General features: G+C 43.4%; 3 protein-coding genes across 3 annotated transcripts in view; 2 read left to right on the forward strand and 1 right to left on the reverse strand.

Annotated features, from left to right (window-relative positions):
• Positions 1 to 1,484: 1,484 nt before the first annotated feature.
• MSGN1 (mesogenin 1) lies at positions 1,485 to 2,003 on the forward strand. Its single transcript, XM_034763904.1, has one exon. The coding sequence runs from the start codon at positions 1,485 to 1,487 to the stop codon at positions 2,001 to 2,003; it is 519 nt and encodes a 172-aa protein (XP_034619795.1).
• A 16,459-nt stretch (positions 2,004 to 18,462) lies between these two features.
• Positions 18,463 to 41,752, reverse strand: LOC117875530 (zona pellucida sperm-binding protein 2-like). Its single transcript, XM_034766910.1, has 20 exons — positions 41,698 to 41,752; positions 32,165 to 32,407; positions 31,108 to 31,235; positions 30,257 to 30,400; positions 29,518 to 29,601; positions 28,610 to 28,777; positions 28,447 to 28,543; positions 28,085 to 28,308; positions 27,316 to 27,469; positions 27,035 to 27,243; positions 26,822 to 26,939; positions 26,490 to 26,695; positions 23,205 to 23,319; positions 22,890 to 23,059; positions 21,885 to 21,958; positions 21,667 to 21,794; positions 20,776 to 20,965; positions 19,131 to 19,272; positions 18,786 to 18,882; positions 18,463 to 18,553 (listed from the first exon to the last, which is right to left on the reverse strand). The coding sequence occupies exons 1-20, from the start codon at positions 41,750 to 41,752 to the stop codon at positions 18,483 to 18,485; spliced, it is 2,817 nt and encodes a 938-aa protein (XP_034622801.1). The 3' UTR covers positions 18,463 to 18,482.
• A 29,075-nt stretch (positions 41,753 to 70,827) lies between these two features.
• Positions 70,828 to 71,785, forward strand: part of KCNS3 (potassium voltage-gated channel modifier subfamily S member 3) — a 38,831-nt gene continuing 37,873 nt past the window's right edge. The window contains exon 1 of the mRNA XM_034766554.1: positions 70,828 to 70,913. The gene's annotated coding sequence lies outside the window, so the exon portion shown is untranslated. The remainder of the gene's footprint in view (positions 70,914 to 71,785) is intronic.

Consider the following 71,785-nt stretch of genomic DNA (forward strand, 5'->3'; position numbering starts at 1 on the left):
AGAAGTTATAACCAAATGTCAAGGGAAATCTGTAAAGCTATAAGTGTAAACAGAAAACTAAGCAAACCATTTTTCTGACTTACGTCTACAACACAGATTATGAGTGAATATCGCTCCAGCAGAGAGTGTGGGCCAAATTCATCACAGTTATAATATATTGACTTCAAATAACTACACAGAAAATAATGCTACGTGGTTTTAGATGATAATTTTTTCTAGCCAAGTGATCACTTCACAGCATAAGAACATAAGAATGGCCATACTGGGTCAGACCAAAGGTCCATCCAGCCCAGTATCCTGTCTACCGACAGTGGCCAATAACAGGTGTCCCAGAGGGAGTGAACCTAACAGGTAATGATCAAGTGATCTCTCTCCTGTCATCCATCTCCACCCTCTGACAAACAGATGCTAGGGACACCATTCCTTATCCATCCTGGCTAATAGCCATTAATGGACTTAAACTCCATGAATTTATCTAGTTCTCTTTTAAACCCTGTTATAGTTCTAGATTTCACAACTTCATCAGGCAAGGAGTTCCACAAGTTGACTGTGTGCTGTGTGAAGAAGAACTTCCTTTTATTTGTTTTCAACCTGCTGCCCATTAATTTCATTTGGTGGCCCCTAGTTCTTATATTATGGGAACAAGTAAATAACTTTTCCTTATTCACTTTCTCCACACCACTCATGATTTTATATATCTCTATCATATTCCCCCTTAGCCTCCTCTTTTCCAAGCTGAAAAGTCCTACCCTCTTTAATCTCTCCTCATATGGGACCCGTTCCAAACCCCTAATCATTTTAGTTGCCCTTCTTTTAACCTTTTCTAATGCCAGTATATTTTTTTTGAGAAGGGGCGACCACATCTGTACACAGTATTCAAGATGTGGGTGTACCATGGATTTATATAAGGGCAATAAGATATTCTCCGTCTTATTCTCTATCCCCTTTTTAATGATTCCTAACAGCCTGTTTGATCTTTTGACTGCCGCTGCACACTGCATGGACGTCTTCAGAGAACTATCCATGATGACTACAAGATCTCTTTCTTGATTAGTTGTAGCTAAATTAGCCCCTAATCTTTGTTTAGATATCATGTTAATAAAATCAAATAAAGCTGTTGCTGTGTTTTGTTTTTTCCTTTGCCTCTTTTAATAATTATTCCCCACTGCAATGTTAAATGTAGATGTGGAGTCTTAATTGGTTAGTTACAAGAAGATAATCTTTTTTCCTTCTCACTGTTGCCTGTTAGTTTAAAGGTATTTTAGCTGAAGGTAGATAATTATCGGTGAGAAGAAAATAACACTTCAGGAGTTCATTTTCCATCTTAGCACTTGGGACCTCCTATGAACTCCCCTCACAAAACCCTCTTTCCCACTTTGTCACATCTCCCCCCCACCCCCTGTCATAAAAGGGTCTCCCTGCATAAAGACTTCAGCCATTGCTTGTTAGCTAAGGGAATTGCTTCTCACAACTGCTCTTCCTGGATGGATAAATTGCATGAGACTTTGCCGAATATGGAAGATGATTTGGGCACTGATCATTCTGCCTTTCTGTCTTCCTGGGACTGGAAGAGTAATGCAGGAGCCTATGAGCTGAACCAGATCTCATCCCCTCACAGCTTATCTCCATCTCCTTCCTTTGAATCGTATTCTTCTTCCCCTTGCCCAGCTGTGATTGAGATGCCCTACAACAGCAGCAGCAGCGGCAGCCTGATCGGATACAGCTTGATGGATTTTCCTTCCGCATACTTACCGAATGCTGGACAGGTCAAGGCTCAGAAAGGTACCAAGGCCAGGATGTCAGCCCAGCGCAGAAGGAAAGCCAGTGAGAGAGAGAAGCTCAGGATGAGGACCCTGGCTGATGCTTTACACACCTTGCGCAATTACCTACCTCCTGTCTACAGCCAAAGAGGCCAGCCTCTCACCAAAATACAGACACTGAAATACACCATCAAGTACATCAGTGAACTCACAGACCTGCTGAACAATGTCAAACGGGCATAGACACCCTTCCCTACCGCCTGACAAACCTGCCACTGGATCCCTCCTAAGGAATCTTTAAAAATATCGAATGGAACTTTGAGCTAGTTCTTCCTTTAAAAAATCCAGAGTGTCTTGAGCAAATGAAGACAGAACAAAAGGAATAGGGATGGATGGGTAGCTGCTGTACATATCTCAGAATGCTCTAAGTCGAAGGGGATGTTTATACTTGTACATTACTTGAGTTATGGGTTGTTGGGTTGGGTTTTTTTTAATGAGCTTCAAAAATATATTAAAATCAGTCTGATTCAATAGTGAGCAAGGCAAATAGATTCTGCTAGGATTTACTCACCACAGTTCTGACCAATCTTCTGTTTAATAAGGACTGATTATTTGGCCAAATAATCAATCTACTCACTAAAAAAAAAAGATCAATGGGTTTAAAGTGAATTCTTAAAAGATGTAAAAAATAATACAAAAATACTAAGCATAATGGTCTGTAGGCACTTTAATATTAGGATTTGGAAAAGCATGTATATTTAGTTCAGATATTGCTGATAAATCAGGCTATTTATCCACATTTCTAGAATTATGTATCTAAAATGAAGAAACAAGTAATATTAAGAATGTCTTTGTCTTTGAAAACAAATAAAAATATCACTGCTTCATACTCAATATCTTGTATTGTATCTCTGACAGAAAAGCATATTCCAATAATGACTGATTCTTAGATCCATATAGAATCTAATAGAAAATAACCTTTTATAGAATTGTCAAACTTAGCCTACAAGTTTTCACAGCAGGGATATTAAATTCTATAGAATTTTAAAATGCTATGAAGATATTCTCTCTTAAATTCTATTTGTTTTAATAATTTCTATAGAAACATATTTACTGTACATAGAACCTGATTGGCTAAATTTGTATTAAATTCTGTGGGCCTTTTATCAGAGGGCTAGATTAGATCACACCCTCCTCTTTCTCTCCCTCCCTCTTCCCACAACTCAACTGACCAGAATCTAAACGTTTAATCTCAGTGAATCACCTCAAGTTACAGAATTGTGCAAGGTTCACACTTTAGGTGCTTTTGAAACCTAGGGTAACTGTAAGGTCTCCATGTCAAAAGATCAGCAGTTTCCCGCAGTCAAGAACAGTTAGTTTTCCTTCCTCTATAACCAGGAAACAGTTTAAATCTTAAGTTACTTTGACTTTCAGTGATAGATGCAACACAGGCTACATCATATTCTACAGTGAAAAGAAAAGTTTGCGTTATCTATTTTCCTCCAAATTCATTTAGAAAGACCTTGCTCTGCACTCGGAGGCCAGCAATATGCAGAGAGGACTGAAAGAGGAGAAGAACTGGTGCACTGCTGCAATGCAGGTCTGAGCTCTGTGGAGCAGAACAAAGTGGGTTAACCCTTTCTCTGTCCTGGAATATAAGACATAACCAGGGCTGCACCATTATTCTATACAGAATATAGGGATTTACAGCATATTGTGTGCATGGGGAGGGTGAATAGATGAGTGTCACTATGTTGGATGCATGTGTTGTGTTGTTGGGGGTACATGATATGTTAAATGTGAGCACTAAAGGATTATTACTTTACTGTATGCTTCCCAGCTCTTTCTTTTCTCTTTACCTATTCTGAGACATTTGGTTGTTTGGGGGCAGTGGGGTGGAGGGATAAATCTGTCCCGGGAATGTGTTTTGCCAAGGCTTGGCTTGATCTGATACAATGTTATTTTAGCATGGTACCTGCATATCCATATGTTCAGGATGTCAGCCATATAGTAGCTGAAATATATATCTGAGTTCAATACTGTGCAGGAAATAGAGTATGTCTCTGATTTCCATAACAAGCCACATTTAAAAGTACTCCATAGGCTCCAAATCTGTTTTAACTCAGCCTAGATTTCCAATCCAACTTGTGTGTTCAGTGAAACAACCTGAGTGATCTCAGTTGCATCCTGAGAGAGGAGTAATCACAGCACAAATAAAGAAGACCTATTAGATTATCAAGGCAGAACATAGGCACATATCACACAGAAACTATATACTTCACTAACCATATAAAATTCCTGCATATAAATTTGCACAACTGCTGTACAGTGTCCAGGATGTAGCAGGTACAGAGATTGCCGGTTCCTGACAAACCCTAAAAGTGAGACTAGATACAGTCTGTACTATGATTTTTGATTCATGCCTAGTTCTTTAATCCCCCACAAACTAAAATAATCAGTAAAACCATTGTTACCGGAGATAAGGAGGGCCCTGTGATTAGAGCTGCAGAATAGCAAGCAAGAGCACTGGCTCTTATTGCTAGCTCTGCCAGACTCAGTGTGTGACCTTGGTCAGGTCATTTAGCCTCTGGGCCTCAGTTTCCCTATATGTTAAATGCAGATACTACTACTTAGCTGTTTCACAGGGGACTTTTAAGCGATGTTGTTACATAGCACCATATCAGTGGGGGCTGTGTGGAGAAGCACTGCCCCAGGAGGAATGCCTGCAGGAGAAGCACTGCCCCAGGAGGAATGTCTGAGACTCAGTGCCTCCCACAGCTCCAGAGAATGCTGCAGCCTAATGTCCCTACACCCCACAGGGCCACCTCTGCTGGTATGAAATGGGAGCAGAACCCTGGGCCCACTTGCTGCCTATCCTTCAAGCCCAATATGGGGTGACTAGTGCCAGTGGCAGCATTGAGAGTTGCACAAGGACCAGTTTTTGACCAGACCCTACATAGGAGCCAAGGTGTCTGGCTGGGAATGCTCCTTCTCAGTGAGAAAGAGCAGGTCTAAGGCACTGCACTGGAACTCAGGCTATCTGGCTCCAATTCCTGGCTCTGCCATAGACTTCTTGTGGGACCCAGTCACTTCGGCTATGTCTACACTTGGAGGTGGGGGGGCGCGCTTCCCAGCTTGCATAGACATACTTGTGCTAACTTTCATTGCGCTAGCACAGGGGTGGGCAAACTACGGCCTGTGGGCCACATCCGGCCCGTGGAACCATCCTACCTGGCCCCCGAGCTCCTGGCCCGTGAGGCTCGCCCCCCAGCTCCTCTCCCCCTCGTCCGCAGCCTCAGCTCGCTCGCTCCGCCGCCGGCGCAATGCTCTGGGAAGCAGGGCTGTGAGCTCCTGGGGCAGCGCAGCTGCAGAGCTGGGCCTGACCTGGTCTCTGAGCTGCGTGGTGGTGGCGGCGGCATGGCCTGGCTCCAGGCAGGCGGCACGGCTGTAGCACTGCCAGCCACTAGTGCTCCAGGCAGCGCGGTAAGGGGGCAGGGAGCAGGGGGGTTGGCTAGAGAGCAGGGGAGTTCGGGGTGGTGGTCAGGGGCAGGGGTCCTGGGGGGCAGTCAGGAAGGAGGGGGAGTTGGATAGGGCGACAGGGGGCAGTCGGGGCAAGGGTTCTGGGGGCAGTCAGGGAACAGGGAGAAGGGGTGGTTGGATGGGGCAGGGGTCCCGGGGCGGCCGTCAGGAATGAGAGGAGGGGTTGGATGGGGCAGCGGGAGTCCGGGGGCAGTCAGGGGACAGGGAGCAGGTGTGTGTGGATGGGGCAGGGGTCCCAGAGGGGCCGTCAGGGAACAGGGGGGTTTGGATGGGGCAGGAGTCCCAGGGGGCAGATAGGCGGTGGGGGCCGGGCCACAACCCCCTCCCCTAACCGGCCCTCCATACAATTTACGAAACCTGATGTGGCCCTCAAGCCAAAAAGTTTGCCCGCTCCGAGCTAGCACATCAAAAATAGAAGTGTCACTGCGGTAGCTTGGGCAGCAGTACAGTTTAGCTGCCCCAAGTGCAAAACCGTCTGGACCCCGTGGATACATACTTGGATGCCCATGCTGCCACTCACTACTTCCCGACTACTATTTTTAGCGAGGTAGTTTGCTGAGAGCTAGCCCCAGTATGCTTCTACCAGGTGGGAATCACAGCTCTAAGTGTGGACATAGCCAAAGGGTGGGATCTTAGACTTAGGCACAGTAATGCTGAGCATCTTGGTGCCTAACGGGGCTGCCAGTGAACAGGAGGTGCAGGGGGGAGGAGCTAGGCTACCAGTGGGTGCTAAGCATCCGCAAAAACATTTCCATGGATGCTCCAGCCCTGGAGCACCCATGGAGTCAGCACCTATGGGGAGATGCTTAGCACACACCCCTCTCTCAGAGATCGGTACCTACAGCCAGGTTGCAGGGAGATGCCTATGTCACTTTAGCAAACCACAAACAGAAACCTGACACCTGAAGTTAGATGGCTAAGCCCTTTTGAGGAGGAGAGGAGAGGAGAGGAGGGAAGAAGGAGGAGGAGCTGGCCATTGTATGATTTTAAGCCCAGTGGTTAGAGCATTCACCTGGGCTAGAGGAGAGCAAGGTTCAAGTCCCCCTCTCTCTGTCAGAGGGGGAGGAAAGGATTTGAACAGGGGTTTCCCCACATTTTAGGAGAGCACTCTAACCACTGAGCTCTGGGATATTTTTATTTCAGGGTCCCTCAGTCTCGCTTCTTGAAGCACTTGCACACTGGATAAGTAATGAAAGAGTGATGAGAGCAGAAAGATTGAACCCACGGCGTCCCCACTGCCAGGTGGGTGCTCTAACCATTGGACTACAGAATCATACTCTCTCTCCTGCTAACTCTTCCTCCATACGTAAATACTTAAACAATAATTGGGCCAAAAAAAGAGACCATAGGCAGACTTGAACGTGGGTTTTCCATATCCCAGGTGACTGCTCTAAGCACCACACTGAAAGTTATAAGGTGATTACTGCCCCAATGGGACCTGCTGTGGTATGCACTTTCTGAGCACACCTGCTCACTGAGGCCCCACAACTGGTTCATGAGTCGCTTTGGGGCTTAGGCAGGTCATTGGCATCTGGATGCCTAAAGTGAGGCAGCAGTGTGCATGCCCTGAGGCAGGATCATAGGAGCCTAGGGATCTTTTACTCTTAAACCAAACTCAGGTGCTGAGTAAATTTAGGTGCCTGCAGGGTTTGGTGGGAGTTTTATGGATCACAGTGGAGCCAAACATGGGACTTAAGCACCTAAACCCAAGACTTAGGTGCCCTGATCCCTGTCAGTGTCTCTAAAGTGTCTCCATCTACACTGGAATAAAAGATCTGTGACATGGCTATGGCTGGCCCAGGTCAGCTGCCTTGGGCTTGCGGGGCTCAGGCTGTGGGACTAAAATTTGCTGTGTAGAAGTTCAGCTTGGGCTAGAGCTCAAGCTCTGGGACTCTATAAGAAGGGAGAGTCCCAGAGCTGGGTTCCAGGTAGGACAGGAAGTGTGAAAAATAAGGACAGGGGGTGGAGGCTAATAGGAGCCTATAAAAGAAAAAGACCCCAAAATCGGGACTGTACCTATAAAATTGGGACATCTGGTCACCCTAGTTCCAGCCAAACCCAAATATTTACACAGCAATTTTACAGCCCAAGCCCCACGAGCCCAAGTCAGCTGACACAAGACAGCCATGGGTGTTTGTTTGATGTGTAAACATACCCTAAGGGTTCACCTACATTGCAATGACAGCCCAGTGTTTGAACTCAGGCTTAAGCCTAAACCCCCATCCATCTACAGAGAAATCATGTTAACCAGGGGCTGGGATGTGGGGGTCTCAGGATCTCATGGGGGTGGAGGGTCCAAGCCTGAGTCAAGGTGGGAGAGACCCAGGGTTCAAGCCTTATTGCTAACCAGTAGAGATGCAGCCCCACTGGACTTATGCTCTGGAAGTCCACCAAAAGTATCCCACAATCCCATGGGCCAACTTTTTGTCCCCTGGACAGTTAAGTTTGGTGGACAGTCAAGTTTTCCCACACTGCACCATGAATAAAGGCTAGAGTGGCCACATTTTGGATGGGCACAAGGAAGTCTGGGATATGGGTGGTTGGACTCAGGCTCACATAATGCAGTGAAGACACTACAGCCCCAAGTTGGGACCATGGTTCAACAGTTCCTAACCTCGGGTTACAAATGAGAGCAGACCCTCAAACCCTAGGTTAACAAACCCAGGGGCTGCTAACTTGAGTTTTACTAACCATGGGCTTACATTGCAGTGTAGACATACCCTACACTGCACAGCAAGCCTGGGTCTGGGGACCTGGGCTTCTGGACTCAGTAATTCCAAGCCTGTGGTTGTGTCCACACTGCATTGAAAACCTGGGTCTCAAAGCCGTGCTAATGCAGCTATACTGTGCTACGCAGACCTTCTGATGGGTCTGTGGCCTGACTGGCGTGCATGCTGCAAAATGACAGGGCTTGGACCCGGGGCACATGGGCTCTGACCCACCCTCTTAGCAAGGCTCTAAGACCTGGGTGCTGAGGCTTGTGGACCTGAGTCAGACTGATTTGTGTGTGGACAGAAGGGCTTGGGCTCAAACATGAGTCAGAGCCTGGGCTTAGTGTGCAGGGCAAAGCCAGAAATGATCAAACCCTTAATGTTTATACAGCACTTAGAGTGTAGCAAAACCATATGTCTGGTCTGACTGCTGCCTCAGTTCCCCCTCTTGGGCTCTCCTATAAATTCAATACAGGTGTGTCAGATAACTCTTCTTGGGGTCTAGGTTTATTAACAAAGTTCACAAAGAAACATAAGAACTCCCACCCAGCCTTCTAAGCTGGTTCACAACGCTTGGTGCAGGGTTCCTAGTCCTGTCCCAGTTGATGTGTTCCTCTGGCAGACTTGTTCTCCACCCCAGCCTTCCTAGCTGGCTCATGTTCCTTGCAGGGCTATGCCACGAGACCCTCTGCCTGGGAACTAAGAGTCTATCAGCGTACAACAGCTCTGTTGCTCCTGGGACTCTATTACTTATCACACAGAAACTCCCAGAACAGAACAGAAGAGAACATTAGATCATCTTTTGGAGACTTTAATGTTTTAAACCACTAATGGAGATAGAAATATTTTAAAATCACCAGGCAAAGGGGAAGAAGTAGCCATAACAGTGGTTCCCCTTTTTCAGTGTTCTGATCATCTTCCTTAACCCCCCGGACATGATGAACCAAGTATCAGTTTTTGCATACTTGGCCTAGGTGTTATTATTTTATAAGGCATGTTCTCTCTCTTTCAAAACTTGTACTGAGTTGAAGAGGAAAAAACCATGACCTATGCACACACTGTAGCTGCAGAGAGATGAGAAAGTTCAATGAAAAAACAAACAGCAAATAAAATAATTTGCATGTCAACGATTAAGACAGTTTGCTGTTGGACTCTCCTTTGCAGAAGAAAAGGAAGGGAAGGAGCTGGGATGGGAGAGGGGAAAGTCAGTGTGCTACCTGACGAAAGATATCAAAAATATAATTGATCGAGGTTTGTACTGATACTAATTCCCAAGGGCTAAATCCTGGTCTCACTGAGGCCAATGGAAATTTTGCCACAAACTTCAAGGAGACCAATGTTTGGCACCAAAAGATTAAAAACCACTGGACTGGTGGTCAAGAGATACTGCCCTAAATTGCTCTTAGCTTGTAGCTATTTCATATGACTGCTGTTTTCTGAGTTCTGAAGGAGCTACTGAAAAGGGCCAGGGTAGATTTTTGGATTGACCAAGTACTTTTTCCTGTGTCTCACGAACCAGAATCATGGGTGGGATTTTCCTACTTTCAGCTAATTATTTTTTATTCTTTGTAAATAGTTTATTAATGTTATAATTAGACTGCACTGGGCAGGTTGGGCAGCACACTGTTCTTATACATGAGGAGGCTGGTCAGTCCATTTCAGTCATCAGTGGAAAGTGATTTCTCAATTTATTACTACATCGCAGGAGGAAGGACCCATTGCTTATCCCCTGACAGCAGGGAAAATATGCTACTACTTGAACTGTGATCTTTTATTTATACGTATGAGAGATTGACCTTCAGAGGTTAGAGCAAAGTAGCTAGAGGAAGGACTCTTACTTTCTATTGCCAGCTCTCCCCTTAACAACGTGTTTTGGCAATTCACTTAATTTCTTTACTTCAGTTTACCTATATATAAAAAACAGTTATAATACTGTTACTCTCACAGCTATGTTGAGAGATTGATGGAGTTAGCATGTGTAATGTACTTTGCAATTCTAAGCTGAAAGGCTATGTGTGAGCATCTAACAAATTGCTATGGTTATACAATTGGGCTACATGTAACTGCTTTTAAAGAGGATAATCCCAAACCTAGAAAAAGCCATAGGACTGCAGCATATTTCCTGGCTGCGGCTGAAATAACAAAACTTACTGGAGTTTATTTCAAGTGGTAATAACTGTGATACATTTCCGCTAATGTCTCTATTTTCTTATCAAAATAGTCACTAGATTTCTCTTTTCACTTGGTCTTTTATCATTCACCTGTTGAAATGTGCAGTAGACATTAAGCATAAACAATGAAGACTGATCTCCTTTCAAACTTGTGTTAACAGGGGTATAAAAATAACATCCCAACAATCAGTGGGAAAAGTATGTGGTCATAAAATGGCCACTTAAAAGGCAGGTAGGTGTTGATTCAACACTTGTGAGGTTTCTTGTTGTTTTTAAAATTTAAAACAAGGCAGGCAGTTCCTGAATTTTAATTTAAACAGGCTCCTCTGTGGTGGAGAGATTGTTTAATACAATTTTCCTTATAAAAAGATTGTGTTTTTTAAAATAAACTTTTGTTCTGTATGTACAAAGTTTTCCTAAGGGTGACTCTTAACCCAGTTGATTTAATGGGAGTTTTATTACAAGACCACTAATGAACAGGGTTGGAGATATGATGAAGTCGGTTTCATTTTAATTCACATGAAGACATTAAACTTGTGCAATTTTACCCTCAAACCTACATTTTTAACCTCTCTGCACTTAGTTGACTTTTAAAATGTATTTCCTTTAAAAATTGTCCAATGTTTAATTTATTAAAGGACAAAACCACAGCTACTGAATGCGCACACACTATTTGACTTTGACCATTGTCTGTTGCCTCTCCCCTTTTCAAATCATGGCGCTAGCTCAACAATGGAAGTTGCCTTCACGAAAGGGAACACTAGACATCTCTATTGATGAAGAGGACTTTTCTATTTCAAATCAGTAAAGGGAATAATGAAGTTAAACTTCTCTACTGCTTTCAGTGACCTTCAAAGACAGCAAGAGGATGTTGAAGGATAGGTGAGGAAGTGGGTGTATAGGTTCTCTATGATCTAAAGAGATTTGCTTACATCATGAACTATTTGAGATAGGTTTCAGAGTAGCAGCTGTGTTAGTCTGTATCCGCAAAAAGAACAGGAGTACTTGTGGCACCTTAGAGACTAACAGATTTATTAGAGCATAAGCTTTCGTGGACTACAGCCCACTTCTGCATCCGAAGAAGTGGGCTGTAGCCCACGAAAGCTTATGCTCTAATAAATTTGTTGGTCTCTAAGGTGCCACAAGTACTCCTGTTCTCTTTGAGATAGGGATTTGTTACAGATATTGAGTAGGGATCCGGAGCACAACTGCAGTACAAATAGTAATGATTCAGATGAGAGAGACTCATTTTATTTGAACAAGAGCACTAGAACTCCGTGAAGGGTGAGCAATTACTGCAAATCGAGTAGGAGCTGCATCTGTTTGTACCTGCTGGGGATTATTTACCACATGGACAAATTTTGAAGAGTGAAAAGGGAAAAAAAAAATCAGCAGCACAAGCCTTATTGAATGATTCAGAGGGCAGTACTCCAAAATCCCTTGGCTAGTTGAAAATCTCCCATGATCTCTGACTTCACAGATGTTCATACTGGCAGCAGGAGGGTAGCAGCTCAGAGACGTGAAAGGTGATTGACACAGTTTAGGTCATTGCCATGAGAAGGGGGCAGATATGCTATTTTACTAAAGCTGATCAATAGGTTACAGCTCTTCCAAGTGGTTGTGACTCTAAGACAAGTAGGAGCACCTTAAAATCAAGAACATTGGAGCCTATGTTTAGCTACATAGTTATGAATTTTATTGAAAATGTTTATAAACATACAATACAAAAGAGAAAACAGAACAAATCCCTTAAAAAGAGCCCATCCTTCCACACACACTTGTACTAAGAACTATACTGCTTTGACTATGGCCCTGATGTTTCTGTTAACTAGTGAGTTAGCAGGCAACTGTAGAAATTACAGTATAGCTTTAAGATGGAGTAATGAGAAGTTAAGGGAGTGATGCTTGTTTACAGAGCACTGGGTTGCTGAGTATAAATGTTCCTTCCCAGTGAAAATAAAGATCTCATGCTTCAGCAGCAGACATACCTCTGCTTTAGTTACCCAAAAAAAAAAAAAAAAAATTCACTAAGTTTCTACTTTAATGTTTAGATCAATAGAATATGTATAGCACGCAATGTTCACCTGCAAGTCACATTGATGGTTGCTCAGGAATGATTTTCCTAATGAAAGGGTATTAAACTCACTTTGTTTTTCCATTGATTCCAGATCTTAATGGAGAAACAGACTAGAAGTACATTAATTTTGAAAGAAGCTAGTGCAATAACAGAACAAATCAAGCAAACTAGTGATAGGTTAGAGAGCCCTGGCAGCTTTACTTTACCCTATTGTTATCACAGACAATGGGAACCTTTAACAGCTGGTAGTTGAGCTCATGCAGATCACAAAATTGTTGTAGCTGACAACAATCATGAAAAGGAATAATATGACATTGAAGCATCAACAGTAGTTATGCTCCTAGAACTGGGACCCATGAATAACTAGATGAAGAGCTTTCCAATCAGTTAATCTTGCTGCTTTAAAAATACAGAACAGAAATGTATGTGCGCGCGTGTTTTTTCCCCCCCCCTTTGATTGTTACCAATTTCATTATCCCCATCTGTCATTCTTCCGCTCTACTCTGCTCAGGCCTCAGCTGGAGTATTGTGTCCAGTTCTGGGTGCCGCATCTTAAAAAAGATGTGGAGAAATTGGAAAGGGTCCAAAGAAGAGCAACAAGAATGATTAAAGGTCTTGAGAACATGACCTATGAAGGAAGGCTGAAAGAACTGGGTTTGTTTAGTTTGGAAAAGAGAAGACTGAGAGGGGACATGATAGCAGTTTTCAGGTATCTAAAAGGGTGTCATAAGGAGGAGGGAGAGAACTTGTTCACCTTAGCCTCTAAGGATAGAACCAGAAACAATGGGTTTAAACTGCAGCAAGGGAGGTCTAGGTTGGACATTAGGAAAAAGTTCCTAACTGTTAGGGTGGTTAAACACTGGAACAAAATTGCCTAGGGAGGTTGTGGAATCTCCGTCTCTGGAGATATTTAAGAGTAGGTTAGATAAATGTCTATCAGGGCTGGTCTAGGCAGGACCAAATACTGTCATGCAGGCAGGGGACTGGACTTGATGACCTCTCGAGGTCCCTTCCAGTCCTAGAATCTATGAACTAAGCTGATTTTCCTTTGGCCCAGAAATTCATTTTTAAAAATCAATCTGAATACTAGAGAAATTCTAAAACAGGCTTATGCTATGCTATTTAAGCAGACAAGGAGGATAACCCAGGCAACATCAATCCAAGGAAAAAAAATAAATGGATGAGCTGATCTGATTCACCTCAAAAGTCTATAGGGCCAGTAAACTGTTTCATAGAAAGTGTCTTGTTCAACATGCAGTTTCAAAGAAGGAAATGTGTACATTTGACTCAAGTCTATACTGTAACCTTTAGCAATCAGTTTGTCTTAGTATTATGCCATTGTTAAAAGTTTGCACTACAATCAACTAACCACACATTAAGTAAACCAAGAACTGGCTAAATAGTCAATAGGGGTGTTTCTCTCATAGAGTTGTACAGGGCTCTATACTAGGGCTTGTGCCACTCAACATTTTCATCAATGATATGGAAGTAAATAGTGCCAACAGAGTTTACAAAGATTGGCAAAGTTATAGTGACAGTACAGTCATACTGTGATCCGGATCATTTGGGTCCTTTCACAACAAGACATTTTAGCAGTCCATGCAAGGTTGTACATTTGCAATAAGAAATTAGTCCCCTATTCTCCACACAGCCTATTTTGGAAAGCAGTGATTCTGAGATGGCTTTTTCCACCATGGATTAAAGGGATCCATTGATTTATAGGACAGGAGTGTAGCAGTAGGGTGGCAATTTTACCTTTATACATGGCATGAGCTAGGCCAATACCACCATGTTAGAGGTTTAGTGTCCACATTTTAAATGTGATACTGAAAAACTGGAAGTGCCATAGAAGTAGTTTTAAGGCTTAGTGTAGATAAGATTGACAGACTAATTCTAAGAGTGCTATTCCCTTGTTTGTGTACACACACTTGTGCTAGTGTCATTGAGCTCAATGAGAACCAAGTATAATGTAGTGTAGCTAGGTTAGCACTGGTAGTGGCAGTAGAGGAACAGCTGAGCTATGTTGAGTACATACCTGCCTGAAACCTGTAGATAAGTAGTCTATGGCTCAGCAGTGGTGAAAGCAGCTATCACAGCTACATTTATATACTCATGCTAGCTTGGGGGAGGGAAGGAAGACAAGAGGAATCATGCATTTAGTACCTACTGTGTAGTGGGGGGTTTTGGATCTAGTTTTTAAGGCTAAAAAAAGTGCCTAATTACTGTGTCCAAATACCTTCACAGAGAGAATACAATACACCAGCTACTGAAGGGCTTCTTCATTTAGTAGAGGAAGGCATAAAAAGCAGCAATGGCTAGAAGCCAGAGCTAGACAAATTAGTTCTAAACTTTGCTTCTCTTCCCCCCCCCAAAAAAAAATTATTAGCCATCAGAACAGACTAAGGGAATAGTAGTAGGCTCTCCAGCTATTGAGGCATTTAAGTATTTTTGTTTGAAGACCTTATTGGAAGTTATATTTTTGCCAAAAAAAGTTTATTGGGCTCAACAGCAGGGTATCTGGGTGAAATGGACTTGTCTATCACAGGTGACTGGATTAGATGATTTAGTAGTCCCTCCAGGGCCTAGAACTATGAATATTTATTGAAGCTATCTAGACAACCCTTCTTTACAAAGCTTAACTCCTATAAATAAGGATCAGATCAAGTCACTACCTTCAGCACACAGATAGGAACAGGCCTCTGCAAACTTGTTATTCAAGTTTAGAGAGTTTAAGGACAGTTTCATGAAAGATTAACAATTGGGTGCACAATTAAGATCTTTGGGGGCAGGGCAGAAAGGGAGAAGTACAACAGATGCTTCATGTGGTTGCCTAGAGTCATGCAGCCTATTCAGGACTGCATAAGCAGGCAGAACAGTAACTGCCAGGTATTCCAGAGAGAGTCATGAGCACATTGATGTGCACATCTTTGGCATATTTACTGGTTTCAATTAAGCATTCATATTGCTACTAGCTCAAAGCAAGTTCTGAGCATAGTTGTGCTCCAAATAAATGGTTTTTTTGCAAGTCAAAAGCTAAATATTTAGAAGCAGGATTATGCCCCATTTTACACTGTAGCTCTAGATAACTAGTCACCAACTGTCTCCACTAACAGACTTATATAATTAGCTTTGTCATCCTAATAGGTTAGGCAGTATAAAAATGAGTTACACTATTTAGAGCTGTTCCTTGCAGCAAAAAGGATGTTGATGCTCCATCTTTCTGATTCTTCCTTTCCTAAAAAGAAGAGTAATTTGGCTCTTGGTTTTGAATTGAGGATTGTTATCCTCTTATCAGAGGGAGAGGCTCTAGAAAAAGCATCAAGTTTAAAATGGAGAATTCTCTAGTTTAGTGGAACTGTACAAATCTGCAAGTTTCTCTTTACCTTCCCCAATGCCTGCATAAAAATAAGTTGACTGTTGCTCTGACTTTGGAGTTTTAGAGTTTAGCTTATATAGTATCATTCAGAACAAACTTAGCCTGGTGGGTATTTGGCATTTAAAGTTTTAGAGTAAAAACCTACCTCCCATATACATATGGTTGAAAGACTCCTCCCAGTTAAATTCATATTCTTGGGAGGGAAAGGGGTGGAGAGAAGAGAAATAAGACACCCCACATCTAGGACTGCAGTCATTCTGGCAAAGGTGAAGCTCTGAGAAGACTGACACTAGATGAAGACTCCTCGGGGAGGTGTGGATGTGGAAGAGGAGGAGGTCCTGTTCCAGGAGTCAGTTGGCCTGGCCTCCACAACCTTTAGTTTACCATAAGGACAACTGAGAGTGCAGGTTTCCTTTGTGAGACAATGTGTCAGTAAGGTTGGTGTTCAGGCTTTAGCCCAAGGATTTTAGATCATCATTGCTGTTTCTGCCAGCCAAGAATATGCTGACAGCCTTTGAAAGGAGGCCAGAAGCTCTATCTCTACTAAGGGCATTAAGAGATCTGCTCTTAGAGGAGACGGTCAATACCAGCATTACCTCATACCATTTTGTATTAGGTACAGTATAGCTCCCCAGGCTTGGCATTTAGTACACCATTTTATTCATAATGACTCAGTTGATTTTAGTTTTTCCTTTGACCAGTAAGAAATCACTGAAGGACCTCTCCACCTATTAGGTCTCCAGGATCACCAAAGGGGTCAAGTTGATGTGGTAGCACCTCTTTGAAATGCTTCTGGCACTAGAAGTAGAGCTGGCTGCAAGTGTCAGCAAGTTGGCAGAAGACATGAATTTCAGGTCACTATAGCAATGTTTTATTTGGCAGATTTTTAGCCAGAGAGTGTCACAGCAGTACCAGAGTGTTTAATGCACATGAACTATTGTTTAAACGAAGATCTGGGTTTGGCCTCTGCACCAATTCATTAACTCAGCATTGTGAATTTATCCAGCAGCAACTAGCTAGGAGGTAGCTGCTAGAAGAGCCATTTCCACACTAGGATACAATCTTAGTTACTATGCTACAATTAGAGTAGCTTCTTTACAGGATAGAAGGATGTTAAAGATGATCTAGGTCAGACTGCAATCAGTGGAATGCAACAGAAGTTTGTCCCATACACTGCACAAAACCTCACAACCTAGAGCAGCCTAGTAGTTCAGAATAAAAAGAGGTGCTATAAGACGTTGCACAAGGATTGTTTCAAGAACCAAGTCTATAGAAGTAAAATAAAGTACCCCATGGGGAGGACGAAGAGGAGTTAACAGGGTAGGGAGTTCAATGGAGGAACCTGTCCTCACTGTGGAGGACAGGTTTAGATTGACAGGATTAAGCTAGCTTGGCCAACGACTTGTTGGCAGAAGATAGCAAAGTACCTACTAGATTCCAACAAGCCAAGTTGTACAAAATTGTATAGCTAAGGTTACAGTTCTAGAAAGCTGCACCTAGAAGGCTGCATTCAGAGCCAGCATTCTACAATTTAGAATGCAATTTCAGCTCAAGATGATTTATAGCAAGTGCTGCATTTTCCTACATTAGCCCTCCATACTTAAAATTGCTTAATGGAAGTTGTTAGCAGGAGGCTACAAGGTTAATTTTAAGTGCCTGCTAGAGCAAGCACAACTTGCAAGTCAAGCAACAGATTGTTAATCTCTATGGTAGGGGAGGAACCAAGTTTCTTGAACTTGCATCCCACTAGCTCTTAACAGCACTCTTGAAAGGCAGCAATGTGTTCTTGTACAAGTAAATGCAGAGCCTTTAGGTTAATGTATGCAGTCTGCACAAGGGAAGAGAGGAAGGAAGGTGAAGGATTGCCACAAATTGTCTCCTGAAACATGGTTTCTTCCATTTTTTTGTAGCGCTATGGCAGTTTGGATCCTGTGACAATTTTGCACAACATGACTGATCCTAAAAAGTTGATCAGTAAGAGCTTTGGAAAAATTCAGAGACTAAATTTTAGTCCACTGTCCCATCTAAAATGGTGTTTATTCTACATGCCTAGCCCAATTTTAAGAGTTCTTAGTCACTTTGGATTGCTCTATTGATTAAGACTAGCTTCAGAACAGCACTGTTTTGAAGGAGGAGAGGTGCTTAAAGGCACTGCTAACTGGGACATTGAGGGAGCAGGCTTGTTGGGGAAATTCTTAAATGCACTTTATGCTACAGCTGTGTCAAACAAGGGGGGGGAAGGGAAGCGAGAAAGGAGAAAAATCTGAGTCTGTTTCTAGTAGAACAAGTATTTTGGTTTGGTAATTTGTGATGTGACCCACCACAAACTGTGCATAGTTACATCTCCAATTTAACTGTCAGATACTAAAATGATTTTCAACACCAGACAGTGGATTAGATTTTAACATTGAGATTTTTTTACCTTCCTATGGAGTTACCCACAGGTGAACAAGCTTCTGCTAGTTAGACCTAGACATGTCTTGTTTTATGAGCCACCACTTAATATTGAAGTATTAAGTAGTTGACACTGGGAGGGGAAAAAAAAGTTTTAATTATCAATCTCTAATTACTGAAAAGGGCAGCATTATGGCTCAGCATTTGCAGCTAAATTTTTAGCTCCAGTTAAGGGACAAGACTAGACCAGACAGCTTTATAGTTCTCATTTAATAATTTTTGCATACAGATTAGGTTCAACTTGTCAGTCTTCATTTAGCTGTGAAATTAAAAAAAAAAAAAAAAAAAAAGACAGTAGTTTTGCAATGTAATTAACAGGTTGCTGTAGCAGCACTTGAGTATGTTAGAGGTTGGGGTCCTTATGCATTACCTTGTGGTATGATTGCATCCAATTCATTTACTTTTCATAATGACTGCCCCAGAAGAGACGTGCCCATGCATATGATATGCCTCAACACTGCGACCTGAAGAGAGAAAATAAGTCTCAAGAGTCTGACCATCCCACAGCAAAGCTGTTTTAGACTTCACGTATGAGCATTATTCCTCAGAGGTCTAAGTTATACTCCATCTGCAGTTAATACTTAGTTTGACATACACAATGTGTCAATGTCAGTAAAGCTTGTTGCATCAAGAATCCATTAGAGTGCAAGACCTGTGCATCACTAGTGCATGAGTTAAACTTCTTGATACACTTACCAAGCCTCTGTTTTCTAGGAATGCATCTCCTTGCACAAAGAAGATCTGAAGCTGGCCGCCTAGCATCACATATCACCACACTGCAGTGGAAGTATATCTACAAGATAATGAAGTCATGTTATTGTTGGAAGAAGTGCAGTTGCTATGTTTCCTTCATGGATCTGAAGAGTCATGCTCATTGTTTTCATCTTGCCTTCCCCCTACAAAGGAACTCTGACAACCTCCAGGAAGGTTTGTTAGAGGTAGAGACAGGTTAAGCCTTTGTAATAGTACTTGTTTTAGACAGGCATTCCAGGCTCATTAGTGCCTTGACTAGCACCTCTAGCCTTTCTAAGTGCCACTCACCTGTTCTAGTAGTGCATTTCCATCTTGCATGAATGTGAACATTTTCACCTCAAATCTCTTCAGATGAGTGGGAAACTTCACTCTTGAGTCACTGTCCACTTTGTGGAAGATTGTTTGATGGGAGTCCTCTGCATTTTCACAGCTTGGAGAAGCAAGAATAGAGTTAGAGGCCTTAGATTAGCAAGCTACATATGTCAACATTGCAACATCAAGCAGATGAGTCAAAATCCCTGCTAGCTAGGGTGGATAGTGGATGTAGCGTAGTGGTAAAGGATCTGTGCCACAGAAATCCAGGTCTGTCCTTGCTCTCAGGTGGAGGAGTACCCATCAGTCTTGGAGACCCATGGTGTTTGTATTGTACATCATTTCTGCTGAAAGTGATGACTCATGTAGGAACCCCATTGTCCCTTCTGAAGGAGGGCATAGTAACTGTTTTAGTTTAGAGCTAAAGTAAAATTTCCCTCTAGTTTAGGTTAATACTTGGAGGGAATCTGGGGAGCCATTTCAGATTTTGGTAGGGGGCAATTTTAGAGTTTTCAGGTGCCTACGTAGATAACTTAGGAGCACTATCAATTTGATTCTTGTATTGAGATATAGGAACATGAATTAAAGCCATATTCTAAACTTCTATACAGAATTTAGAACAATCAAGAGATTTGATGTATTCTTTCCAATCCCAAGCCTGAGGTATCTGTTAAGGCTCTAAAATGGATATCAAACAGAAGTTTGATACTTTGTAAGCCAACTTATTTTTCTACTAAAGGTAGTATACAGTTTCAGACACTGTTACTGCCATTGTGCAGTCTTTATTCCACTAAATTTCATTTTTACCTAAAAAAATCATGCAAGTTCTTAAGGGGAATCTTATTTTGGCATATATGTTTACTGATCGGTCCATGTACATGGACTGACATTTGACTCCATCATTACTGGCAGTATCAGACTTTACCTGCATGTTTTGTACACATTAAGATACAATTTGAAAATAAGCAGCCTTCATCTGCAGTGTGTAAAGTTGAGGGTTTGATATTGGCACTAAGGTGAGTATCAGTTTACATTCTAGATGATTTGATTGTAACACTTTGAATTATGAATGACAGAGCAAGTGTTAAAAGTAGTCATAATTATGCCAACCAGGACAGGTTAGGTATTTTAGAACTCACTACCTTGAATTAAAAAAGTTTAATCATGAGAGAAATAAAGTTGACATGCAGACCAGTAAACCTCCCTGTGCCCCCCAACCCCCACACACTAATCCTTAGTGAACTTTGAAAGACTAAAGTTACAGAACGTAGGTGCATTGCACATTGACAGGAAAAGCGGAGAAGTACCACCACAAGTGTGCTGGGCAGTCTCAGTACTTAGTCTCCAAGTGACCACTCAGGAGCTTGAATGCTTGTTCAGTACAGCAGCAGCCACAGCTCCCACCCCCACTCCTGAGTAAGATGCTCCCCGTCCCCTCACTCCAGCTCATCTGAGACTGCAGCAGATCAGGAGGCAGTTCTGCTTCTAGTCCTAAGCAGTGTAGCCAGTGGCTACACTGTGGTAGGGGGTGGGGGGAAAAGGAGAGAAAGCCTAGAGCAGTACAGCTGCAGACAGCAGCAGGGGAAGAGTATGAGACTCAGGGAGGAAGGAATTTTGTTACCTGTCTATGATGACAGACCACTGTGGGCTGCTGTCTCTGTCCTGGGAAGTAGTAGCCCAACAGTCTTCTAGATACAGATCTAACTGTGGATCTTCAGAATGGAGCAGTTCCACTTCAAAATACAGTGCCTCTTTTAAGTATTTGACCACAGGATACTCTATCTCTTTGTAGGAGTCAGAATAAGACTTATCTAGAAGTGAGATGAAGTCTTGATGTATTAGAGGAGCCCTTCTTCCAGAGCCATGGTTCCCCCACCCCCCCAGTCCTCACCCACCTACACAATCTCATTTTGCTACAGCAGCAGCTTAAGGATGAGCACATGGGTGTGAAGGGACAGTCTTTGGAGAATGGGAATTAAATGATCAGGGCAAGGGGGGAGGGAGGATTTGCAGATCAGACCCCTCCCCTGGATCTACTGTGGGTCTGGGGTATCAACTGGTTCATTTACAGAGACACTTTGGAGCAAGGACTCAGCCATCCTGGATAGGAGTGGCATGGCCGGAGTCATAGTTCCTGCTATCTTCTCTTGCCCTCTTGTGTTTCCATCCTTACAAAAGGTAGATAAACTTCTTGGGGGTAGGCAGGGGGGTTGTGACTTCACATTTATCAATACCATCCCTTAGTACAGAGTCCCAGCAGTGTAGGATGTAGGGTGTTAAGGTGCAAAGAATTGCTTCTGGAAGGGTCTACATTTCTAAAATTAGATGGAGGGAGGGTGCCTATGCACTTACTAGAAATTGGGGGTGGGATATTGTGCTGACACTACGATTATAGTGTCAATAGTGGTGCATATTGCATCCTAGGGCCAGTCACTTCCTGCTACTCCTATAACCACCCTCCCCACCCCCTAGAAGGGCCAGCTCTTAGGCTGCTCAGCATGGTCATCCTTACCTTTGAACAGCCTCAAGCTTAGAGCAAGAGAGCCAAACCCTGGCTCAATACTGGGTGCTGGGTTGTTTTTGGAGCTGTACTGGACAACGATGGTCTCATTTATCATATACTGACATGCACACTTCAGCCTGGGAGTGGGAAGTAGAGTTTAGAGATGATTATAATCTTTATGTTTCAACAACCCACCCTTCCCCTTCTATCTGTACAGCAGTACTTACTGGTATATTGGTGTAGTACTGCCAGGTCTGAAGTAGGAGACGTCGTTTTCATAGGTCATAACAGAGTTCTCAAACTGAGAAGAGAACCAGGTATTTAGCTGGAGACTATTAACACCAAAAGCAAGTTGAGTTAAGTTGCTAGAGGTACCCAAGTGCTGCAACAGCTACTGTAGTTACCATATTAACTATGGTGGCAAAGGTGAATAGTCACTTGCACTCTGCCAAGATCTAGTATTAGAACAGTGTCATTTTCTTCAGCCCCAGAGAGATCATTGGATAATGTGCACATTAGTGTTGCCAGTGTTCACAAAACAGCATAAAAGCCAGTAAGTTCAGGGTGTCATGCTGTACAGTGAAAGGGTGTTATGTGCCCAATGAAAGCAGTAACTTGACTATGGTAGTTCAGCATTGACTGTATTTGACATGTTGCATTAAAAGTTGCCTGATGTGGCTCAATTACTTGGTAACATTACCAAGTAATCCATCCAAGTCTTACTCCTAAGTATAGTATAGATGGTAATCTTTGGTGCAGAAAGCAGCCTGTGTTTCTTCAGTGGGTCCCCTCTACTAATCCTGCTTCATCCATTGGCTCACTACTACAATAGAAGTGGTAGCAACACCTGCTTCTGAAAAGAGAGGTGATGGAGTTTACAAAACCTTGTCTTCATTCTCTATGAATGAGTGACATGTTCTGTTGGTCAGATGGTGCAGCCATCCTAAACTCATGCTATCAAAACCTTTTAACTAGGTATTATGTAGCCTTCAGTTTGAGCCGGAAGATGGCCAGAATCCTTTCAAGTGTTAAGGAGGCACTTCATGAGCCAGAGACTGTAGTAGGTGGGACAGAGGTCAAGATCATAACTAGGACCACCTAAAGAGGAAGGTACTACAGGTTTCTGGAAAGCTAGCTATCAACATCTCACGGGTATGTTCTGCAAAGAAAGCTATGGCTCTTGCCATCTGAGCCAACCAGGTACAGATGGAATATCAGGGTGGTTCCTTTACCTTTCTACTTGTTCCACAGGTGTTCACATGGAATATGAATGTTGCACTCTTCTCAGTCACTGAGACAGGCCTGCATTGTTTGTCTCTCAAGACAAATAAGCTGGTATCCAGGTCTGCGATTCCCGTTAGCTTTATTGCAGTGATAGCCATTGTTCCATTTGGCAGGCAGTCTGAAAACAAGCAGACATCCATTGTATGTGTCCATTCAGCATACTCTCCTACACCCCACCCCCCACCCCAGCAGAGAGCCAGCATTACCAGTCTACTTGGAATGCTTGACCAAAATGATCTAGAGTGGCAACAAAAAAAGTGTACCTATTAGTTCTTTAGGTGAAAATCTGCAAGAGATTGAAAAATCTGTCATGTCAGCATGAGTGTTATCCTTCATTGTTAAATGGAGTGAAGCTGTTATTCCAGAGGGATGAATATCCTAGGAGAGACAACAAGTTAATAGCTTATCAATAGGAGTTAGACAAGTGAGCTTTTATTTGGCATGCCAGGTCAGTTTAAAAAGCCAAAAGGTGAAATCATGGCCCAGTTGTCACTGATATCTTCAGTGAGACCAGGGTTTTATCCTTTGGCACAAGTCATGTGACTTGTCTCCAGATGAAGCATTTGCCCCTGGCTCCCACATTTGATGCCAACTGATTTATTGTAGCTCTGCAGTGCACTGGAGGCCATGGACCAACCTAACCCACCTGGTCAAGCCTAGTGCTCTAGACACTAGATTTTAATATAGAAAGGTTTGTAGGAGAGGCTTGGTCAGGTCAGACAAACCATTAAGGGAGAAGCTACCTAGTAATTCTGTGTAGTTTTGAAATCCATGATTAACTGGGACTCCAGTTTCTCAAGTAGTGTTTTCTGTTTGCTACTTCTGCAGCTAAGAGGCTTTAGTGCCCTGTTAGAGCTCTTTGTAAGGACTCATGTTGCACCAAGTTTAGTGGAGTACTGTTGGCATGGTTTAGGTCAGCATAATTAACCCTGGTAGTTAAGTGGGGGGGGGGGGCAAGAGAAGGAGAGAAAAATCTAGTCTTTGGTTAGGAGTGCAAGGTATAGCACAAGTGTCCCAAAGGCATTTATTCTGGCATGAGAAGTTCCACCACCTGTGGTAAGTTATCTACAGCAACTCAAGATTTGTTCCATTTCTGATTCAGCTGCTATATTAGGTTGCCATTTCACAATAATGGCAAGTTTAAAGCCCAAACATATTGGGAGAGCTAGATGCAGAGAATTTTAGGCACCCAAGTCTGAGGGTGCTAAAGGAGTTGGCTGATGTGATTGCAGAGCCATTATCTTTGGAAACTCATGGCAATCATGGGAAGTCATGGATGACTGGGAAAAGGCTAATGTAGTGCCCGGGGGGGGGGGGGGGGGGGGGGGGGGGGGAAGAGAAGGGAGGAAGAATCATTGAGCAGGCCCTCAAGGAATCAATTTTGGAGGCACTTTGAAGAGAGGAAAGTGATCAGGAACAGTCAGCATGGATTCACCAAGGGCAAGTCATGCCTGACTAGCCTAGTTGCCTTCTATGAAGAAATAACTGGCTCTGGATGAAGGGAAAGCAGTGGACATGTTATTCCTTGACTTTAGCAAAGCTTTTGATACAGTCTCCCACAGTATTCTCACCAGCAAGTTAAAGAAGTATGGGCTGGATGAATGGACTATAAGGTGGCTAGATCATTGGGCTCAACTGGTAGTGATCAATGGCTCCATATCTAGTTTGGAGCCTCTGCTTGATACTGGCTGCCAAGGGTCAGTCCTGGGGCTGATTTTGTTCAATATCTTAATTAATGATCTGGAGGATGGTGTGGATTGCACCATCAGCAAGTTTGCAAATGACACTAAACTGGAGGAGTGGTAGATATGCTTTAGGGTAGGGAATAGGCTACAGAGGGATCTAGACAAATTAGAGGATTGGGCCAAAAGAAATCTGAGGTTTAACAAGGACAAGTGCAGAGTCCTGCACTTAGGATGGAAGAATACCATTTATTGCTACAGACTAGGGACTGAGTGGCTAGGCAGTAGTTCTGCAGAAAAGGACCTAGGGGTTACAGTGGAAGAGACACTGGATAAGAGTCAGTGTGCCCTTCTTGCCATGAAGGTTAAGATGGCAGTTTGGGCTGTACAAGTAGGAGCATTGCTAGCAGATTGGGGAACCTGATCATTCCCCTCTATTCAACATTGGTGAGGCCTCATCTGGAGTACTATGTCCAGTTTTGGGCCCCACACTACAAGGATGTGGGGAGGAAAAAACCCCACCCAGAAAGTCCAGTGGAGGGCAACAAAAGTTATTAGGGGCTGGAGCATGACTTATGAGGAGAGGCTGAGGGAACTGAGATTTAGTCTGCAGAATAGAAGACTGGGGGGGGGGAAATTTGATAGCAGCTTTCAAATACTTGAAAGGGGGTTCCAAAGAGGATGGATCTAAACTGTTCTCAGTGGTAGCAGGTGACAGAGCAAGGAGTAATGGTCTCAAGTTTCAGTGGGGGAGGTTTAGGCTGGCTATTAGGAAACATTTCATTAGGAGGGTGGTGAAGCATTGGAATGGGTTACCTTGGGAGATGGAATTTCTTTTGAGATTTTTTTAGGGTCAGGCTTGACAAAGCCCTGTCTGGGATGATTTAGTTGGGGATTGGTCCTGCTTTGAGCAGGGGGGTTGGACTAGATGACCTCCTGAGGTCCCTTCCAACCCTGATATTCTATGATTTTAAGTCCAAAATTTAGACCTCCAAAGCCTCCTGCTCAATTGGTGCCTAACCCTGTAGGCATCTAAATTTCTGCCATGTACTGGCAACAAGCTGCTTAAGTCCTAATGCTAAGCTACTTGGCACTTAGTTCAGTTATGATGGAACTTTGGCATGAACTATATGTTCCCCTTTCCTATCTTACCTGCAGGGACCAATCCAGTAGGCCTACTTAGGAGCAGAGTACCTGATTGGAACCTGCAGACAGCTGGAAGGAAGGTGTAGTGCCACCTTGGTACTGGGTAGAATAAGTGGAAAAAAAATCCAGGTTCAAATTGCTACTCTGGAGCAGGAACTTTTCCACCAGTGTCTCCCACACCCTGGGCTACTGAGGACTGTTGATTCCACTCAGGACTACTTCCTAGACTGTGGCTCTCAGCCTTTCCAAACTATTTCAGGAGTCTGATTGGTCTCATGTACCCTTGCTTACAAAAATATAGCTAGATGCAATACAAAGTATCACAGCACACTTAGTAAGTTAAGCAATTCTGCAGTCTCATTTTTACCATATTGTAAATCAATTGGTTAGATATTTTACTTATTTCAGGGTACAGTATATAAAGTGTAAACAAATCATGGTCTATGAAATGGTTTTCTACTCACTTCTGAGGATTTTATGTAGCCGGTCGTAAAACTAGGCATCTAGAGGAATTTATGTACCCCTGGAAGACCTGTGTACCCCTGCTCCAAGAGACTTAGGCTCAGCATTCCAATGTTGGACTAAAGTTCTTTGAGGAGACTAATCCTAAATTGCTTGCTGGAAGGGTTCCCCCTCCTTCCTACTGACAGGATTATGGAATTCTAGCTCCCCTCCCACCAGTTATAGTGGGCTAGACACCATGCACATTGTTATCTTTACCTCATATAGTACATGAGGTGCATAAAGAGGAACACGAATTGTGAAGTGGGTGCCGTTGTCATCCAGTCCATAGTTGTGCTTCTGAGCAGCATTGGGTGATAGGCTCAGGTTTGAAATGAAGGGCAGCCAGTTTTGATCCACATTGCCACGAACAACTGTTAGATAGAGGTTGTCATCATCACAGAATCCTCTTGCACTAGGCAATACTGTAACAGATGGAGATGTGATCATTTGTACATGGAATATTAGTATTTTGCCTGACAAGGGAACTCTATGGACTTAATCTGAGTTGCACCATAAGGGGGGGTGACCATTTGTCTTGGTCTTGTTACCTGCATCCTTGACAGGAGAGATGGTTATGACTGGAACAGTGAAGGTCTCATGTGTTGGCTGTACTATGAATCCAAGTGTAACATTCAGAGTATAGAGTCTAGTGTCCTCTGTTAAGTACTGGGAGAGAGAGAGAGAGAGCGCGCATCAAGTCACATTTAGACACTCCAAGCAGTAGAGGATCACAACATGTGTATTAAGTACTAAACAGATACCTCTTTCTTAATGCTAGGCACATCAAATGGGGTTTCTATTACATAGCCTTTGCTTCCATTAGGGTATCTAGTCTCATAGACTTTGTATCCATGCTGAAGGGCTTCAGGCACAGTTACAGTTGTATCATCTATGGTCAAGTTCACCAGTTCCACATCTGGGAGGAATGTTCCAATGGTCACGTTGATCAGCCTAATGCTGGAGTTGGTATCTAGGAAGAAGTGGTGTGGTGTTAGGCCTTTGCTAAAAAGAAAGTGAGCTTAGAGTTCATTCAGTTACTTACTGTTTGTTATGGTGGGCGGTACAAGTTTAAAGGGAGTTTCTATTTTCTTGATGATGGTATGCTTGGTCACTCCCCACCTGTTGTCTTCCCACTGATGTTCCAAAAACATATTAATGTAGTATTTTGTCCCATGCTGTCCCTCACTCACATGGGTCTGAAAGGTCAAGTTGTAAGTTCAGTATACTATGTTAGATACTGAGACGGTTGCATGCAGGATGTAGTTTCAGGAGCATTAAGGTGATCTGACAAAAAGCCATTTACTTGTGCTAACAGTAGCATACTAGGTTGCAGTTGCATTATCCTGCTTTTCTGGGACAGCTCTGTACAGGAGCAGAAATAAGGGGGCAGGTGCTTCTCAACTTCAAACTGCTCAATCCATATCCCTGTCCCCTCTCCTCCCCACATACTGCCAGCTTTATGTTCTTCCAAGTTTAGTCCCCTCAGATCAAAGACCTTCTCCACAAATGGGGAAGGGGGGGTGTCTCTCAAAGAGATTAAGTGGCAAATGAAGAGCCTCATGAGTTCCAAGGGTGTTCAACCCTCATTGATATTATGAGACAGCCATGGGCAACTGGAAGAGCTAGTCCATCAGGTGCAGTGTTGAGAGCTCCCAGGTCAATGTTCTTATGTGGAGAATTGAAAAGTGGGGGCATAACTCCCCTGAAGTCCCCTTTTCCTCTCACATTGGATTTATGGAGCTGGATGGGGAATCCTCCCTACCAGTCATTAGCCTTCTGCCTGTAGCTCAGACCGACAGGCATCCACTAACCTTGTAATAGCCACCTTCTGCACCGATGGGCATCTGGATGGTAATTTCATTTGTATTGTTGGATAGCACATATTTCCTGGAAGCAATTTCTCTGGCAGAAAGTTTGTGAAGATCCACACCACTTTCAACAAGGAGATCATTGAAGCTAGTTGCCCCAGCAGAGAGGGTTTGGAGGTTTTTTGGAATGGTCCATATAATTGTGTCATCTGTATAATCCACCCCATCTTAATTTAGAAAGGATATTAGGCATTTCCATTAGTATCAAGAGCAGTACTTAAGGGAGTTAGCAGCTAGGCATGTCTCAAATATCTTGAAGATGTGCTGAATGTTTAGCATTAGATTTAAAAGATACTAAGTCTCACCTATAGGGCAGGCCACAGCAGTATCTACCATCAAGATCATCCATCGTTGCTTGTAGAATGTACTTGCTCTCACTGCAGAGAATGTCACTCCTCGAACCTGCAAGAGTAGATGCTGTTAGAGCTGTGCAGTGAGAGCACACAGATGGTGAAGGAGTGCACCAACCTTGACTAGCTGTGCTTCTGTAGCATTGTATGGAGCTCTCAGCAAAATCCTAGTGTCTGTTGTATTGAGTCCATAGCCAGCATTCTGAGCATCACTCACTAGCAGAGCCTTCCTTCCAGTGGGCAGGTGAAATACTACTTGCCAAATAGACACTGCCCCAGCTGTTGCCTGAGGGAGACAAACAGCTCAAAAGTTTTGCCATGTCTTTATCATACTACCTTACATTTCCATTCTCATTTACACTTTGAGACTCCATTTGAGAGCCTTTCTATTCTTCTCCCCCCCTCCCAGAGTCAAAAAGCTCATCTTGCAGTCCTGGAAAGACAGTACTCCCTCTGCTAGGGTGCCTATAAACCTAGTGTTGTAGCTGTGTCAGTCCTAGGATATTAGGAGAGAAGGTGGGGGAGGTAATTTTTTGACCAATTTCTGAAGTTGGTCCAATAAAAGATTACCTCACCCATCTGGTCTCTAAAAACCCAACAGTTAAGCAGCTGTTTCTTCTGTGGTTCACTAACTTGTTTTTCAAACTGAACAGCTCATTGTTTCCTTGTGTTCCCTATTTACCAGTTGCATAATCTACCCATGGATTATGAATTTTGGATTCTAGGTGGTCTTTATATAGTAGCTGGTATGATGGTGCATTGGCCTCAAGATACTGAGGTAGTGATACCAGCCACCTTATTTGTGAGGCTATTCCTATCTTTCCTTCATTTGTCCTGTTGCTCTACATCTGTTACCAGGAAGCTAGAAGATGTCTCCCTACCTGTATCCTTCAGTCCAGGAGTTCTGTTCTCTTTCTATATTTTTTTGGAGGCTGACTCCTCAGTGCATGCTTTCAATATATTGCTGGAGTAGTTGTAAATAAGACATATTGACCCAGGAGTAACAATGCTAGCATCTAAACTTACCTCTGGAAAGGCGAGAGCCCAGTCCTCAGGTTCATCTTGGAGCAAGTCTTCTGTTATCTGTGGAACATTCCTCCTGACAGACACCTTGCAAAGGAACATCCACCATTAGCGACACCAAGTTCTAGTCTCCTGATCCTCACTATGTTAGGAACATTTGAGTTAGTGATCACATTCCCCTGGCTGGGAGAAACTTCTCCTTTTAGAGTCTGAAGTTTGTTGCTTGAACTACCAAACAGCCTTTAATAAAAGGCTGATGGACAGAAGCTGTTCAGCTTCTCTGCATTCCACCAGTTGATTGTACCCTTTTCGTCTAGCCGGTGCACCTACTTCTCAGGTTTCACATTTCCAGTTAGGAAGTTGTTCTCTTAACAAAGAATAGAGAAATAACCATTTCCATTTTAGGAATGGACTCCCATACTTGGGAGTTCTCCTGGATACTGTTTTGATAAACCATTTGGCTTTAACCTATTTGACATTAAAATGTTGACAAGCTCAACATTTGATCACCTAACTTCCTAGAAATAAGTAATGCTTTAGGCAATACCCATTAATTTACTGGATAAAAAAAGTCCTATTTTCAGGTGGGCCCTGGACTATTTGAATCCTATTACCACATGCAGTACATTCTGCTTATAATGCTTAGTAGCCAAGTGTTTGGGTTCCCAAACAAGGCCCTATCCAGAGGGCTCCTTTACAAGTTCCCCCCTTCCCCATGGAAGATCAGTGCTTGGGATCTTACCTCCATGTAGTTAGTTTCACACACTAACTCTCTTGGATGCCATGGACTGTAAGGACAACTCACAGTCTTCAAGTGAGTTAGAGCATTTTTCATATCTGGATTAGTAGCTGCTTGGATTTGTACTGTTACTGTGTACACATCACTCTGCAGAGATGAAGCAAAAGCTTATTCAAGATGCTCTGATTAGTGTGCCCAAACAGGTCCCTTCTCCCACCACCACCACCTCTTATTTGCTCAACCCTAACTAGTGATGCAAATACTGCAAAATAAAGAGTGTTCAGGCATTACAACCAAATCATCTCTGTCCAAATAGACTAGATGAGTGCAGAACTTGAAGAGTATTTTGCATATCTCCAACACAAGTATTGCCTACAAGTCTAAAGTATTAGAGAGGATTCAGAGTCCTTGCCCCTTTCCAGTAGTCACCATGTTATAAAAGCAAGTGCCTGAAGTTGCAGAGGGAGAGGTCCAAATTAGATGAATTACATAGCTAGTCAGATATCAGGTTGCAGAGAAAGATAGTTACCTGCTGCTAGCAGGGCAGATACCCCTCCAATATATGAACAGATGGCTAAGGTTTCTTCTGTGGCAATTAAAGATTCTTCATTCTTATGTTAGCACATTAGTTTGTCTACAACACACATTGATGTTTCTACCACAATATACCCCGATGCCTGGGAAAGAGCTCTGGGGAAGCTAGGCAGTGTTCTCTAAGTGACACTAGTTAGTAGACAAGCAACATATTGCTACATTACAGTCTTTGCACAACTCATTGGAAGTTACAACTTCCGTTAAAGGACAGACTTTAACATGCCCTACTTTTCTATTTTATTGAGATACAGTAGGCTTACCTCAATATGAGTGTAGCAGCTTAGAATGGAAGCACGGAATTCAATGTTACCCCAATAATTATACTCTATTGTATAGCCACACTGTGCTGCCAGGGTCTCATCAATCTCTTGGGCTGTGCCAAACTGGTCTGTGAAAAGGTATTCAAGTATAGCTGTCAGAAGACCTTCAAGCTACACGCAAGGTCTGAGCTTTCTTGGACATGAGCATGCAAAGCTACCAGTTCATCCCAGAGAGCCATTCCAAGGATACACTGTACAATAATCCCTTCTGTAGATTTTACAGTGACTATTGCTTTGGTGTCATACTTGGAAGACTTCACTGTAGCTGATTACCAGCATCATAATCAGATCCACATTTCCCTTTTTAATCTCTAGCACTAATCTTATAGCTGGTGATTCAGTGCCTCAATTTCTGCCTCCTCCCCCCACCCCCATCCCAATCAGCTGTTCTACTGGCTAGGTCACATGTCAGCAACTTGCTAGGCTATCATAGGTGTGATTTAGTTACTTTGTGGCTTCCATCTTCCTGTAGTTCAATGCATGCATTAACAGAAAACCAAGGATCTATTTGATCACTTGACCACCAGGCTAACCAAGGTAGAGTTTAGTCCTTGGTGTTTACCTGGATCATCAATAGCCTATTTCATATTATTAGTGAATCTAAAACCTTGATCTTAATAAACCCAGATTTGGAGCTGTAGTAGGAAGAGTAGGTACAGTTACCATGACATCTGTGGAGAAGGTACAAATGAGGATTACCCACAAAACTCATTGATCAGATTAGCTAGACTATTAACAAAGTGGGGTTTTTTTAGGCTGCTCATTAGAAGTTACTTTAAATATTGTTGGTCTTACAATGGGAGACCCAGCGTAGATACTCCTATACAACATTCCTGGTATTACAGACTTGATTCCCAATGCATGGTAGCCATAGGTAACCTAGAGTTTAGGTATTTATAAATGGGACATGCTGTTCAGAGATAATAGGCAGCTTTGAAAATGCCTCTTATTCCTTCCACTTTCCCCAGCCTTTCCTTAAAGCTCACACTCAGCTTACCAACAGCAGCGAAGATCAGATACTTGTCCTCAAAGTACTCTGCATTCAGTGCAACCCGCAAGAGGCTCCCCAGGCACTCTGAGCTCAGGGAGCCTGTAGAGATGTGAAGACAAATAATTAGTAACTGTATCACCATAGGAGTCAAGATGCTAAGTTCTTCAGAAGTAGACTTCACTCCTGAAATGCTGCCACTTCTGGGGTCAAACAGCAGCTCTATCAGTACATAGTTAAAACCATAGCCACCTGTAGTTTCACCAGGTTAGAGAAAATTCAAACCCATGTGTGTATCAAGGGTCTGAGACCAACTGGCAGATGGCACAGGGATCCCATGGGTTTAACCAGAAAGGGTCATGTAATAGCTTTACTGAAAAAAAGTGTGTCACACTGGTCACTATTACTGCAAGATGTGTACAAACATTAAAAGTTATATTCTCCAAGTCTGCAGTTAGAAGCAAGTCCCTCAAAAGTAGCAGGTCTTGAGTGATGCTTCTCTAGCTAGTGATGGGATATACAGTGGTCCACCATGGAGATATTTCTATTGTATGACAACTATTTGGCTTAGAAGGCTAATGACTTCTGAAGTCTACCAGAGTTTAACAGGAACAGCAGGGGAAGGGAATCCTATTTTGAGGTGAACATTAAATGTCTGTTCTAGTATATTTGAGGTTGCAGAAAGAAACTCTGGCATCCTTCACCTAGGAGCAAAAAGACAGTGGATTTGCTCCATGAAAGATCTCAGCCAGGCTTAGTCAGCAACACTAGAATAACTTTGTGTGAGAACTTGTTAGTTAAATTCAGGTGCAAGAACGCATGGTTACAGATAAAAACCAAGTCATAACATTTGACTATGTCTCTTAAATTTCCTTTAATAGTTGAGCTTAAGTGCTGTGCATAGTACAAGAGCAGTGATCTAGAGTAAGACTGGTAAACTGCTTTTGTGAACAGAGGATCTGGGATTTCTGGGGGGGGGAAGAAGGCATTCAGTCACAAGGGGCTGGATACCACAGGGGGACACTTTGAAGTGACTTGGGGTGATTCATTATCAACCTGCAAGTTAGGAACAATCCTAGGTTGAGAAAACAAAATTAGCAGTTTGAGGACAGAAGGCTAAGTTGCTGCCTTGAGCTGAATATCTAACGTAGAGTCACTGCTCTTCAGGAGGAGGAGTTTTAGAAGCAAACCCAGTTATAAGTTAGGGACTCAGTCCCATAGACTCTCCTTCATGGGAATCACTTTACACACAAGTTTCAGAGTAGTAGCCATGTTAGTCTGTATCAGCAAAAATGATGAGTCCTTGTGGCACCTTAGAGACTAAAATTTATTTGGGCATAAGTGTTTGTGGGCTAGAACCCACTTCATGAGATGCATGAAGTGGAAAAAACAAAAATAAGACACAGGAGCAGGTATAAATATATGCAAGGATGGGGGTTGCTTTACCAAGTGTGAGGTCAGTCTAACAAGATAAATCAACAGAAACAACTTTTGAAATGGCAAGAGAGTGGCCCATTACAGATAGTTGACAAGAAGGTGTGAGTAACAGTAGGGAGAAGTTAATCCCATGGAAGTCAGAGACTATTCATATGCAGAGCTACAGGAATAAGTGTTTGCAAGGCAGAGGCACTAGAAGAGTCTCTGACAAGTTGTAAGATCACTCAGACAAGACACAGGGAATTGTGATGCTAGAGAGAGAATGACTATACCCTGGTAATGAGGGCACTTAGGTTCTAAGTCTCCTACTCAATGAGGATGTGAGACTTTATCTAAAGTGAAAGCTTCACTAGGAGAAATTGAGGAAGACCCACATGAGAATTTTATAACCCAATTGTTGGGGGTACTTAAGAGGTGGAGACCCCTGTTCAAGTCTTCTCACCCCCCTCCCTCAACCCCATCAGGGGGAAGGGGGGGCAGAAGGGAAATTCCCCATATTGGGGACTTCAATGAAGGAGGCACCATTTCTAAGGGCCAGGAGTCTGATCCATTAGGACTGCTCAGAGCAGGACTATTGCATTGATCCCGCAGTGAAAGATAAGTGGGAAGGGTATTTTGAGGATCATGCTAGAGGTGCAATCCCCAGCTTCAGAAGACACACTGAAAGAAAGGCTAGGTACTTACAGCATCTAGCATCTCACATTGTTGCAGCTACATTGTTTTTAGTGCTCTAGTTTGATCAGAAGTAGTGCAAGTACATCTTGAGCTGGGCCTCACGGAACTCTAGGTGTAGCCATATCCTTAGAACAGTTTTATTTGGGCTGTGCACTTCTTTAGAGTGTATGTGACAGTATTAAGTACTCTAGTCTCTAGATAGAAGTTCATAGGTTAGAGCAAGTTGTCTACTGAGACAAGAGACTCAAATAGAACCACCACACACCTGGCCAGCACTTACAGCAGCCACATGCCTTCCCTAGCACCACACTGGAGCATTGAAGTAAAACACCATTTACTGAAAAGCCATGGGGGGGGGTAGGGAGGGGGATGAAACCTATTTGCCTGCATTTCAAGGTAGTTCAAAGTTATTTACCTGGCCTGTCTTGGGTCCATATTTCAGAGGCTAATACACTTATTAGGAACAACCTGCAAGAGAAAAATATGTGCAGATACATAGTTGTCTTGGTAGCAGTTTCTTTAGTTGGAAAAAGTTTCATTTCAGCATTGCTTAATTCTAATTAAAGCTTTTATAGGTGTAATTACATATTTAGACTTTGAGAGTCTAAGTCTCCTCCTTTGGAGCATACAGGCTCATTCTCTGTTACTTTTAAGAATTTAGGAGACAGTCATGAGACTACCACAGCCTGCACTCCACAGGGAGAATCATAATCAACAGAAACACCACAAACACTCACCTCAACACAAGGTTTGGCACCATTGCCCTTTAGAGCAGCTACCAGCTGTAGCCTCTTTTCTCTTACAATGAAAAGCAGACCAAAAGTTTGAGAATCCTAAGCCAACTTGTAGTGTTAAGCCCCCAGACTGTGTTTTCAAGGCTTTGGATTCACAATAAAAAGGAAACTCAAGACTCCATTTTTATACTCATGCAAATCATTTGCAGCTGCTTCCCCAATCAAACACCTATAATTCAATTCACCTAGTAATTCACTTTAATAGTTAATTACATTATTTTCTGTGTTCCTTCAGAGGTGATTTTTGCCCATTCCTGAGTGAGACCGATGAAGCTGTTAGAGACAATGAGATAATTAGTAAACTCCAAATAGAGGTGGTTTGAAGACCACTAGCCTTGAGTTACTTTCCTCCAAGTGTAACTCCTAGTTAGAGCTGGCAATTCCAAAAAATCAGGAAAAAAATTAGTTTAGCCAAACAGAATCAGAAAATTTTGAAGAATTTTCAATGCATCAACAATGCCTGTTTTGAGTCAGATGAAACCAAAGTCTCATATCAGAAGTGTGTGCTTTAACTGCTGTTCTATAGGATATTCTGGTGTGGAAGTGTGTGAGGGGCTCCCTGAATCTCTCCTGCTGAAGCTGTTCTACTTTGTATAAATACTTGACTAGTCTGTGGCCAGACAAGTGAGAATGACTGTATAGTGTAGTGGTTACAGTTAGACCACTCACCTAGTAAGTGAGTGCCAATGAGTTCCTGGCCAACGAGTATTTCATCACTTATACAAAGTGAAACAGCTTCAACAGGAGAGCATAAAAAAGTCCTGTTGTGGAAGATCTTATTGCTCAGAGGTTTGGGGCATTGTTTCATGAAGTTAGAAATCTATGTTCAAATCCTTTCCCCCAGAAGGGGGAATAAAATCTGTCTCTTCCAGATGAGTGCCCTAGCCTAAAAATTATAAAGAGGGTGCTATCACCTCCTCCTGTTTTGTGAATGGCATCTAGGTAAAATTTGTAAATAGTGCCAGGTAGACTGAAATTTAATTTTTTTTGGCAAATAAACTATTCATACAAAAAAATTCACCCAGCTCTGCTCCTAGTATTCACAAGATCTGCATTTCCATTAACACCCTCCTTACTCTGTCTGCTTTCCATTTTGTGAATTAGGTCTGTCTTACCTTTGATTGTACTAAGAACAACATGACATTACAACTTGCAGGGAAAAAAAGTATAGAAAGTAAAAACAGCTCACAAAGGCTGCAGTTAACTTTGTTTATTTTAAATCAGGATTTTAAAAATATTTCCCTTTCAAAAAAGTTTTTTTGGGGGAGTGGAGAGAGGTGCAGGTTTAGACACTTTTGCCCACCAATTTTAAGCCTACCCTAATTGCTATAGAGACAGTGGCCTATATTTTCAAAAGGGATTGTAAAAAAAGCAGGATCTGTCGGCTCACACAGACTGCGATATTACTGAGTTCACGGTGACCCCTGACTACTTTTGTTACACAGTCACGGTGCTACCAGGATCAAACTCATTATTTTGCAAAGCACTCTGGAGTAGCTAAAGAGCAAATGACACTGTAAAATTCAAGTCAATAACAACGTGAGTCCATTTTTTAATATTATCATATTATAAAAGAGCTTATTGGGGGCCTTATCTTTCAAGATTTCCATTATAAAATCCCTATATTCAAGAATTATGGCTGCTATATAAACTGTAAAGGGTAAAATCTATCCCACAACCTGCTTCTGCAGCACTGTGGCTATGTCTACACTTAGCACAGGGTGTGTGATTCCCAGCCCGAATAGACATACTCACTCTAGCTCTCATCAAGCTAGCATGCTAAAAATAGTAATGTAGCTGAGTAGCGACATGGGCTAGTAACCCTGAGTACAAACCCAACAGGACCTCCTCGGTATGTACTTGGGACAGCTAGCCTGTGCCTCCACTCATTGCTACCAGGTCTACATTTTTTAGTGTTAGCCTGAGAGCTAGCACGGGTATGTCTACCTGAGCTGGGAATCACACCTGCAGCTGTAAGTGTAGACTTAGTCTTTGTCTTTACCTTATATACAAGTGTTACAAGAATAGAAGGCTACCAGCTCTGGCCAGGCAGATCACAAAATCAGGCCAATTTTATAGATGATCTCTCATTCCCTATCTAGATAAATGGGAAGCTCAGCATTGCCAGTCCTGCAGGGATAGGGACATAGTGGGTATTAAGCAATTATTTTACCTAGTGCCAGGTTTCACAGCCTGGCAAAGTTTCCTCTGAACAGATGAGCAAGTCCCATAGAGACTAGGAGTCTCTGAGCCAGGAATTCACCCCACAGGTAGAGCTCTGCACAGATATAAAATTTGTATCCGCATCCAATCCGCGATCTGCAAACATGGTCTGCAGATATCCACGTGTGGATGCAGATATCCGTATAAAGCAGATAACCACAGATTTGTAGGGCTCTAGATATAAAATTTGGATTTGCATCCATCTGCGATCTGCAAACATGGTCTGTGGATATCCGCATCTGATCTGTGGATATACGCGGATATATAGTGGATGGATATCTGCAGATTTGCAGGGCTCTACCCATTGGCATAGGTCACAGAAGGCACAAATGTTGTGTAGCATTAGGGAGCACAATTCTAGTCTCGGCATGTGAATCCTAATAATTGTAATGGGAGTTATGCTTGTATATTGATATGAAAATGTTCTGGGAATCTTAGGATGCAGAACACTTGAATAGCACACAGTATTGCCTTAAGAAACTGCTTACTCTAATAAATTTCACAGTAATTTTCAAAAGATAGAACAGCTCTTGGATGACATGGAGTTCCTGATTATGAAGTTTAAATTATTGCTCATCTTTGTTTCTCTCTCTCTTAAGGTTTTATATTGATGCCCATCACCATAGTAGCTGATCAACTTTCATGTAAAATCAATAGGCAGAATGAACTCCCTGTGACAAATATGGCATTTTCCTGCAATATCTTTGGAGTCCATTGTATTAAATGAATGTTTATGTATTATTGTGTGCCAGGATTGTATACAACATCTGTGAAGGGGAGGAGGTGAACCCAGGATATGTTACAAACTTTAGATGACTTTACTGAACAATGTGGCAGTCAGGAGTGGACTTTTGGGACAAACAATGTCATGTGGTCTGCCTGGGGAATCTTGGGGGAAGCAAATGCAAATTCCCACCTGTGGTTGTGCAAAAATCCAGCCTGTGAAGCTATGCCTTGAGGAGAGGACCATTATTAGCTGATTATCTGTTCCCAGGGTTTTAAGATCAAAGGCCTGAGCTGTGTAAAGAAAGAGTAACCTATTCACAGGTGTTCTGGTTCTGAATCTGAGACAGTTATTAATTTGTAACCATGAGGAAAATCCAGTTATTGGGTTCTGAAGGACTAACACCTACCAGAGTTTGGGGCTGGGTTGGCGTCTGGTAAGCGTTTTAGCATGCATGTAGGTTCTTTTATTATTTTTATATGTTTTCTCTGTAGTGTTTTCACCTTAAGAATAACTGTGCTTGCTTATAAATAGCTGTGTGGTAACTTGTAACTACACCTCTACCCCGATATAACGCGACCCGATATAACACAAATTCGGATATAACGCGGTAAAGCAGTGCTCTGCAGGGGTGGGGGCTGCGCACTCCGGCAGATCAAAGCAAGTTCGATATAACGCGGTTTCACCTATAACGCGGTAAGATTTTTTGGCTCTCGAGGAGAGTGTTATATCGGGGTAGAGGTGTACTGGCAATTACAGCTGTTCATAATCTCTAGATAAAGCAAAGTGGACATGGGGCAGTCCTGTTTAAGCAGTCTGGCTTGCTGGGGATATCACAGTATAGACAGGGAACTGTGCAGTCTAGAAAAAACCCAGTCAGGAGGGGAGAGACATGGGTCTCTGTCCAAGAGAGGTGATGGCTGAGGAGCCAAAAGCGTAGAGTGAGTGCCCTTGAGGAACCACAGAGAGGGAATACAGGTACAGTTGCTCTGAACTGTGACACTCCTTACTAAACTTCTTAGCGTATCTGACTCGTTTTCCTTTTAGGGATCAACACTCTGCTTGGGATAAGTTAGTTATTCATTTATTATGATTATTAATTTCCTCTCTCTTTTTGTGTCTTGTGACAGGGTTTGAGAAGACATTCACAACATTGGCAGTCTCATTCTTTTGATGCAAAGGAAGAGGAAGGTTTGGCAGCATTGTCCTAAAGAGGGTCAGATTGGCCTGCTCTCCTCTGGAAGTTTGTTCCATAGCTGGATCCCCTCGACCAAAGTGTTTTGTTCCCAGCTCTCATGTGCAGCTTCCAGGGCTTGTTTCCTCCTGTAAATGTGTGAAGAGCATTGCTGGAATATATTAGGTTGTCATTTTCAAAGGTATCCTCATGAGGGAGCCTAAGACCATCTTATCTGGTATCTCTCCCTCAGCTACCAACATCAGCATGAAGTGGGACACCTCTTTGTTTTAGAATTTGTTAGAGCTCACACTAAATCAGGTTAGAATTTTCCTTGAAGCTGTTCGATCTCTTTGCAGCATTTCTTTATGCTGCATCGCTTCTTTCCTCCTTTGCCTGTGCTGTGTCTGTTCTGATTTTTACCTCTTCAAGTCAAGGAATTTGCTTGTAAAGCATCAGGCACACCAATGGTGCTGTATAAATAATACTCCAATCAAGCAAGCAATGTTTAATAATTGAACAGTGCAGCATACCCTCTTGTTAAAATGCACAGCACTTTATTTATTCATGTTTGCAGCATACACGACGCTTAGCTTCTCTTCTCACCTACATTAAACTTGATATTCAGTGCAGTTGGATCATAAAGGAGAGGAGTGGGGGGGAGGGACACAAAGGGAGGAACTTATGTTGAATCATTGCTAGTGACCAGATGGTAAGTATGAAAAATCAGGATGGGGTGGGGGGTAATAGGCACCTATATAAGACAAAGCCCCAAATATTGGGACTGTCCCTATAAACTTGGGACATCTGGTCACCCTAATCACTGTTTCCACACCTCCTTCTAAACAGGGTGGCTTCTTGCTTAGCATAATTTTGTTGTGTTTGTGGAATAGTGGCTTGTGGGGCATTGAGTGGAATATCCTTGAACAATTCCCAGTTTTCATTAAATACTCCTTCATTAAGTTTGAGTCCTCATGTATTCTAATAATTAAATAAATAAATTTAAATATTTGAGCAGGGGGTTGGACTAGATGACCTCTTGAGGTCCCTTCCAACTCTGATATTCTATGATTCTATGATTCTAAATAAAAAATAATTGCTTCACATTTTGGCAGAGTGGCCCTTAAAGTTTCAAACATACGAATTGCTGGTTGATATCCCATTCTGGCTGCAGAAAGTAGATGTAACCAGACCATGATCACCAGATTCCATTTTTTAGGTCTGTTTGTCCTGGGCTCCAGTGAGATTTGGTGATCTGTAACAGATTTGCACCAGTACCTCACCTTTAGTTTGACTGATTAGAAGTTTAATCCATAAGCATTTGAGGTCCTGCATTGTATATGATTAACATCTTTTATATAAATTGCCATCCCAGCCCCTTTTCTGCCCATTCCATCCTTACAAGAACAAGTTTAACCATCTATTTTAATATTCCAATGAAAAGACTATCCCACCAAATTTCAGTAACATGAACCCTCCTTTCTTTTCACGTATGAGGGTCTCCAACTCTTGTTTAGTACCTAGATTCCTAGCAGTAGTATATAGACAAAGAATATGTTCCTTACATGCACTTTAGTGCTTGGATTTGTCATGTGCGGTGCCTTGGTGCTGATTTACAGATCTGGATGTTTGTACCATGATTCCCCATCATCTACCTCACCCTTTGGTGACAGCGTAAAGCCCTCCTGCCTGCCCTAGCTAGTCATCCTTGAAATTGGTGCCCCTACTGAGATGGAGGCAGTCAGAACCCTATAACCCCTTCTCTTGTAGTAGGCACCCCTGTGTTCCCTAAAACCTCCCCCACCCATCCACACCACTTTCTTAGCCCCTGTTCACCTCTAGTATCCTCTCTTTGTCTTCCTCAAGGAACAGGAAAGGCACATGATACTACTCTCCTTTGAAACCCTGCCCTGAAGTCTTCCTGGAGCCATGAAATGGTATCTGATGCAGTGTTGTGACTGCCAATGTAGATCTCCAAAGGAGAGACAACGTGGGCGAGGTAATATCTTTTGTTGGACCAGCTTCTGTTGGTGAAAGAGATAAGCATTCAAGCTACACAGACAAACACAGTTACAACAACACTGTGATCATCTAAGGAGTCACTCCTGTCAAACTCAGAATCTTGTTTATATTTGCAGTGGTGGCCTTAGTCTTCACTCCTGGAAGGCAGCAAATGCTCCAGCTATCCATCTGTGGCTGGCAGAACTTCCTGTCCACTCCTCTTAGCACTGGGAATCCCTGATGAAGACTGTTTGTCTTCTTTGGCTAGTTGTGGATGCTGGCTTGTCTAAGTAACTTCACCTAAAATCCTCAGGTTTAATGGGGCAGTACATAGCTGTCATCTGAAAGCCTAACTATAAACTTAGGGCAGGTCTACACTAAAGCTGTAAGTCAACCTAAGTTACGCTGCTTCAGTTACATAAGTTACATAACTGAAGTTGATGTAACTTAGGTTGACTTACAGCAGTGTCTACGCCACGCTGTGTCAGCGGGAGACGCTCTCCTGCTGACTTACCTTCCGCCTCTCGGGGAAGTGGAGTACAGACATCGATGGGAGAGCACTCTACCATTGACTTAGCTTGTCTTCACCAGACCTGCTAAATCAATACCGCTGCATCGATTGCAGCAGTGCCGATTTAGCTGTATGTGTAGACAAGCCCAAAATCCTAGAAAGCTAATTTTATTTAGTCATCTGGAGAAGCCAACAGCATGGAAGAACATGAACCTGATGAGGGGAAGGCAGGATGTGTTGTGCTGTTCTTCAGCTTCAGCTAAAATAGCACTGTCCAACATAGCCTTGTGGTTGGTTGTGTTTAGAAATGAAGTAAGCCCCCCTTCCCTCCACAAGTTTTAAAGTACCCCTTCCAGTCACATTAGATGTTTATATTCTTGGCAGGGAAAGAGAGGATAAGCAGCACACCTACTACTCCTATCTTTCACTGTGACAGAGAATAAGTTCTCAGCGGAATGACCAGGCATCTTTGGATATGTCTACTCTGTATTCAGGTGATGTAATTCCAGTACAAGTAGGAGGTTCTTGAGCTAGTTTTCATCAAGCTAGCTTGAATAGCAATACAGCCAGTGTCATGGGCAGCAGCATGGGCTAGCTGCTTGAATAATATACAATAACCCAAGCAGACTTCTACTACCATTTATATTGCTGTGGCTTCACTACTGTTGTCATCTGAACTAACTCGGGTATCTCTCTATATGCTGCAGTGACACCTATTTGCAGTGTAGTAATGCCTTTTGACTGGTGTTCAAATACTGGCATGGTGTGTGTGGGCGGGGGGTGTTTGTACTGTTCTAGGAGTCAGAGTAGACCTAGCCTATCTCAGCTGAGAGTAAGATTTTTTTTGTGATAAGATACTTCAGTCAGGTTGTTGTAGAGGCTGTAGATGTTGGTGCTGGAGGACAGTCTCAAGGACTAGACAATCACTGCCAGGTCTGCCAGCCAGTGATACTCCCTTTGTAGGAAGGCTGATAGTCTTTGTCAGAGGAAGAGAAGTTCTACCTTGAATAAAGGCATTAAGAAAAGCTACTACTAGGCCTGCTAAGAGTCACTGTCTCTACACGAAAGTTGCCCTGTATCATTTTGTATTACATACAGCTCTCCTGGCTTTAATAGGTCACTTCATTCTTGGAGTCACAGTAGGGTTGATAACTGAATTCACAGTAGTAAAGTGTACTAAGCTCAGCTTGCAAGGAGTACCCACATTGGAAAAATCCAGCGTGAGGAATGTAGGGTGTTGGCAGAGAGCTAGGGTCAGAGCTCTGGCCCAAAGCTGCCCAGCCACAAGAAACTCTTCATTCTTGGAGGGAATGAGTTATCTTCAGTTTCTCTTTAAAAGATAAAGGATGGGGAAGGAGATCTCTCCACCAAGGAGATCAGTGGAATTTCCTAGCTTCACCACCAAGTTAAGGTGCTACCGCACCCTTCATCAAATACTTCTTGCCCAACAAAAAAGGTGGGGTTGGTGGCTAAGATCACGGCTTCCAATTTTAGTATATGTGCTGCCGAAGCAAGCACATAGGATTCAGTTTTGGTTTCACTAGAGTACACCACATTCACTTCTTTCCACAAGATTACCTTTTCTATTCCTACTATCTATCTGGTTGGATTACAGTCGGGGGAGAAGTCAGAAGTTTGTGCCTAAGGTCTAAAGTAGGCCAGTATTTCTGATATTTAGGTTGAAAAATCACCCAGTGAACAACTTTTTGTGCTTGAGAGGCTCTACGTCATAACAGGATGTTTTATTTTATTAAAGAAAGGGTAGGGAGTCTATTTAAGAAGGTTAGCTTTCCATTACAGAACAAGTGTCTTCTCCCTCCCTTGGTTATTCATTTTATCATTTGACCAGAATAAACTTTCTTGAACAAAAGTAGCTAGTAGAAGATGTTAGCAAAGTACCTACTTGACTCCAAGTGGCATTAGTTGTACTCAAGCTCATTTATAATCTTGGCTATGCAGCATAGCCAGAGACTAGTTCAAACAGAAGACTACATTAAGAACCAGCATTTCCAGTGCAGTATGCAATTTCAGCTCAAGATGGTTTATAGTAAATGCTGTGTTTTCATACATTAAGCAATTTAATGGTTGTTTAGACCTAATGAAACTTGCTAGCAGAAGGGTACAAGATTAATTCTAAGTGAATCCTGGAGCAAGCACAGCCCACAGGTAAGGTGGAAGATTGTTAGTTCCCCTCTTTTTCCCTAGAGATTAAATTTCTTGAACTGTGTTTTAAGGACTTGCTTTGCAAGAGTGCTGTTAAGATTCAGTAGCTGCAGCTGCATTACAAGTAAATGCACAGCTTTAAAAGTAACATGTATGCAATTTGCATAGTGGAAGAGATGTGAGTGGGAGTGTCAAAAGCCCAGGTGGGAAGGAAGATATCATTTCCTCCTCTCCAATATTTTTTGTAGAAAGTGGCACAGTAAAATTTGCTACAAATTATAACACTACAGCTTTTAGGACTAGTTACATGAACAGTAATAGAGCTCTTCAAAAGAGGGATTTGTCAACATTTAAAGTTTTACTAGCTCTAAGTAGGAGGAGTTGTGCCACAAATACTTTCTGATGGGACAATTTAAATGAAGCTACCTTAGCATGAGTGCTCGAGAGATACAAGCCTAATCTCATTAAAAGTTCCCTAATCACTTGGGATTACTTCAATGATGAAGAATATCTTAAAGGAAGGGGACTAAGATTTGAAGCAGAAAAGCATGGAGGGAGAGGTGATAAAAGATGCACTAGAAAGAGGGGGAGAAGGTGCAAGTTCTTGAAGAGCTTTTTATCCTACAGACCTATTAAGCAAGGTCAATGCAATGTCCAAATCTAACAAAGTCCCTCTAGTAATGGCCTGGAAGAATGTTTGGTCTGAGTAGTTAAGACATAGCCCACAATCAGCTGCAGGCATAAGCACTAGATGTCCACATTCTGATCAGCTAACAGCTGAAAGTGACTTGCTTTCCATTAGTAGGCTTTGTTCCTTGCATCTTCCTAGGGACTTCTTAAAGAACAATATTTTAGTGGATCAGCTAGAGGATCTCAATATTGAGATGTGGCAGCTAAGCAGTTGCAACTGGAATATGAACATTGTGTAGGTCTATGGTGAATGTTCTAATAGGCTGAGGTTTTGGGTAGATGCCATCTAGACAGGAGTTGGTTCAAGAGTTAGTCTCAGAATACTACCAAGAATTAGAAAGGGAGAAAGACAGCTTTAATTCTCATGTAATGGTCTCGGTACATAGATAAGACTAGTTTCAAGATGTTAGTCTTTGTTCAGCTATGAAGAAAAAAATGTAAGTTATAGCAATGTAATCCAACATTCTGCTAGAGCAGCACATTAGTACATTAGAGTTGGGATCCTCATGCATTACCTTGCTGGATTCAACTTAATTTTTTAGTTTCCATAATGACTGCTCCAGAAGATACATGCCCATGCATATTCTATGCCTCAACACTATGACCTAAAGAAAGAAAGAGAAAGATTAGTATTGGGATTCTGGCCTGCCCAGAGCAGTTTATTAGAATGACTCTGACTTTAAATTATGCTCAGAGGTCTTCATTGTATTATTTTCTATATGTAGTTTTGTCATGACTGAGTTGTTGGACATACAGAGCTTCAGTGGTGGATAAAGTTTGTTGCACTCAAGTGTGTTTGCACAAAGATGTTTCCATCAAAATGTCATTAGTTTCAAGAAACTTCTTGGTCTCCTTACCAAGCCTCTGTTTTTTAGGAAAACATCTCCTCACACAAAGAAGATCTGAAGCTGGCCGCCTAGCATCACATCATTATACTGCAGTGGAAGTATATCTACATGATAGTGAAGTCATGTTATTGCCATTGGAAGAATCAGTTTCTAGAGTAAGTTTCCTTTAACAGTTTGGAAAACTATGCTCATTGTGCAGTTGATTCATTTCTCATCTTGCTTGTCTTTCCCTACAGTGTCACTGTGGCAAACTCCAGCAAGGATTAGACTAAGAGATGGTTTAAACTTCTGGAGCAGTGCTCATTGTGTATAGTTGTTCTAGAGTTATGACTCAAGAGTGCAGGCTCACAGATCACTAGTAGTTTTAGAGCACTGCCTAGGACTGAGGAGACCTGGGTTCTATTCCCAGCTCTGCCTCTGCTCTACTGGGTGACCCTAGGCAAGTCAGTTTACTTCCCTCTGCCTTAGTTTCCTTATCTGCAAGATAGGGATATGATCCTGAGCTCCTTTGTAAAACACTTTGAGATCTATTGATAAAAGCACTGCGTAAGAGCTGGGTATTATTTAATCAAGAGAAAGGCTGCAGAGGTGCTACTCACCTGTTCTAATAGCACATTTCCATCTTGCCAGAAAGTGAACATTTTCACCTCAAATCTTTTCAGATGAATGGGAAACGTCACTCTTGAGTCACCATCTACTTTGTGAAATATGGTTTGATGAGAGTCCTCTGCATTTTCACAGTTTGGAGAGACAAGAATGGAGTTAATGGAACAGCTGATATGAGACTCGATTAATAAAGTATTAAAGGTGGATAATATAATTAATGCCAATCAACATGGGTCTATGGAAAATAGATTCCATCAAACTAACTTGATATCTTATTTTTATGAGATTAGAAGTTTGGTTGATAAAAATAATAGTGTTGATGTAATCAACTTCTGTAATTTGACTTGGCACCACATAATATTTGATTAAAAAACTAGAACAATACAAAATTAATATGGCACACATTAAATGGATTAAAGATAGCTGACTGATAGGTCTCAAAGTGTGACTGTAAATGGGGAATCATTGTCCAGCAGGTATGTTTCTAGTGAGGTTCCTCATGGATGGGTTCTTGGCCCTGTTCTATTTAACACTTTTATCAATGATCTGGGAGAAAACAAAATCGGCACTACTGTTTGCAGATGACCGGAACATTGGGGGACTGGTTAATAATGAAGAGGATAGGTCACTGATACAGAGGACTCTGGATTGCTTGATAAGCTGGGCACCAGCAAACAATATGTGTAATATGGCCAAAATATAAAGTCATACATCTGGAACAAAAAACACAGACCAAACTTACAGGATGGGGGATGCTATCTTGGGAAGCAGTGACTCTGAAAAAGACTTGGGAGTCATGGTGGATAATCAGCTGAACATGAGCTCCCAGTGTGATGCTGTGGCCCAAAGGGCTAATGCGATCCTTGGATGTATAAACAAGGGAGTGTTGAGTAGGCGTAAGGAGGTTATATTACCTCTGTATTTGGCACTGGTGTGATCACTACTGGAATACTGTGTCCAGTTTTAAGCTGTGTCTACACTTGGCAGTTGGGGTATGATTCCCAGCCCAAGTAGACATACATGTTCTAGCGCTCACCGAGCTAAGGTGCTAAAGATAGTAGTGAGCTGCAGTAGCACAGTCATTGGCGACATGGGTTAGCCCCTGAGTACATACCTGTGTGGTCCAGGAGGATTTCTACTTGGGGCACCTAGTCCATGCCACTGCCCATGCTACTGTGGTTACACTACTATTTTTAGTGCACTAGCTCAATGAGAGCTAGTGTGAGTATGTCTACTTGAGCTGGGAATCATACCCCTAGCTCCAAGTGTGGATATAGCCTTAGTGACCACAATTCAAGAAGGATTCTGGTAAATTGGAGAAGATTCAGAGAGAGCCATGGCAATGATTAAAGGATTAGAAAACATGCCTTGTATGATAGGCTCATGGAACTCAATCTATTTAGCTTAACAGAGAGAAGGTTAAGGGATGACTTGATCACAATGTCTGAGTACCTGCGTGGGGAGCAAATATTTGATATTGGGCTCTTCGTTCTTTTAGACAAAAGTGTAACACGATCCAATCACTGGAACTTGAAGGTACACAAATTCAGACTGGAGATAAGGCACACCTTTTTCAAAGTGAGGGTATTAAATAACCGGAACAACTTACAAAGGTTGTGATGGATTCTCCACCTCTGGCAATTTTTAAATCAAGACTGAATGTTTTTCTATGAAATATGCTGTAGTTCAAGCAGGAATTAATTCAGGGGAGTTCAGTGGCCTTTATTTAACAGGAGGTCAAACTAGATAATCATGGTGGTCCCTTCTGGCCTTATCTAGGAATAATTTCTGTTTTAGGTAAAAATAAAAAGTGTTTGCAAAATGCAGAAGTATACAATTGCCAGAGAATAAACTGTTTATGCATGAAGCTTCTCAACAATAAAAAACAATATTGAATTATAATAAGATGCAAAAGCCAATGTATATTTATATACAAATATTACAAAAATAGAAGGTACCAGCTCTGTACATGCAGGGCACAGTATCAGACTAAGCTTATGAATGATCTCTCATTCACTGACTGGGCAGATGGAGAGCTCAGTTTTTGCCAGTCCTGCAGGGATATGGATATAGTGGGTATTAAGCAATTTTCCTAGTGCCAGCTTCCACAGCCTGGCAAAGTTTCTTCTGAACTGGTGAGCAAGTGACAGAGACTTGGGGTAAAATCCTGACCTCACTGAAATCAATGGGAGAAATTCAACCCAGAGACACAAGGTAAAGAAGGTGTACAAACGGTGTAGCATTTAGAAGCAAAATTCTAGTCTTGCCAGGTGATTTCTAATAACTGTAATGGGAGTTATGCAGGGCTGCCCAGAGGGGGGGCCAAGTGGGGCAATTTGCCCCAGGCCCCACAGGGGCCCCCATGAGAATATAGTATTCTATAGTATTGCAACTTTTTTTTTATAGAAGGGGTCCCCTGAAATTGCTTTGCCCCAGGCCCCCGGAATCTTCTGGGCAGCCCTGGAGTTATGCTTGTACACTGAGATGAAAATGTACTGGGCATCTTAGGATGCAGAGCCCTTGAGTACTATATAATATTATCTTAAACTGCTTTCTTTAATAAAGTCTACAGTAGTTTTCAAAAGATAGAACAGCTCTTGGATGACAGGCAGTTTCTGATAATGAAATTCAGATTATATCTGTCTACATAGCTAATCTAATCTAAAGGTTTCATTCTGCTGTCCATCACTATTGTATCTGAGGCACCCTCCATGTTAAAATAATTAGCAACAGTAAAGTCCCTACTGGATTTCATGCACCCTTTCCATTGACCCTTTTCAGGGTCAAAACTCTGCTTGGCGTACTGTAGTTTGTGTGTGTGGGGGTGTTTGTTTTAGCTTGTTAGATTTGATTGATTTCCTCTTTTTGTTTATAGGGAGTTGAGATGGAAGGGAGTGTCAATGAAGTCAGTGTCATTCTTATGCTGGAAAGGCCTTTTCAAAGAGGAAGATATGGCAGCATTTCCTGAAGATGATCAGATTGGCCTGCTCTCCTGTGGAAGTTTGTTTCATAGCTGGGTCCCCTCGACCAAGAATGCTTTGTTTCCACTTTTCATATGCATTGCTCTGGGCTTTGTTTCCTCCTTTAAATGTGTGAAGGCCACAGAAGTAGTGGCTCCTAAGGAGGTGCTTCTACATTGCTGGACCATATTAGGTTGTCATTTCAAAGGTGCCCTCATGAGGGAGCCTCAGACCCTCCTATCTGGTATCTCACTTCTTTCCCTCAATATGCACCAATATGAAGAGAGAGATGTCATGTTTCAGAATTTATTTAGAGTTTGGAATAGAACAGGTTAGAATTTTCCTTAGCCAGGAAACCAGGTGTGTCACAAACCCAAGCTGCTCAATCTTTTTGCTTTTATGCTGCATCCCTTCATTCCTTCCTTGTCTGAGCTGTGTCTGTTCAGATACAAGGTGGGTGAGGTAATATCTTTTACTGGACCAACTTCCTGTCCAATAAAATGTATTACCTCACCCACCTTGTCTCTCTAATATCTTGGGACCAACATAGCTACCACAACACTGCATACAACTGTGTCTGTTCAGATTTTTAACTCTCTAGGGCAGGGACTTTGGCTGCAAACAACCATGCAGACCAATGGAACTATGTAAATAATAAATGATAAAAATTAATAATAGTCTAATCAAGCAATCAGTTTTTAATTATTGAATAGTACAACATATCTTCTTGTTGTTAATACGGATAGTGCTCCAGTTATTTAAATATGGATTTATTTATTTATGTTTGCAGTATACACTTACAATATAACAAATAGACAATTTCCAGAGCCTGCTTTTGGGTCCCACTAAAACAGTAGTTGAAATTTCCTTGGGCTGGTACAGGGCCTCCAGTTTGCAGGAGAAACAACTTTTTTAGAGTAGTTTTGTGCAGGTAGTGAGCCCCTTCCCATCAGTCCTGCATGAGCCATTTGTGTCTGTGGTGCTTTGCTACAGGTGGTCAGCTACTTGTGGTTAGCAGTCACATCTCTACTCTGCCTTTATCATGTATGGAACGAGTCTAAGGGGCAGTGTCATAAGAGAATGAAGCTCACTCCAACAGCACGGTGAGGTCTGGGAGGTGCTTCTTACTAGTGTAGAGTTCCTCTCTTTAGTTCTTTCTCATTTCTATTAGAGCTACATGAGCTGCTCCTGCAATGTTCAGACCGCAGCAGTTGGCAACAAACCAACCGCCAGTGGTGTGAAAGGAAGTTGAAGTTTGTGATCAGTCAAAGCAAAGGATGCTGGGGAGTCCTATGTGACCAAAATGATCAGCTGATTCCAATCTAAACCCAGCAGGAGCCTGATTATCACAATCTCCATCTCTAAAGAATACTGAAATTCTATGGCCAGCATTAACCACATCAGCTTAGAGATGATCACAGTGTCCCTTCTGGCCTTTAAAATCTATGACTGTCATTATAATTATGGGACAAAGTGAAGGAGAAATGATATAGTATCGCACACAACACAGGTTTTGTAACTGTTTGGTACCATGTGGCTATATTGGCAGTCAGTATTGGCATTTCTTATTTTTTCCCCCCTTTTGGGTAAAAGATGATTCTCTCGCTACTAATAACCGCAGGATCAGTAGCCAATAACCCACAACTGGCAAGTAGGGTTAGGGCAAGGAAACCCAAGACCCTTGGACTAAGAAAGGAGACATAATGGCTACAATTTTCTAAAGTGACTACCAGTTAACTGGAACTTTACGGCTTTTCTTAACGCCATAGCCTCATGGCCAAAACAACATGATAATTCCCCTTTATCCTGTAGTTGGATAATAAGTTACTCTATGGTAATGGAAACAATAAAACCAAGAGGAATTTTACAATCTCCCTCTTGGATGACAAGAGTAGACTAAAAACCCTGGTAACATATCCAAGAGGAAATTCAGTATAATTTTCTTCAGTGAGGTTTGCAATGTAGTGTTAGGAGGCTCAACTAATTGCCTTATGAACCTCTTGTTTTGTTTCCTACCCAAGAAAGATGTTTCCAGGCAGCTTGCTTGTGTACTGATTTTATTCAAACATTTCCCATGTAAAAAAAGTGAAGCCAAAAAATATGCAATTCAGCTGTAAGTGCTGCCTACGAAAGCAGACACATTAGCTAGAAAGGTTATTAACTAGGACTCAGCCTTCTGGTCTGCACTGCCTCCATAGCCAGATATGAGTCCTTGGGGGATACTAATGAGTTACTAAATCATTTAGGGCTTGATAGTGGCATTCAGGCACAACCCTGCTTTGGGGGTGGGGTGGAGCCCACATTCCCCAGGGGGGACTCTGTCTCAGATGCAGAATGACTCCTGGGGCTCGCCAGTGCACAGGGGCAGCATGTGGAATGGCTGCTGTCTTGGCTGACACATCAGGGATTGAACTGGGAACCTCCAGTACTGAAAGCATGAGTTTAAGTTCCCTAGGTGGGGCTGTAAAAGCCTTATATTTTCTGTGGATCAGGCACAGCAGGAGAACCTGTAACAAACAGATTACACCACCACATGCATGGTTATACACACTTAAGGTTATACCACCTCATGAAGTGCAGCCTACTCCCCACATATAGCCAGCACATAAAGGGTACAAAGCCATGACTCCACCTCCTTTTTACTCTTCCTGGCTCCCTTTGAGGTGTGGGCACCCTTGGCACCCTGTTGTGACTAGTGGAGGAGTCTGCAGTCCACTGAGGAGGGACTGCAATTCTGATCAGCCCTTATGTGGGCCTCACAAGGTAGGGAAATGTCCTCATAAATTCCTATCCCTGCTTGGTAACTTCAGCAGTTTTAGGACATATGCAGCTTGTCTTCTCTATCCACTGGCACTGGCTGCTGAATGATGGAAACAGCTCCCTCATGAGGCTGTTGTATCAATCTATAGATGTTCTGTCCCTAGAACAAATTGAACCTGATGGAATTATATCAGGGATTAATTTGGCCTCAAGTTTAGTTTGCAGCAGAGAACTCTGCTGGGTGGGACAGTGTTTTGTACAGTTTGGAACCAAATGAGAAGAAATGCAGAGTGTTGTGATTACATAAAAGAGTTATGTGTAGACAAAATATAAAGACTGCCTACTGTCCAGGGACATTTTGTGTCCAATGCATGATATTTATGTGCTGTCTTCTTATTTACCATTCAGTTATATCATTCAATTATTGCTGCCAGTATACAGCCAATTTCTCTCTGCCTATATGTAGTTATAGATCGCTATCTGACAATCAGAATAAACAGAAGTGAAGATTTGCCTGCTCTTAAAATGTACAGTAATCTGTATAATATTGTTTTATACCTTGAATATAAATACCATTCTTCTCTCTCGTTTTTTTTAGGGTGCATGTGAGGGAGCAGAAACTGCTGTCTGGCACAACGGGGTTAAAGAAAACGTTTGGATACAGCTAGCACTGCCCCGCTATACCTTCAGCCAATGCCAGCCTTGGAGGTGGGGGGGTGGGGCGGGGGGAGAGAGAAAAGAAGGGAGCCTGGCTCAGTTGGGGGCTGACTGATGAGGGCAGGCAGGGGCTCTCTGTCTGCCTGCCTGTAGGGATGAATCAATGACCTGCCAGCCAGCGCAGCCACTTAAGGCAAGTAAAGCTTCCCCTGCCAAGGGGAGCCTGCAAATAAGCCCCGACTATGGGGGCAACTGGATTAGCAGGGCCATGGCCCAAACTAAAGAAATGTGTAGGAATAAGCCCAGGGAAACTGGTCTTGACTACTATCCCTGCTCCCCGCCCCTGGGAGGGAGACTCATCTCCCCTGTTTAGGAGTTAAACTACACAAGGTCCTGGGCAGGGACCCAATGCAGAAGTAGGGTCTGGTTCCCCCTATCACCCTCTCTGGCCTTACAGACTGCAAGACCAGCGGTCTAGCCACTAGGCCACCCAGCCACAGAAGACCCTAGCACAGGGAGCAATGACACATTATTTCCCCTACCTGAATTTAAATTACAGACTAATATGCATATTCATTGTTCTGACCTTCAGATCACATACACAGAATCTTCTTGCTTTTTTTTTTTTTAGTGGAAGTTGAGCTTCTTTTCTTCTTCCTGTCCAGAGTCACAAGCTAAAACATTATTGAAGTCCCTCTTTTCATTCATGCAGATTTGTCTTCTGTGATCCCTGCCAGAGACCAGCTAAGAATGTTACAATTATTTGTCACCCCATCTTTCCTTCCCCATCCTAGCCTGCCTGTTTGTGCCAGCCACGTGTTAGTCTTGTCTTGTCTTTCAGGTTGCAAAGTGTTTGAAGCAGGGACTATTAATCATTTGCTTGTACAGAGGCACAAATGGGGCCCAACCTTTTGGTGACCTTTAGATGCTACCACAATATAAATGTTTAATAATAATTAATAATCTGTGGACTTGGGCCAAAATTTTAAACACTGTGTGCCTAAATTAAGTGTTCTGTATCCATATCTGGGAACCTCTATCCAGACTCTCAAAGCTATTTAGGTGCCTATCTCCAATTGATTTCAATGGGCATTAGGTGCTTAAATACCATTGAGGATGTAAGGCATAAGTTTATAGCCTGATTTTCGAAAATGTCAAGCACCCATTGAAGTCAATGGGAACTGCTGGGTGCTCAGCACTTTTGAAAATCAGGCAAAATTATTTAAATATCTAAATATAAGTATAGAAGCCTTAATTTAACCACACAGTTTTGATAATCTTGTCTTTAGTCTCTAGACTCATTGCATGCGCTCTCTTGTACCTGGACTTACAAGTTTCTAGAAAACATATATATGATTAAATATATTTTATGTATTTAATCCACTTTTTCCTGCTAAGGATATGAAGAGAGATGTCTTATGTTCATGTTTATGTATTTTTAAAAGTCTTTTTATTTTGTGTATCAAATTTATTACAAAGAATACATTTCTTTTCTTGGGTGCTGTATATTAATGTTCTATTTCAGTTTTTCTGGGATCTTAATCTTTCAAATCATCATATCTGATGATTTGTAGCATCACACCTGATTCTACAAAGTCAGTTTGCCACAGAAATGGTCTTCCATAATTTAATATTGGGAGCTTTCTTTGGTGTAAAGGCAGGGCCGGCTCTGGCTTTTTTGCCGCCCCAGGCAAAAAAGCCTCCCGCCGCCCGCCGCCCCCCCAGCGCGGCAGGGGAGGGCACCGAGCCCGGCCGCAGGCCGCTCTCCCCAACTGGCCAGAGTGCCGGGGGGAGGGCGGCGAGCCTGCCGCAGATCCGCTGGCGGCCGGAGCCCCGGGAGGAGGGCGGAGAGCCCGGCCAGGGCTCCGCTCTCCCTGGCGGCCAGAGCGCCAGGAGGAGGGCGGAGAGCCCGCCACGGCTCCGCTCTCCCCGGTGGCCAGAGCGCCGGGAGGAGGGCGGAGTGGCGGCCAGAATGCCGGGTGGAGGGCAGAGAGCCTGCCGCGGCTCCACTCTCCCCGGCGGCCAGAGCGCCGGGAGGAGGGCGGCGAGCCCGCCACGGCTCCGCTTTCCCCGGCGGCCAGAGTGCCGGAGGGAGGGCGGCGAGCCTGCCATGGCTCCGCTCTCCCTGGTGGCCAGAGCGCCGGGGGGAGGGCGGAGTGGCGGCCAGAGTGCCAGGGGGAGGCCGGAGAGCCCAGCCGGGGCTCCGCTCTCCCCGGCGGCCGGAGCCGGAGCACCACGCCGCCCCCCTCCAGGTGCCGCCCCAAGCACAAGCTTGGTGGGCTGGTGCCTGGAGCCGGCCCTGTGTAAAGGTCTACAACCTCTCAACTGACAGCAGATTTAAAATGGCAGGAGTAGAGATGGAAAGTGAAAATAATGTATCATCCCCAACAAGTAAACCGAATTACAATATTTGTTAATAAAATAGAAGATAATGTTTTATCAATATCCAGACTGAAGCAATGTAGTTCTCAGTTCATTTTAATGAATCTCAACTTCTCAGGCTAATTTTAACTATTAACATTTACTTTTATGCTAGTTCATGATATCAAAATCCACAGAATCACCAAGGCCCTGATGCTGCATTCTTGAATTGCCCATGTCCTGATCCTCTTTCATGTCAATTGGCCTTGGATTAGGCCTCAAAGAATTGCAGGATCAGTCCCTTGGTGTTGCCAATCTACAGTGCAGTGGAAACTTCAAAATTGTTTTCTACTGATACATTTATTTAAAAATTCTGAAATGTTCTCGACTGCATCAGGATTTGTCAGCATAGTTCTCTTGGTAGGACTCTTAAGTTGCCAATGGGGAAAAAGATAAATTCAAGTTCAGATGACTTGTTAAATTGAGGTCTCCTCTCCCCCTGGCTGCCATCCATCCAGAAGGAAGGTAAATGTCTCATAGCACTTTTCATAATGATTAGGGGATCACTCTGGCATTTTGCTGAACACCCTTTTCTTGTTGACACAAGTTCTCATCTTGAAGGGCCAGATTGTGACTGGCTTTTATTCAGGTGCATGGGGGTGAAGTGACACCCACAGGGAGCCTTCCTGCCTGGCATGATGACTGGTGTAAGGACCCACCAGTCCCTGAATACAGGGACTGCTCCCTCAGTGTGCCCTAATGTGCATAGGAGGGACAGAGGCATGGCTCTGCCTCCAACCCAACCCCATATCAGCCTGTGGAGAAAGTCATTCAAAAGAATGGTGTAGGCTGCACACCACACATCTGAGGATAGCTCAGGGAAGGGAAAGGAAGGATATTCCAGTTATTTAGAGGGCTATCTTGGGGTTGGTTAAATTCCCTGTCCTGTCTCAGAATTTCTCTGTGATCTTGGGAAAGTCACTTAGTATCTGCCCCTCAGTTCCCTATCAGTATGATGGGGATAATAATAATACCCTGCCTTACAGGGATGTTATGAAGGTAGATACATTAAGAGATTGTGAGCACTCAGTTGGAGGCCATATAAGTTCATAAGACAGAACGTGTGGCCATATAACATAGAATGTGCTTTAGAATATCAGGGTTGGAAGGGACCTCAGGAGGTCATCTAGTCCAACCCCCTGCTCAAAGCAGGACCAATCCCCAATTTTTGGCCCAATCCCTAAATGGCCCCCTCAAGGATTGAACTCACAACCCTGGGTTTAACAGGCCAATTCTCAAACCACTGAGCTATCCCTCCCCCCAATAAATAATATATGGAGATATACCTATCTCATAGAACTGGAAGGGACCCTGAAAGGTCATGGAATTTAGCCCCCTGCCTTCACTAGTAGGACCAAGTACTGATTTTGCCCCAGATCCCTAAGTGGCCCCCTCAAGGATTGAGCTTACAACGCTGGGTTTAGCAGGCCAATGCTCAAACCACTGAGCTATATAGTTAGTGCAACTCTGCTATTTTAAATGGAGTCACTCTAGATTTACTCTGCTCTGGTGTAATGGAGAAAAGAATTTGGCCCACAAAGTTAGTTAAATATATTACAGGAGAAAAATTCTTTTATGGTTTTGCCATTTTTTTTACATATTTCTCTTGACCTATGGCTAAATGTTCATGAGAAGTGTTCAAAAATTGGAAATTTTGTCTCAGGGAAATTCCAATATTTCAACATTTATTTTAATCCTGAATAGAAATGAAAAGTGTAAATATCAAAATATCTTGAGGAACAGAAAGTTCTGAAAAAATTGAATTTGTAAATGTTTTGGTTTGTCAAACTAAATTGAAACATGTTGTTTTGGCTTATGTTGACATTGAACTGTGTCCTTTGGAGCTGCGGGTGAATTATGGGAGTTATAGTTTGGATGCCTCATGCCCCCTTTGGTCTTTATGGGCCAGGCTCCCTGGCCAGACTACATCACCCATGATGCACTGTGATCTTGGGACTTCCACAATACACCAGAGTGGTTTAACCAGAGAAGAGACTGTATACAGTGTGGAAGATGTAGTCTATTTGTGGAGCCCAGTCCCTAGAAGAGAATGGGGACAATACCAAACTACATCACTGACTAGTCACTGCAGCAGCTCAGGCAGTCACAGATTAATGTCAAACTGATCTGAAATGAAATGTTTCCCTTCAGTTTAAGAAACCAGAATATTTTGGTTTGGGATGATCTGACCTGAAATAAAATATTTCATTTACATTTTCCCAATGAAAAACTGAAACATTTCAGCAAAATTGAAATTTTCCATGGGAAACTGCATTTTCCATAAAAAAACCAAAAACACTTCCATTGAAATTCCTGATGACCTAACATTCACTTGCTATCAGAGCAAATAGACTGATATGTAGCTATCTCTTTAATTGCACAACTTGTGCCTCACAATGAAATCCAGTATTAATAACACCACGTAGAATAGAGAAATATCCTCACTGAATTTACAAAGATCCAGGATATAACCTCTTGCACAGGTGGTGGGGGTGAATGCCTGTTGATGCTACAAAGATCATATGCCATATGGATTTCTATTGTCACTGATATTAAACTACCTCTACCAACACTGACGAAGTTGAATCAACACATAGTTGAAGCTGGCAGTTGGTTGTGGTAAGATTAAATATAAATTGTGCCATCACCCGCCTGAAAGGAATTACAGTACTCCAATATTATAACTGAAAATTCTCGAAGTACTCCCAGACTATAATACAGACTTGGGAACAACATATAACCAACTCCTATGAGAACAACTTGGGCTGATTCTGGTCTTACTGTTGATTTGCTGTGATTTGAAGTCAGTGAAGTTATATTAGCAGAAGACTGATGTACATGAGCCAAGAATCGGGTACTCAAATGCTAAATAGCTCTTGGCTCTAATTACATTAATGAAGCTGTAAGAGGGATACAAAACTAGAGGTTCTCAAATAAGTCAGTTGTAGAATTGGGAGTTGTAGGATTGGGTGCCACATGCACCTATTCTCCATGGGACTACTAACAGTAGTAAAGTTTCAGAGGGGTAGCCGTGTTAGTCTGGATCTGTAAAAAGCAACAGAGAGTCCTGTGGCACCTTTAAGACTAACTGTTATATTGGAGCATAAGCTTTCATGGGTGAATACCCACTTCGTCAGACGCTTAACATGTACATATGTGTTTGCAGGATTGGACCCTAAGGTGTTATGCAACAGGGGTTGGGGGATCAGAATATGGCTTTTAGCAATCTATTGAGCTCTAAGATGGATGTAAAACCAACTACTTTCCTGTATGAGCTAAGAGAAGATCTCCAGTGTCTAGCAGCAATAAAATAATACTGTACAGTTCCTACAGCACAAGTAATACACAAAAACAATATATAGTTCTAGGCCTCTAGACAGTAGAGGAAAGCTAATCAGAGCTTGCTGCTAAACAAATTAAATATGAGTAGAATAATTTCATTCCACTAGAAGTTAGAGGGATTCCTTTTCAGTGTGACTTCAGATTAAATAGCAGCAGTCCAATGGAGCTGATGATACAGCACTTAAAAGTCTTTGCTAGCCTCATCATATTACAGATATATTCATAGCAGTCCAACGGAAGTTCCAAGACTGCTTTTAGAGCTCTTGTGCAATGCTAGTGAATCCTATATTGTTGCAAAGGAGTCTGTTTTCAACTCCATAGCAATCTCTTTATAGTATGGACAGTGGGGACACTTTCTGAGAAAGAAGCAGTACAGATGCTAGTCAGGTTGATTTTCTTCTTGGACACACTGATTTGAATGTATTAAATTCTTCAAGGCAGTGAGTTATGGTAGTTATTTTTGTCTTATACGGCACTGAACATGCTTTTTATGCACAACAAATTAATAATAAAGTAATGGACCCTTTTACAAAGATTTACACCAGTATCCAGGAAAATCCAGGTGCTTCTGGGATCATCCAGAAATCTTCCATGCATCTCTTGGGACCAAGTAATACAGCTTGAAAAGCTCTGTATCAGAATCCTTGATGCTCATTCAGACAATTATCACACTTTGGGCCTGATTCTTCATTGACCTGCAGTGTAGGTGGTTGTTTACCCTGGTCTCAAGGAAACAATGAGGCAAATTGTGGTAACATAACACTTTTCAGGGACTGAGGACTCACTGTGCTAGGTACACTACACACGTAAGAAAAAGAATCAGTCTCTGTCCAAAAGGGCTTACAGCTGAGCATATGATGAGCAACAACAGATGGCTACAACAAAAAGGGGTGGGTGTAGGGCAGACAAGTTAAAATTGAAATGATCACGTGTAATGTTAGCCACAGTCAGATCATACCAACCACCTAAACATTGCCAGGTGTTTTGAGGCATCACAACAGAAGTGAGTTCTAAGGAGGGATTTGAAGGAGGGTAATGTGTTGGCTTCATAGCATTTTTTATGGAGCTACTTTCATGAATAGTGGGCATCATGGAAGAGAACATATAGGTGCATATGGGAAAATTGGACTAATGGCCAGTAAAGGCTTTGGTAAAGTGGGTTTTTTGCTGGCTTGATATTGTATTAGAGTTGATAGGTAAGGCAGGGCCCACAACCTTACATAAGATGTTTTGTTTCCCCCTAGTGGCAGCCACTGAAAAGAGAAACACTTTTCAACATGGGATACCTCTCAATGGACATTATTGCGGATCTCAGTCACTTACAATCCATCCTCTCTAAAGTTGAATTTTTAGTTATGTTGTAATACCTGCTAATTAACACAATTATAAATTTTAGTGTAGCCATGTAATGGGGCAGAGTGGCCCTGCATTGGGATGGCAGGGGTTAACCCTTCCTTCCTAGGAGAGAAAGCCATACCCTGGAAGCTCCGCTGGGCATGCTCCAACTGGGGAACAGGTATAAAAGCCTGCAGAGCTGCTTGGTCTGGGCTGACCACTGGAGGGGAAGGAGGAATGCTGCTAGCTCCCAAGAAGAGACAGCCTGTGCACCAGGACCCAGAGGTCAGCCAAGCCAGGACACACCCTGATGCCCAGGTGGAGTACGTCCCAGGAGGGGAACAGACTGGAGGACCTCCTGAAGTGGAGAACCTGGCGTTTACGGTAGGAAGTGACCCAGGGGAACTTTAGAGGCAAACGGCTACATGGACACCGTGGAGGCAAAACTTTAGAGCTGCATGGACACTGAGCTGGTGGCAAGGGGAACTTGCCACTACCAGGGCCCTGGGTTGGGACCCAGTGGTGAGGGTGGTCCCAGGTCCCCCTACTACCATCCCCCCACATTCCAGGGATTGTATGGACTCTGGCCATTAGGCCACACTACTCCAATGCGGGGAGTAATTGTATATGGACCCTGGCCATTGGGCCACACTGCCCTGACACTGGGGGTTGAGTTAGCTGGACTCTGGCTGCTAGGCCGCACTACCCTGCTCATGAGGGGGATTGTATGGACTCTGGCCATTAGGCTGCACTGTTCCAATGCTGGGAGTGGTTTATATGGACCCTGGCCATTGGGCCTCACCACCCAGATACTTGGGGTGAGTTACATGGACTCTGGCCGCTAGGCTGCACTACCTTGCCTGCAAGGGGTGATCGTGTGGCAGGAGGCCATTAGGCTGCAACTGGCCACCCACAGAGAGACAAGCACAGGAACTTGGGAGTGGGGAGGTTCTGACACCCCATCCCACCTCTGCCACAGGGGTGGTGTGGTGCCAGACCCACCATAAGCTGCCACACAAAAGGTTATTCCTAATTGTGTCTAGCTACTTGCACTAGGATTTGCAGTCCTGCTAGTTAACACTTGTTAATTCATATGTGCTAAATCAGAACTCAAAATTCAATGTGTGTGTGTGTGAGAGAGAAAGAGAGAAATGCCCTGCAGTGCTGATCCACAGAGAAAGGTTATAGCAGCTATTCTTACTGTCAGTTAAAGGAACTGTGGTTTTGGAACTGTGACTCAGGTTCTAGTCCCAGCTCCTTTGAGGTATGTGAGGTTTATCTAGCAATCTAATGAATGATCTAGCAATTTATCCAGTCCCAGACCACCTCATAATCCTCAAAAAAAATTATGAAACTTCTAGGTTTAGCCTTACTTTTTTTCCAGGTATATACAGTGAATACAAGACAGTAATGCAGAAGATGTATTGGTCCCTTTCTGCACTTATTTGGACTCACCCAGGCTCGCAAGAATGGTCTTCCTCCTTCTATTATTCATGATAGCAGAGCAGGATGGGACGGGAATGTGGCTGAATGCCCTCAAATAGATATACATATGCTTACATCTCAATAATCAGTGCTGCGTGCCTATACAGCAGTATTGATCCACCGCCTCCTTTCCTCTTAAGATCTGAAAGAAATCTTTAAAATTCTGTCTGCCTCCCTCACAGCTGATGGCTGACTCCAGCCCCTGCAAGGTGCTCAGAGGAGGAGACATGTCAAGGGCTAAGAACTGAGCAGAAAATGAAGAGGCTGAGAGTAACATTTAAAAAAATATTGTTTGTATGAAAATAATGAAAATAGAAAGAGGGGAAATAATGAAAGAAATAAAAGGCAGGAAAAGAGGAAAATAAACAAATGGGGAGAGTGCAGGGGATACTGCTTTTGTGCTGCTCTCTGTTCATTTTATTACTACCTCAGCGTCCAACCCCTGTTTTTCTCTCTTTCACCCTGCCTCATATCTATGTTGTGAGATCTCAGGGGAATGGACTGTCTTCTTTAGTACTTGGCTGTATAGAGCCTAGCACAATGAAACTCTGATCCTTGATGGTAGTTCTTTGGGGCTACCTCAACGGAAATAGTGATAATCGAGAAATAGAGATGAAAAAGTGGAAAGAACATTAGTGAAAGAGAAATAAAGAAGAAAATCAAGGAAAAAAGAGGGAAAATATGGAAAAGAAAGCATAGACTTATAGAGGGAAAGAGAGGAAATATTATATTGGATTTTCTAAGCCCCACAGCCACCACTTTACATAAGATGTTTTGTCGTCCCCATTCTCCCCCCCCCCCCCCCCCCCCCCCCCCCCCCCAAAGGAGAACACTTTTCAACATGGGATACCTCTCAGTGGACAATATTGCATATCTCTGTCACTTGCAATCCATACTCCTTTGTTATATAAACTACTGCAAATTGGAGGTTATTTTCAGATCACTAGAAAATATACCCCACCCCTAAAGGATATAAAATGCCCTCAGTGTCTGTACATTTGTCTTCTCCTCTGCTGTGATAAAGCATTAGCTGATGCAGAGAGACTAAATTGGAGAGGCAGTATAGGGCTGGCTCATAGGGCTTATTTGAGGATCTTCTCAGGTACAAGTCCCATAAGGGTTCTCTTCTAAATATTCATAATGTAAGTACCATTTTTGAAAGAAGGAAGTCTGATTTTTGTGGTTAAGTTATTAGACTGGGACTCAGCAGCCGTAGGTTCTATTCTTGATTCTGTCATGGATTTTTTTTTGTCTGCCGTTGCCCCTAGGGATATGTCTACATTGCGATAAAATACCCATGGCATTGAGCCGCAGAACTCAGGTCAGCTGACACATGCTCGGTGGGCTGCAGGGCTAAAAATGGTGGTGTAGATGTTCAGGCTTGGGTTGAAGCCCAGGCTCTGGGACCCTCCTCCCTTGCAGGGTCTCAGACCCAAGGCTCCACCCTGAATTCAAATATCTAGGCTGTAATTTTATAGCCCTGCAGCCCAAACCATGCAAGACAGAGTCAGCTGACACAGTGAGCTGCGGTAGTGCGGCTCTTTTACTTAATCTTAGATGGGTTATCTCTACCATGAAGTGATTTAGGGTAAGCTAATGCTTTATCACAGGAAGAGAAGACAAATGTAATAAATACTTCCCTATCTCCCTGCCATATTGTGAGGATGAATTCATTAGTGAATGGAAGGTGCTTAGGTCAAGTTGTTTATTTCCATTGTAATCAAAGTAGAAATAGAACCTTTTTATTATTCCAAAATAAGAGTCCAAGTGCGCAGAAATAGCCCATTGTGAATTAGAACCAATTTAGTTATTTCAGTGCAAGTTGTGTGTAAACAATCCTTAAGTTGATGAGCATTTTATCTCACTTTTTACACACCAATGTAAAAAAAAAAGTAACTTCAATAGAGTTCCTGTGGTGTAAATCAGAGAAGGATCATCTCCTTTCTGTAGTGCAAAATGATTTAAATCTGGTTTAAATTAATCAGTTTATATCCAGACAGAGAGGGAATCCAAACAGATTCTGCAGTCAGCAGCAGGCATGACCAATGCAGTGTGCAACTTATTAACTGACAGGTGAGTGTTCAGGTGGCTTGTTTCTTAGTGTAATAGAAACAAATGCAACCATGTAACTATTAGTGCAGGGACTGCAAGAGGTACCCATTATCTCACTATACATATGCCATTGTTGTGCCAGCTCACAGGCAGGAGGAGACTGTACAGGATAGTAAGAATACATGAAAGACCTCAGTTACCATGGTCTATCCCCATTGGCTCTAGTTTTCAGTTAAAAATCTGATCACCTAAGGCGTATTTCCAACTGTGCAGTTTAAATTATGAATGTTCAATAGTGGAGAACATTGATTTCATTTGCCTTCAGTGGTTTGTATTGGTGTATCCGGAGGCAGGATTTGGTTGAATGAAGGCAGTTTAGGAAGGAAAGCAATTAGGGAAATGCGGAGGGCAAGCACACAGGGATGATGGTATTTCACAGACAAGAAAAGCTCACAGCAACCCTCAGACCTAACAGTGTTTGGGTGCACTGATGTATACATCTTAGGTTAGCCAGGGAAGCTGTCAAACTGGGAGTGTGTATCTAGTGGGGTCCTGGAGTCAGTCCTGGGTCTGATCTTCATCAATATTTTCCACTATGATGACTTGGATAATAGAGTGGAGAGTATGCTTATAAAATATGCAGATGACCTCAAGCTGGGAGGGGTTTCAAGCACTTTGTTTAGGTGGTTTTATTCTGTTGATGGGAGATCTCTCTCCCGTCCGCATAGAGTGGCTACATGAGCGATCTTACAGTGGCACAGCTGCATCAGTACAACTGTGCCCCTGTAAGTTCACTAGTGTAAACATGGCCTTCCTTAGGCTGTGCAGACAGACACTTAATTCAAGATTAAACTCCTAGTGTAGACAAGCCCCAAAGGAGTTAATGGTACAAAAAAAGGGTTACTCTCCATTGCCTTATAAAGTCATTTACACCAGCACAAAGTGAACATAAGAATGGCCATAATGGGTCAGACCAAAGGTCCATCCAACCCAGTATCCTGTCTACTGACAGTGGCCAATGCCAGGTGCCCCAGAGGGAGCGAACCTAACAGGTAATGATCAAGTGATCTCTTTCCTGCCATCCAACTCCACCCTCTAACAAACAGAAGCTAGGAACAACATTCCATACCCATCCTGGCTAATAGCCATTAATGGACTTAATCTCCATGAATTTATCTAGTTCTCTTTTAAACCCTGTTATAGTCCTAGCCTTCACAACCTCCTCAGGCAAAGATTTCCACAGGTTGATTGTGCATTGTGTGAAGAAGAACTTCCTTTTATTTGTTTTAAACCTGCTTCCCATTAATTTCATTTGGTGGCCCCTAGTTCTTGTATTATGGGAACAAGTAAATAACTTTTCCTTATTCACTTTCTCCACACCACTCATGATTTTATATACCTCTATCATATCCCTCCTTAGTCTCCTCTTTTCCAAGCTGAAAACTCCTAGCGTCTTTAATCTCTCCTCATATGGGACCTGTTCCAAACCCCTAATCATTTTAGTTGCCCTTCTCTGAACTTTTTCTAATGCCAGTATATCTTTTTTGAGATGAGGAGACCACATCTGTACGCAGTATTCGAGATGAGGGCGTACCATGGATTTATATAAGGGCAATAAGATATTCTCCATCTTATTCTCTATCCTTTTTTTTAATGATTCCTAACATTCTGTTTGCTTTTTTGACTTCTGCTGCACACTGCGTGGACGTCTTCAGAGATCTATCCACAATGACTCCAAGATCCCTTTCCTGATCAGTTGTAGCTAAATTAGCCCCCATCATTTTGTATGTATAGTTGGGGTTATTTTTTCCAATATGCATTACTTTACATTTATCCACATTAAATTTAATTTGCCATTTTGTTGCCCAATCACTTAGTTTTGTGAGATCTTTTTGAAGTTCTTCGCAGTCTGTGTTGGTCTTAACTACCGTGAGCAGTTTAGTATCATCTTCAAACTTTGTCACCTCACTGTTTGCCCCGTTCTCCAGATCATTTATGAAGAAGTTGAATAGGATTGGTCCTAGGACTGACCCTTGGGGAACACCACTAGTTACCCTTCTCCATTCTGAAAATTTACTATTTATTCCTACCCTTTGTTCCCTGTCTTTTAACCCGTTACCAATCCCTGATAGCACCTTCCCTCTTATCCCATGACAACTTAATTTACCTAAGAGCCTTTGGTGAGGGACCTTGTCAAAGGCTTTCTGGAAATCTAAGTACTGACGTTAGACTTACCGGTCTGTAATTGCTGGGATCACCTCTAGAGCCCTTTTTAAATATTGGCGTTCCATTAGCTATCTTCCAGTCATTGGATACAAAAGCTAATTTAAAGGACAGGTTACAAACCATAGTTAATAGTTCCGCAATTTCACATTTGAGTTCTTTCAGAACTCTTGGGTGAATGCCATCTGGTCCCAGTGACTTGTTACTGTTAAATTTATCAATTAATTCCAAAACCTCCTCTAATGACAGTTCAATCTGTAACAATTCCTCAGATTTATCACCTACAAAGGACAGCTCAGGTTTGGGAATCTCCCTAACATCCTCACCCGTGAAGACTGAAGCAAAGAATTCATTTAGTTTCTCCACAATGACTTTATCATCTTTAAGTGCTCCTTTTGTATCTCGATCGTCCAGGGGCACCACTGGTTGTTTATTAGGCTTCCTGCTTCTGATGTACTTAAAAAAACATTTTGTTATGTTTTGAGTTTTTGGCTACCTGTTCTTCAAACTCCTTTTTGGCTTTTCTTATTACATTTTTACTCTTAATTTGGCAGCATTTATGCTCCTTTCTATTTATCTCACTAGGATTTGACTTCCACTTTTCAAAAGATGCCTTTTTATCTCTCACTGCTTCTTTTACATGTTAAGCCATGGTGGCTCTTTTTTAGTTCTTTTACTATGTTTTTTACTTTGAGGTGTACATTTAAGTTGGGCCTCTATTATGGTGTCTTTGAAAAGTGTCCATGAAGCTTGCAGGGATTTCACTCTAGTCACTGTACCTTTTAATTTCTGTTTAACTAACCTCCTCATTTTTGCATAGTTGCCCTTTCTGAAATTAAATGCCACAGTGTGGGGCTGTTGAGGTGTTCTTCCCACCACAGGAATGTTAAATGTTATATTATGGTCACTATTTCCAAGCGATCCTGTTGTAATTACCTCTTGGACCGAGTCCTGCGCTCCACTCAGGACTAAATAGAGAATTGCCTCTCCCCTTGTGAGTACCTGTACCAGCTGCTCCTAGAAGCAGTCATTTAAATTATTGAGAAATTTTGTCTCTGCATTTTGTCCTGAGGTGATGTACTCAGTCAATACGGGGATAATTGAAATCCCCCACTATTATTGAGTTCTTTATTTTGATAGCCTCTCTAATCTCCTGTAGCATTTCATAGTCATTATCACTGTCCTGGTCAGGTGGTCGATAATAGATTCCTACTGTTATATTCTTATTAGAGCATGGAATTACTATCCATAGAGATTCTATGGAACATGTGGATTCATTTAAGATTTTTACTTCATTTGATTCTACATTTTCCTTCACATATAGTCCCCCTCAGGGCCGTCCTTACCCATACGCAAAGCACGCAGCTGCGTAGGGCACCAGGAAATTTGGTGCCCTGCACACCTGTGTGCTGCTCCAGCCCCTGCTGCTCCAGCTCTTCCCCAGTGCCCCCGCCCCTGCTCTGCCCCACCTCTTCCTGCCCACGCCCTGCCCCCTCTCCCCTGAGGACTCCAGAAGTGGTCGGGCCTGCACTCACTGGTAAGTAGAGTGACCTGGCCCCAGACTGCTCCGCTCCCCTGGCTCGCAGCCATGCCACTGGCGAGTGCTGGGGGTCAGTTCTCCCCTCCCCACAAGCCTGGGAGCCAAGGCAGCAGAGCAGGCTGGGTGTGGGTCACTCCACTTTCCGCAGGAAGTGGCCAGCCCCCATTCCTTCCCCCTCCCCGGCGGAGGCCTGGGGCCAGCCGCCCCTCCCCGGCGGAGGCCTGGGGCGGGGCCCCCCACAGCCCCCCATGGAGGCCTGGGGCCCCCACAGCCCCCCCATGCGGGGGCTGCATAGGGCACTAAAACAGCTAGGGATGGCCCTGGTGCCACTCTCCCCCCCCCACCCCCCCCCCCAACATGTTCTGTCCTTCCGATATATTTTGTATCCCAGAATGATTGTGTCCCATTGATTGTCCTCATTCCACCAGGTTTCTGTGTGGGTACAAAATGCTACTATTCTGATTTGGTAACATTTTAGATCCATTTTGTACTATTGTTAATGACTGCACAAGATACATGGCAATGAAAAGTCCATAGTCTGAACCAAATTTTCCCTTGGTTAACTTTTTCCATTGTCATATGCAGTGCTATAGCCAAGTCGGTCCCAAGATATTATTAGGCAGAAAGGTGGGTGAGGTTATATCTTCTATTGAACCAACTTCTGGTGGTGAGAGGGACAAGCTTTCTAGCCACACAGAGCTCTTTCTTCAGGTCTGGGAAACATGCTGCTAGGAGGTGGTTTTGTGAGCATAGCAGGGGAGTTAAAGCAGCAGGAGGAGCTTTTCAGTGTTTTGACCTCCATTGGTTTGTCGATGAAAGCTGACATTTGTTGGCAAAACTGCATAGTATAGACAAGGCTTAACTCAGAGCATCACAGCTAAATACAAGTAATTATATACAAGTACTTATACAATATAAGTAATTCACACATATCAAGGTGAAGTGGCCCATTAACACTCCTCCAGTAATAGGGAGGAAAGGAAGGAAGGAGGGAGAAAAGCAGCTGTGTGTGTGTGGATTGTGTGTGTATAGATTGTCGTAATAAGCCATAAATCCAGTGTCTCTATGCAGTCCATGATTTTTAGCGTCTAGCAAAGTTTTGAATTTAAGTTCCCAGGCCTGTCTTTTGAAAATGTTGTGCGGGTTTTCTTTGAGGATAAGGACTGATAGGCCAGCTATAGAGCGATCACTTTGTGAAAAGTGTTCACCCAAAGGTGATGTGGGAGATAGGCATCCGCATACCTAGAGTGAGGCAACAGCACTCATGCCCAGAAGCAGAAACATAGGAGGGTAGGGAATTTTTACTCTGAAAACTTAGGCGTTGAGTATGTTTAGACACCTACCAGCACGGGTGGTGGGTGAACCCCCACTTTGGAGAAGCTAGCCCGCCGGCCCCACCCCTTCTGCCCAAGGCCCTGCCCCCACGCATGCAGGAGCTCCTGCCCTGAAACCTGCCCACCCCATAAAAGGAGGAGCCCCGGCGAGCCTCAGTGCTGGGGCTCGCTGGGGCTCGGCCGTTTCCCCCACACCCGCTGAGCCAGGCTAAATCCGGGCCAGCCCCAGCCCGAGTGCCAGGCAGAGCCGATGGTGCCCCCCCCAAGCCAGCAGCCCCAGTGCCCAGCTGAAGCACCTCACTTCCCCCACCAGACCCCCGTGCCTGCTGCTTGCTTGCAGCGTCCCTCCCCAGCCCTAAGGAGAAGCGACGCAGTGAGCAGTGGGGACCGGGGGTGGGGGGTTTTGGAGTGCAGGTTGGCAGGTGGCAGTAGCAGCAGGCAGTGGGAGCCTCAGGGAAGGGGCGGGGTCACCGTGGCCCAGGTGTCGGTTGGGGGCGGCCTATTATACCTGCTGACCATGCTTACCAGGTTCAGCAGAAGTTCTGTGGATCACAATGCTTTCAAAACTGGGATTTAGGCACCTAAACCCAATATTTAGGCATCTAAATCTGTGGTTTAAGTGCCTAAATTCCATTGAGGATCTGGGCTTAGGTGCCTAAAAGTTAAGTGTTGCAGCGCTGAGCTCAGGAATGTCTAAGGCCTTGTCTACTGTAGAAAGTTGTACCAAACTAGTGTGGATCCAATTATATCAATACAAAGAGGCGTATACTGGTTTGAAGATTATCCTAAGCATAAGAAGAATTTCTGGAGTGGGGGAAAATCTCACACATTCCAAATGCTCAGCACTGTGGGTAGAGTATACATTTTCCACAGCTTATTAGAAGGAGGAAAACATTTATACTCCTCTACCCCAATATAACGCGACCTGATATAACAGGAATTCGGATACAACCCAGCGAAGCAGCGCTCCGGGGTGGGTGGGGCTGCGCACTCCGGCGGATCAAAGCAAGTTCAATATAACGCAGTTTCACCTATAACGCGGTAAGATTTTTTGGCTCCCGAGGACAGCGTTATATCAGGGTAGAGGTGTATTTCCTAAAAATAATTTTTGTATGTGTAATCTGGATACTGTGCAAGAGAGTATAGTGTTTGTATGTGTGAGAAAGAGTGTGTGTGTGTGTGTGTGTGTATAGTATCAGTGTCAGTGTGCAGTGGGTGTGTTCTGAGGGATGGCAGTTGTTAAAATATTGGCAATCACAATCAAATGTAATCATATTCTAACTGATATTCAGATCACATTTATGTTAATGTATGTTTTATACAGTGTGCCCTATAAGCATCATTACTTTGCACTCCGCACCCTCTCCTCTGCAAATGAAGTGATTTGTTTTCCACATTAGTAAATCAGCAGGTTGAAAGCTATTGTAAATCAATGTTTTCATTATACATGTGATGCTCGATACTGTTGAATAAGAGGAAAAAGGTAAAAGCTGGATCCTGGTCATTTTTGGTCCCCAGCCCCCAAATTCCACTGGGCATATACACAACAAATCCAGCCCCTCCAACTGCACCAAACTAGCAAATCTTAATGCATCCCAATACAACAGCATCTCAAACTCTGATCTGGCATCTTGATCCAGTTAGTTTTTATGTTGGGATCCAAATTATTCTAATGGACCAGGAGAAGCTGCATGTGTACTGAGTTCAGACAGTAGAACAAGGTATGTACCCAAAACATTAACAGGATCCAGGTGCCAGTTGGATTTACAGCTTTCTTGTACCAGGATGTGTTGGGATCCAGTTTGGTAGAATAGCAGAAGCAAGACTCGCTCTCTGTTTTGAGGCACAGTTTATTTTGGGGTCGACAGAAAGGAGATCTGTGATTTAATGGCGCTGTTGAGCTGGGATGCATCAGGATCTGGCGTTTGAGCGGGTACAACAGGAGCAGCTAAACATGCTCGTTATTCATATGGTAGAATTAGGGTTACTGGGGTAACAATGTAGCTAGATGTGGGTGCCAGATGTGGGGTTCTGCAGGGCTGCTGTGCCCTGATGCAATGTGCTCCGCGTTCCTTCGGCACAACAGGAGCAGAGACACTTGTTCTCTGTTTAGATTTTAAAGGGGGGGGGGCAGAGCCCCAAATCGGCGGGATCCAGGTTCTTACCTTCTCCCCGTCTGATGGGAGGTTTTTGACTCTCCCTTGTTGGCTAACACGTGGGGTAGGGCGCACGGCTCCCACCAAAGACCCCAACACTTCCCAGTTATCTGTGTCAGGTGGTCGATTTTAACTGTCCCCAGCGGGTAAATAACACACACACACACACACACACACACGAGCGGGGTAACAGAGCAAATACTCAGCCCCGAAGTCTGCTCTGATGCCGGGGCTGGCTGGAGTTCCCACGCCCAGGATCGCGGATGTTCCCGGTCCCATCCCAGCGGCGGCTTCACTTGCTGGTGCTTGAGGTCTCTGGCAGCCTCCTGTCTCGCGCCGCCGCTACGGAGCTCGCCCTTGGTGTCCCCGGACAGCCCCCCCGGGGGGGGAGAGGGGCAGGCCAAGTCCTGGGGGGCGGCGCAGTGGGGGTGCGCACAGCCCGGCCGGACCTGGGACTCGGCGGCCAAGGGGCCGGGGAAATCCAAAGGGGAGGGCGCCTCTGCGTCCCTAACCCCGCCCACCTCTCCCTGCGCATCTTCCCCAGCGCCGCGCCGTGCCGTGCTGAGCCGGGCCGCGGGGCTCGCTGCGGGAGCCGGAGAGACGCGTGGATGGGCAGCTCCGCGCCGGAACCAGCCGCGGCCCCCCAGGTATGTCTTGTCTAGCCTGGGGCTTTGCCTTTCAAGCCGGGCCGCCCCTCCCCACTCACCCCGCCCCTTACGGCGGCAAGCCCAGCAGGGAGCCCCAAACTTCCAGCGGCTGCCCCGGACCCGCGCCACGGAACAAGTCAACTTAGTTCGTGCCTCTCGGCCACCCCCTTCTCGCGCCGCTCCTCGCTCGAGTCCCCTAGCGGCGCTGGGGCTCCAAGTTCCGTGCAGTTTGAGGGGCTGCTTCGGTTGTCGTCTGCTGCTGGGTGCCTGGGGACAGTTCGTCCTGGGGAAGGAGACTCCCTCCCCGCCAGCCTGCCCTGCGTGCAGGGAGCGCCGCTGGCTCTGCCCCGGGGCCAGCGCTGATCAGTTAAGACGAACCAAGTCCCTCTGAACACGAGAAAGTCGCTGGTTTATATTTGGGGCTAGTAGCGCCCTGGGCTGCCCGCTGTTAGGAGAAACGCCTGCTTCTGCTTGGAGCCGGTGGGCAATTACGGTGATTACTCCCGTCTGATCTTGGACGGGAGGCTGGGGCTTAGCTAGTTAGTTTTGCTGCTGCTGGGCAGGGTCACTCTCGTTCGTAGCTTCTCCAAGGCAGATCAATAGGTACATAGCCGAGTCCCTTTCGCATTGCGGAGCTCAGTCTCTCCTTTAATCCTAGCAAGAGACTGGCCAAGTGGATCTGAAACAGCTCCCGTGCCCATGGATGGCAGGCTCAAATCAGACTTGCTAAACTGGAGGTAGACTCCCTGCTTGTGGATCAAAGTAGTTTTTTTTTTTTTAAAGCGCCTCCCTCTTATAATGAATTTTAATCTGTGTTTCAATGAGACCATGACAATCCTCACGGATCACTTTCAGAACTCTTTTCCAGGGAT

Source organism: Trachemys scripta, chromosome 3, assembly GCF_013100865.1.
Source record: "Trachemys scripta elegans isolate TJP31775 chromosome 3, CAS_Tse_1.0, whole genome shotgun sequence".
In the NCBI taxonomy this organism is placed as follows: Eukaryota; Metazoa; Chordata; order Testudines; family Emydidae; genus Trachemys; species Trachemys scripta.

Bases quoted from the DNA above. Each gene is read 5' to 3' on its own strand.
- MSGN1 (XM_034763904.1), top strand. From the start codon at position 1,485: ATGGATAAATTGCATGAGACTTTGCCGAATATGGAAGATGATTTGGGC.
- LOC117875530 (XM_034766910.1), bottom strand. From the start codon at position 41,752: ATGGTAGAGTGCTCTCCCATCGATGTCTGTACTCCACTTCCCCGAGAG. The intron at 26,940-27,034 runs GTATCTGTTTAG...TCTCTCTCCCAG, and splicing joins TGCCTAGCATTAAGAAAGAG to TACTTAACAGAGGACACTAG. The intron at 26,696-26,821 runs GTAACAAGACCA...CATCTGTTACAG, and splicing joins CTCTCCTGTCAAGGATGCAG to TATTGCCTAGTGCAAGAGGA.